Source organism: Oncorhynchus tshawytscha, linkage group LG10 (genome assembly GCF_018296145.1).
Source record: "Oncorhynchus tshawytscha isolate Ot180627B linkage group LG10, Otsh_v2.0, whole genome shotgun sequence".
Taxonomy (NCBI): Eukaryota; Metazoa; Chordata; class Actinopteri; order Salmoniformes; family Salmonidae; genus Oncorhynchus; species Oncorhynchus tshawytscha.
Genome location: NC_056438.1, coordinates 44,906,514 through 44,978,298, shown reverse-complemented (window position 1 = coordinate 44,978,298; position 71,785 = coordinate 44,906,514). Strand labels below are relative to the sequence as shown.

General features: G+C 43.8%; 3 protein-coding genes across 26 annotated transcripts in view; 2 read left to right on the top strand and 1 right to left on the bottom strand.

Moving 5' to 3' along the window:
- Nucleotides 1–3,741, bottom strand: part of agxtb (alanine--glyoxylate and serine--pyruvate aminotransferase b) — an 11,208-nt gene extending 7,467 nt beyond the window's left edge. The window contains exons 1-3 of the mRNA XM_042328610.1: nt 3,347–3,741; nt 2,863–3,055; nt 2,649–2,713 (exon numbers count right to left, since the gene is read on the bottom strand). Coding sequence (XP_042184544.1) covers nt 2,649–2,713; nt 2,863–3,055; nt 3,347–3,616 — 528 coding nt within the window. The 5' untranslated portion in view covers nt 3,617–3,741. The remainder of the gene's footprint in view (nt 1–2,648; nt 2,714–2,862; nt 3,056–3,346) is intronic.
- Nucleotides 3,742–8,946: 5,205 nt separating this feature from the next.
- On the top strand, nt 8,947–9,899 carry LOC112261071. The gene has a single exon (XM_024436419.2). The coding sequence runs from the start codon at nt 9,034–9,036 to the stop codon at nt 9,787–9,789; it is 756 nt and encodes a 251-aa protein (XP_024292187.1). The 5' UTR covers nt 8,947–9,033; the 3' UTR covers nt 9,790–9,899.
- Nucleotides 9,900–17,051: 7,152 nt separating this feature from the next.
- LOC112260180 (kinesin-like protein KIF1A) lies at nt 17,052–69,951 on the top strand. 24 transcript variants are annotated; one of them, XM_042328598.1, is made up of 50 exons: nt 17,052–17,397; nt 25,273–25,461; nt 27,542–27,615; nt 27,752–27,934; nt 28,750–28,818; nt 29,441–29,619; nt 29,784–29,895; nt 30,489–30,566; nt 30,788–30,853; nt 30,963–30,980; nt 31,158–31,236; nt 31,776–31,854; nt 34,872–35,014; nt 35,160–35,198; nt 35,809–35,835; nt 36,311–36,441; nt 36,776–36,855; nt 36,941–37,016; nt 37,194–37,273; nt 37,550–37,656; nt 38,757–38,840; nt 39,968–40,148; nt 40,265–40,337; nt 42,079–42,175; nt 42,309–42,469; nt 42,788–42,966; nt 43,256–43,393; nt 46,304–46,422; nt 46,625–46,710; nt 46,833–46,968; nt 47,183–47,369; nt 50,372–50,416; nt 50,610–50,700; nt 50,901–51,019; nt 51,096–51,169; nt 52,749–52,857; nt 54,538–54,689; nt 54,848–54,953; nt 55,258–55,281; nt 55,627–55,741; nt 55,841–55,974; nt 56,105–56,166; nt 56,395–56,540; nt 56,807–56,995; nt 57,172–57,243; nt 58,059–58,165; nt 58,361–58,483; nt 60,411–60,603; nt 66,130–66,248; nt 66,406–69,951. In XM_042328598.1, exons 2-50 carry the CDS (start codon nt 25,356–25,358, stop codon nt 66,443–66,445), a joined length of 5,187 nt encoding a protein of 1,728 aa, XP_042184532.1. In that variant the 5' UTR covers nt 17,052–17,397; nt 25,273–25,355; the 3' UTR covers nt 66,446–69,951. The 24 variants fall into 24 exon arrangements, with proteins under 24 accessions (XP_042184532.1, XP_042184522.1, XP_042184524.1 ...); XM_042328588.1 differs by having other exon boundaries at nt 36,242–36,441; nt 42,321–42,469; XM_042328590.1 differs by having other exon boundaries at nt 36,242–36,441; nt 47,201–47,369.
- The last annotated feature ends 1,834 nt before the right edge of the window (nt 69,952–71,785 follow it).

Genomic DNA, 71,785 nt, shown 5'->3' with positions numbered 1-71,785 from the left:
GCCCCCTCTCTTGAAGGCGGAGAGAAAATATAAGAATAGAATATGTTTCTGAATACTTCTACATTCATGTGGATGCTACTATGATTACGGATTGTCCTGAATTTATCATGAGTAATGATGAGTGAGAAAGTTACAGATGCACAAATATCATACCCCAAAGACACCTCTCACCATTACAATAACGGTGTTTTTTTGGTGGGGTATGATATTTATGCCTCCGTAACTTTCTCAGTCATCATTTTTCAAGATTCATTCAGGATTATCCCTAAAATCATGGTAGCAACCACATTAATGTAGAAGTGTTTAGAATCATATTATATTCTTATTTACAATAACAGTGACTCCAAAATGACACAATACATTATTTACCATTCATTTCTATTGGGTACAAAATGATCTGAAACAACCAAAACAAACAGCAATTGCATCCAACATGTTTGTAGAGTTATAAGCTTGATGTAATCATTGCGTGTTAGGAATATGGGACCAAATACTAAACTTTTGACTACTTTAATACACACAAGTTTATTTTCTACAGTGGTGGAATTATTACCATCACTCCTGTGTTCCAATGACACGTTGTGTTAGCTAATCCAAGTTTATCATTTTAAAAGGCTAATAGATCATTAGAAAACACTTTTGCAATTATGTTACCGCAGCTGAAAACTGTTGTTCTGATTAAAGAAGCAAAAAACTGGCCTTCATTAGAGTACTTGAGTATATGGACCATCAGCATTTGTGGGTCAGATTACAGGCTCAAAATGGCCAGAAACAAAGACCTTTCTTCTGAAACTCGTCAGTCTATTCTTGTTCTGAGAAATGAAGGCTATTCCATGCGAGAAATTGCCAAGAAACGTTGTACGAAGATCTCGTACAACGCTGTCTACTACTCCCTTCACAGAACAGCGCAAACTGGCTCTAACCAGAATAGAAAGATGAGTGGGAGGCCCCGGTGCACAACTGAGCAAGAGGACAAGTACATTTAGAGTGTCTAGTTTGAGAAACAGACGCCTCACAAGTACTCAACTGGCAGTTTCATTTAATAGTACCCGAAAACACCAGTCTCAACGTCAACAGTGAAGAGGCAACTCCGGGATGCTGGCTTTCTAGGCAGAGTTGCAAAGAAAAAGACATTTCTCAGATTGGCCAATAAAAATAAAAGATTAAAATGGGCAAAAGAACACAGACACTGGACAGAGGACGATTGGAAAAATGTGTTATGGACAGACGAATCCAAGTTTGAGGTGTTCGGATCACAAAGAAGAACATTTGTGAGACGCAGACCAAATGAAAAGATGCTGGAGGAGTGATTGACGCCATCTGTCAAGCATGGTGGAGACAATATGAGGGTCTGGGGATGCTTTGGTGGTGGTAAGTGTGAGATTTGTACAGGGTAAAAGGGGTCTTGAAGAAGGAAGGCTATCACTCACATTTTGCAACGCCATGCCATACCATGTGGATGGTGCTTAATTGGAGTCAATTGCCTCCTACAACAGGACAATGACCCAAAGCACAGCTCCAAACTATGTAAGAACTATTTAGGGAAGAAGCAGTCAGCTGGTATTCTGTCTATAATTGAGTGGCCTGCACAGTCACCAGATCTCAACCCTATTGATCTGTTGTGGGAGCAGCTTGACCGTAAGAAGTGCCCATCAAGCCAATCCAATTTGTGGGAGGTGCTTCAGGAAGCAAGGGGTGAAATCTCTTCAGATTACCTCAACAAATTGACAGCTAGAATGCCAAAGGTCTGCAAGGCTGTAATTGCTGCAAATTGAGGATTCTTTGACAAAAGCAAAGTTTGAAGGATACAATTATTATTTCAATTAAAAATCATTATCTATAACTTTGTCAATGTCTTGACTATATTTCCTATTCATTTTGCAACTCATTTCATGTATGTTTTCATGGAAAACAAGGACATTTCTAAGTGACTCCAAACTTTTGAACAGTAGTGTAAGTATCAAATGTAAATGTATTTGCTAAAATATACTTAAATATCAAAAGGAAAATTATAAATTGTATCAAATTCCTTATATTAAGCTAAAAAGATGGCACTAATTTTTTTGTGGATAGCCAGGGCCACACTCCAACACAGACATACAAAAAAAAGCATGTGTGTTTAGTGAGTCTGCCAGATCAGAGGCAGAAGTGATGAGCACTCTTGATAAGTGCACGAATTGGACCATTTTCCTGTCCTGCTAAGCATTCAAAATGTAATGAGTACTTTTGGGTATCAGGGGAAATGTATGGAGTAAAAAGTACATTATTTTATTTTGGAGTAAAAGTAAAAGTATAAAAATATATATATATTACAGTACAGATACCCCCCAAAACCACTTTAGTAGTACTTTAAAGTATTTTTTTCTTAAGTACTTTACACCACTGAATTTCTAAATGGTTCATCCAATATTAAAGAAAATACCCTCAAATTAAAGCTGCCAGTCATGGTAACATTTCAAATTCAGTGCTGGAGTACAAAGCCCCCCCCCACTGTCCAAATATTTTTGGGGCTCACTGTTTAACTAGAATTGGTCACAGGTGAGGGTTGGTGACCTTGAAGTCGCAGAGGAGCCTGTATTGAAACCTGTATTGAACAATCTCTATGTGAATGCTACTTTGGTAGGCCTAATGCATTAACAAACAATTACCTTTTCAATTTCTCCATTGCTGAAAACTCCACCCGGTGCTTTTACCATGATGTGAACATTGGCACCTGGAATAAATCCAGATGAAAGTCTAATATCCGGACAAAACAGACGTATACAAGACCATAAACAATTTTCTCAAATTACAGTAACTCGCAAACACTGGTCTTGTTTCGAGACCGCTGAATTCGTGAGTAAAACCGTGCGTAAAACATACCCATTCTCTCGGCGATTTCAGCCACTCGCTCTCCCCATATTCCATTGACAGCCACGAGCACGCTCTCCCCGAGTTCTACCGTGTTGAAGACGGCGCACTCCATGGCTGCGTGTCCCGAGCCGCTCATCGCTATCGTCATGTTGTTCTGTGTCTGAAAAGCGTACTGGATCCCCTTCTTGATGTCGTTCATGATCTACAAGCAACGCGTCAAATTGTTGAATAAAACAGTTGTAGTTCTAGGCCTACATAGATTAATTACGAGTGGTTCATTAAATCCTTTGTCAAAAAAATAAAAAAATAAAAAAATATTTTAATTCACATCTCAATTTAGAAATAAGAAATAATATCCTAAATGTGTTCCTTCATATTGACCATGAATTTATAGGCGCACTGAGTAGTCTATAAATAACAGAACTTCTGGATAATGAACCCCCTCTGGCGGTGCCAAAAAAGTAAAAAATAGTTATCAAACAAACACATTTACCTCGTACATTTCTGGGTGCAAATGGCCGATAATTCCCCTACCACCTGCGGCTAAAACTCGGGGCGGCACGTTGGACGGTCCTGGTCCGAACAGGTAGCGGAAAGGAACCTCCAGCGGCCGGAGCATGCACTTCGGGGGCGGGATGGTCACCGAGGACATGGCACGGTCAAGGCGCGGCTGTAGAGGCGCGCTCATCGGGAGCAGTGATACCTCCACAGCCGCCTTTTGCGCCAGCAGCGCTCCCCTGCGAAACAAAGTCCGCTGCATCATCGTTAGCTCCTCGCTCCGGTGTTTACAATGACTGTGACTTGCACTGACAGACAGAGGGACTGGAGTTGACTTCAGGTTTTAGTGAAGATTTAATACAAACAGGTTTTTGACCTCTTGGCCACCGAGCGTTGTGCGTCAGGTCATGGACAAAACTGCACAGAGGTGGAATTGGCTCAAGTGTTCTATATTATATTGTCAGCCATCAACTGTTAAAGATTGTTCACTTTAACATACTCTTTAACATGATCGACCAATTATTAATGAGAGCATGTGATTATCATGACCATATTCATCTGAAGGTATGTGTTTCCTAGTTTGAAGTTTTAGAGGGGGTTTATACTATTAACAATATTTGCTCTCCTTGGGCATGACATTAGGAGTTAGGCCTAACTGAACGTTTTCTCAAACACCTGTTATATGGAATATTTTGGGAACTCCTTTTTGCCATACAATGTTCACTAAATATCCATGTATCAATTGAACCATCAAGAAGCATAATTACATGTATTTCAAATACGCATAGTATAAATAACTAGCATGTCTATCATGAGAAAAGTGAAGACTTGCACTTGGCACAGTTTGGAAATATGCATGCTTGGATCCAGTTGAGTTTGGTTTAGACTTGTAGCAGGAGATGTATGCTCTGTTGATCTTTCCCACCCCTTGTGCTGCACTCACTCGGGATTTTAGAGGAGTCTACCCTTTTTAAGTGAGAGGATTGGCTGAACAGAGGACAAACAAAGAGGCATGTGCCTACACACACATTCGCACATTCACTTTTCATGTGTACCAAATGAAATCAATATTTCACTCGTCTGTCTAGAGCCCTTTCCTCGAAAAGTGAGTTAACACTGGCTTTTGTGGTTAATGGATCATTGTTTAAAATGGAATTTGAGTTGGCCATAATTGGAAAAACAACATACAGTAACATTTCCCACGGATTCCTGTGTCGAGAAAAAGCAATAGAACAACTTCATACAGCTCATACTCAAAATCAAATGCGTTAATTCATTCATTCACTGTATAAAAGCAGAGGCTTGCTAGCTGTGACCAGCTCTTTCAGTGAAGCAAATCTCAACGTTACAGAGAGAACTTTCTTCGGTCCCAAGAAGCACGCATTCTATACTGTAAAACCAAAGAAGAAGTTATGTCTACTCAAACAGTTTGAGGAAACCGATTACCTAAAAAAAAAAAGTTAAGAAACTTAAATAGCTGAGTACAGCAGTGCTACCTTCATATGAGTAATACAAATGCAGTTTTTTAAAGTACACTGTACTTAAATGTAATGTCCCCAGGAAGCCACGCCTCAAATCATTTCCCAGTGTACCTTGTCTTTTCGATTGTGTTGTAGAGTTACCACCCATGACTGTATTTGTTAGTGACAGAGACATGGTTGTTGAATTCCATTGTTGTCATTCTTGTGGCCTTCATTAAGTGAGTTCCTAGCTGAATACTATTATCATACTTGAACCATTATGATAATTATATAAAGAAGTAAAGGGGGGTTATTTTAAGACGTAAAGAAAGGGAATTAGAAGAGGGGGAGAAGTGCACTAGGTACTTTTTTAAGAAAATAGTTAGTAAGGGTAGGTTAATGACTGGTTTAAAAAATAAAGATGAGGTTTTAAAAACACATACAGAGGGAATAAAAGAAGTAGTCAAGGATTTTTATGGGGAACTGTTTGGGGTAAATGATGTGTGCAAGGAAACAATGGGGGACCTTTTAACATACATTGACAAGACCCTACACAACACGGACAACCTGATAAAAGATCTGACGAGGACAGAAATCGACCAAGGACTGAAACATTTTAAGAGGGGTAAAATCACCGGGGGAGGAAGGCCTCCCATTGGAGTTTTTATTTGACCTTTTGGGATGTTTTAGCCGATGAACTTCTGACTGTTTTTACTGACTTTGAACATCTTGACAGACTACCTGACAGTTTTAGAGTGGGGATCGTGACTCTTTTACATAAGAAAAATGACAGGATGGACCTGAAGAACTGGAGACCGATAACCCTTTTAAACTTTGATTGTAAACTTTTTACCAAGGTTTTAACACTCAGAATGTCTTCTGTTTTAGGGGAGGTGATCCACCCGGATCAAACCTGTGCTTTTCCCGGAAGGAAGGAAGATCACGGCCAGCCTGATACTTATCCGAGATGCCATCTGTTATGCGAGAGACAGAAATATGCGGCTTGTAGTCCTAAATTTAGATTTTGAAAAAGCCTTTGATCGGGTCTCGCACCAGTACCTCTTTAAGGTACTGCAAAAAATGGGTTTCCCGGACAGTTTCTTAGCTTGGGTGGGACTGCTGTACGGGGACATCACCAGCAAAATCCTTGTAAATGGGCATCTGTCAAAAGCAGTGGGAGTACACTGCGGCGTCCGTCAGGGCTGTCCGAATCTCCTCTTCTGTTCGTGGCCTGTATTGAACCACTGGCACAGGTCTTGAGAAGGGACCAACAGATCAGTGGGGTGGGTATCCCGGGGAGTGGGGGGATGACCGTGCGTCTTTTACAGTGCGTCTTTTACATGGACGACGTCAACATTTTATGTACCGACCTTTTATCCGTCGACAGGACTCTGGAGAGGACTGTGTGACTGTGTCACGTCCTGGCCTTAGATATCTGTGTTTTCTTTAATATTTTGGGTGTGACATGGGTGATTATATGTGTCTTGTTTTGTCTAGGGGTTTTGTAGTCTATGGGGTTGTGTTCAGTTGAGTGTTCTAGGTAAGTCTATGGTTGCCTGGAGTGGTTCTCAATCAGAGGCAGGTGTTTATCGTTGTCTCTGATTGGGAACCATATTTAGGCAGCCATATTCTTTAGGTATCTTGTGGGTGGTTGTTCCTGTCTCTGTGTTTTGCACCAGTTAGGACTATTTTGGTTTTTCCACGTTTTCTTATTTTGTATAGTGTTCACGTTTTCATCTTTCATTAAAGATGTTTATAAATAACCACGCTGCATTTTGGTCCTCCTCTCCTTCCCAGGAAGAAAACCATTACAGAACCACCCACCACAACAGGACCAAGCGGCATGGTGACAGGCAGCGGCAGCAGGAGCAGCACAAGGAGGAATGGACATGGGATGATGTGTTGGACGGCAAGGGTTGCTACACATGGGAGGAGATCCTGGCGGGAAAGGATCGACTCCCATGGGAACAGGTGGAGGCAGCTAGGAGAGCAGAGGCAGCCGGAGAGAGGAGCCGGCGATACGAGGGAACACGGCTGGCAAGGAAGCCCGAGAGTCAGCCCCAACAATTTATTGGGGGGAGGCACACAGGGAGTATGGCGAAGCCAGGTAGGAAACCTACGCCAACCTCCTGTGCTTACCAGAGGGCGAGAGAGACCGGGCAGGCACCGTGTTATGCTGTGGAGCGCACGGTGTCCCCAGTGCGGGTGCATAGCCTGGTGCGGTACATACCAGCTCCTCGTATCGGCCGGGCTAGAGTGGGCATCGAGCCAGATGTCATGAAGCCGGCTCTACGCATCTGGTCTCCAGTGCGTCTCCTTGGACCGGCGTACATGGCACCAGCCTTACGCATGGTGTCCCCGGTTCGCCTGCACAGCCCAGTGCGGGCTATTCCACCTCGCCGCACTGGCAGGTTGACCGGGAGCATTCAACCGGGTAAGGTTGGGCAGGCTCGGTGCTCAAGAGCTCCAGTGCGCCCGCACGGTCCGGTCTATCCAGTACCACCTCCACGCATCAGCCCTCCGGTGGCAGCTCCCTGCTCTCGCCCTGAGGTGCGTGTCCTCGGCCCAGTACCACCAGTGCCTGCACCACGCACCAGGCCTACAGTGCACCTCGTCTGTCCAGCGTTGCCAGAGCCTTCCTCCTCTCCAACGCTAGCAGAGTCTCCCGTCTGTCCAGAGCCGCCCGAGTCTCCCGTCTGTCCAGAGCCGCCCGAGTCTCCCGTTTGTCATGAGCCGCCAGAGTCTCCCGTCTGTAATGAGCCGCCCGAGTCACCCGTCTGATGAGCCGCCCGAGTCTCCCGTCTGTCATGAGCCGCCCGAGTCTCCCGTCTGCCAGGATCCGCCAGAGCCGCCAGTCTGCCAGGATCCGCCAGATCCGCCAGTCTGCCAGGATCCGCCAGTCTGCCAGAATCCACCAGAGCCGCCTGTCTGCCAGGATCCGCCAGAACCGCCAGTCTGCCAGGATCCGCCAGAGCCGCCTGTCTGCCAGGATCCGCCAGAACCGCCAGTCTGCCAGGATCCGCCAGAGCCGCCATTCAGCCAGGATCTGCCAGAGCCGTCAACCTGCCTGAGCTATCTCTTAGTCTTGGGCTACCTCTCAGTCCTGAGCTCCCTATCAGTCCTGAGCTATCTCTTAGTCTTCAGCTACCCCTCAGTCTTGAGCTACCCCTCAGTCTTAAGCTACCCATCAGTCTTGAGCTACCCCTCAGTTTTGAGCTACCCCTCAGTCCCGAGCTACCCCTCAGTCCCGAGCTACCTCAGTCCCGAGCTGTCCCTCAGTCTGGAGCTGCCCCTCAGTCCAGTGGGGCCCTTTGTTAAGGTTACTAGGCCAAGGTCGGCGGCTAAGTAAGCGGACTAAGACTGTGTTGGAGTGGGGACAACGTCCCGTGCCAGAGCCGCCACTGTGGATAGACGCCCACCCAGACCCTCCCCTATGGGTTTAGGTGTGCGGCCGGGAGTCCGCACCTTTGGGGGGGGGTACTGTCACGCCCTGGCCTTAGTTATCTGTGTTTTCTTTATTATTTTGGTTAGGACAGGGTGTGACATGGTGATTACATGTGTCTTGTTTTGTCTAGGGGTTTTGTAGCCTATGGGGTTGTGTTCAGTTGAGTGTTCTAGGTAAGTCTATGGTTGCCTGGAGTGGTTCTCAATTTATCGTTGTCTCTGATTGGGAACCATATTTAGGCAGCCATATTCTTTAGGTATCTTGTGGGTGGTTGTTCCTGTCTCTGTGTTTTGCACCAGTTAGGACTGTTTCGGTTTTTCCATGTTTTCTTATTTTGTATAGTGTTCACGTTTTCATCTTTCATTAAAGATGTTTATAAATAACCACGCTGCATTTTGGTCCTCCTCTCCTCCCCAGGAAGAAAACCGTTACAGACTGACTGGTACGGAGGAGCCTCTGGGGCGAGACTGAACAGAGACAAGACAGAGGCCCAATTTTTCGGACCGTGGGCAGACCCAGACTTGACCAGACTACCTCTGACAGTCAAAGTGACAGACATACGGGCACTGGGGGTAAAGTTTGACCGGGGGGGGAGGAGGGAGCGGTAACTGGAGTGGGATCCTGGGGACAGTAAGACAGAGACTGGGTTTTTGGGGACTGCGACAGCTGACTTTTGAGGGCAAGGTTTTAATCATTAAAGCTGTGATTTTACCTGTGCTTTTATTAATCAGTTCTGTTTTTATTCCCCCTCAAAGGAGTATTTTAGACCTGGAGCGGATGCTTTTTTACTTCCTGTGGGGAAGCAAGTGGGAGAGGCTGAGGAGGGAGGTGGTAAAGAGGCCCAGGTCCAAGGGGGGGAAAGGCTTGCCTGACCTCTACTTATTCCTGGGCAGCCGCTACACAGCGTTACCTCTGACTCTTGCCACCTCCCCAGTCAACAACAAGACTCAGGCCCTCGCACGGTTCTGGCTGGGATCTTACCTCAGGACTCTGAGGCTGATCCCAGTCGACCTGCGAGCCCCAGTCTCTTTACTGCTACCCACGCACTACGTCCAGCTCCAGAAGTTTTTAAGACATTTTAAACTGGAAAAAGAAACAGTCACGGTCTTAACTAAACACCGCTCTCTCCTCTCTCTTGTGCAAGATCGGGAACCAGTGTGTCCAGTGCGCGCTATAGGCGAGCCCACAACGGTTTGGCGCAACGTGGCCCATCCTGCTCTCCTGAATCGGCATCGGGACCTGTCCTGGATGGTCGCCCACGAGATCCTCCCGGTGATGGCCGTTATGCACTCACGGGGCATGGCGAGGACATCCGCGTGCCCCCGACCAGGCTGCGGCCAAGAAGAGTCGGTGAGGCACATGCTCTGGGAGGGCAGAGCTGCCAGGGACCTGTGGAAGGAAGCAGGCCCCCTGATCACCCCGTGTCTGCCAGCAGGGGAGGACCTAACACCTCAGCTCGTGCTGTATGGGGTGGGCCGAAGGCCTATTCCATCGAAGGCCTTCACCAAGTACTGGCCACCCTCACGTGCTTGAAGGAAGCACTGTGGTCCTCCCGCAACCTGCTGGTAGGGAAAAGCGTAGAGACCACCCCCCAGGCAGTGGCCATGGTAGCCACGGAAGCCCTGGGGTGGTACGGAAGGAAGGGGGCCTCGACCTCAGGCGAAGGGTCCCCCACAGCAGGAGGGACAGTAATTTATTTAGAGGAGCAGGATGAGGCGAGTTTGATAAGGACTCACCCCGCTCCTGTACAAGGGACCGAAGACAGCCTTTTAACAAAGTGACTTTTTAACATGTTTTTCATGTCTTAAAAATGTTTTACCTTTGTTAGATCATTAGTACACATTTTAAATGGCTTTTACAGATTTGATGTTTACAAGGAAAGTACTTTTATTCATGGTTGTTTTCATTGATTTTAACAACACGTACTTTTTTACAAATTTAAATATAACTTTCAAATGCTGTGTTTTATGCTTTGTTGCCGTTTTTATGTGTTTAAATTATGTAAAAAATGTATGAGCTTTTTTTAAAGGAAATGTGTTAATAAAACTTTTCCAAAAGAAAGAAAAAAAATCATACTTGAACCATTACATACTGTATGTCATAAGGCATTTTATACAATGGCCTGAAACTCGTTGTTTTACAGGCCACATCAAGCCTGCAAGAAAGGTTGCAAAACTCTGCAAATATTTTCCTGTAATCTTCCAACCAGGGTTTCTGGAAAACTTACTAGAATTCTGCAACCCTAACTGTTCACATTACATTGGCTTGCAAAGGGATGAGCAATTACTATTGGAATCTAGCCAGCATTAGTCCAACAGTTGACATATGTATTCACCCGCAACCTGCATTCATAATGACTGCCAAGGTTAAGAAGAGTGGGCAGAAACTACCTAAGACATTTAAACTGGAACAACCATTTCAGTAACAGGTGCAAAACTTCAATGATTGGATTAGTTTAGAAAAAATTATATATATTTTTTATAGCATAACATTTAATCAATCAATCAATGCACATGCAAAAACACAGATATGAAAAACATTTTAAAAAAAATCTATCTGAAATAGAGCATGCTGGGAAAAAAGGTAATTTGTTATCACAATTTACAAAAATAGAGTTGGTGTGGCTTTCATTTACACTAAACAAAAATTTAAACACAGAATGTAACACTTTTTAAGATTTTAAAGAGTTAAACTGAGTTACAGTTCAAAGAAGGAAATCAGTCAAATGAAATAAATTAAGCCCTAATCTATGGATTTCACTTGACTAGGCAGGGGTGCAGCCATGGGTTTACATATTTACCTCGTACATTTCTGGGTGCAAATGGCCGATAATTGCCCTACCACCTGCGGCTAAAACATGGGGCGGCACATTGGACGGTCCTGGTCCAAACAGGTAGCGGAAAGGAACCTTGAGCAGCCGGAGCGTGCACTCCGGCATTGTGTTGTGTGACAAAACTGCACATTTTAGAGTGGCCTTTTATTGTCCCCAGCACAAGGTGCCCCTGTGTAATGATCATGCTGTTTAATCAGCTTCTTGATAACCCACACCTGTCAGGTGGATGGATTATCTTGGCAAAGGAGAAATACTCACTAACAGGGATGTAAACAATTTTGTGCACAAAATTTGAGAGTATGTGCGTATGGAACATTTCTGGGATCTTTGATTTCAGCTCATGAACATTAGGACCAACACTTTACATGTTGCGTTTATATTCATTTTTAGTATAGATTTGAGTCAGTATCACATAAATATTTTAAAGTAATAATGACTTTTCATTGACTTTGAGTACAGTGAAGTCATTCAGGGTGGGAGTTTTGACCAACTTGTCGACTTAAAAGAGTTCAAGGAAGGAAGGGGTAAGATAAATTAAAGGAGTTACTTGAAGGAGTACTATAATATACATTCGATTCACATCATAAATTGATCGATTGAATGAGAATACAATGTGATAGCCAGAACTCTATTTTCAGAAATCCATGCAGAAACACATGTAATAGGTATAACAATATACCATCCATTGTGAATGAATGTCTAGTGGACAGGATGAATAATTTAGAATTTTCCTTGCTTGATGAAACAAAGTTGTGAGTTTCTCGAAGTAGGGGGCAGCTCAATTGGCTTCAAGTTTGTCCAGTCTGGTTTAGCTATTATGTTACAACAGGATCTTGAACGATCCGTGTGCCTCCCTCTGATGTCACACGTGATCAATCATTTGACAGACTGTTTATCTCTGTGGCCTTTGCGCTAGAGAGAGAGAGCACGAGAGAGAGAGAGCGAGAGAATGGGGTGAGAGGAAGAGAGAGAGAGAGAGAGAAAGAGAGAGAGAGGGGGGGTGAGAAGGGGGTAAGAGGAAGCGAGAAAGAGATGTAGAGGGAGAGAAAGGGGAGGAGAAAGGGTATATTGATTTGGTTTGGGTAAAGCGAAAAAGGGGAAATCAAATCTGGCATGATCATGAGCACTGTCAGGACCCCTGTACTGAATATATATGTACTGGCCCCACATGTCCAAATAACATGCCAGCTTAACACTTTTTGTCCTGCCTACATCATGTCTTTCCTTATCTGATGAACAGAAGAGCAGACATGACGTCTGTCAGGCTATCAGTTTGTCACTGTTGTCCATCACAAACCGAGCATACAATTTTTGTGACCCTTGCACAAGTCAATACTGCAAAACAGGTTCACAAAATAGTGACCTTCAAACATTTGATTATTTTTATAAGCATGTCTTTAATATATATATATTTTTTTATATCTTTAATATCTTTTGTCTCTACATTTTCAAATGACTAAAGATGTTAGGTAGTCAGAATCATTACTATATTATGAGAGGAAAATGAGACATAATAAGGTAGGTTCTTATGGCAGATCTTATAATGCATTATAACCACATCATAAAGCATTTGACGGTCTCCTAACCAACTATGCTATTTTGTGTGTTTTTTCTCATTGTTTGTAACCTATTTTGTACATAATGTTGCTGCTACTGTCTCTTATGACCAAAAAGAGCTTCTGGATATCAGAACAGCGACTACTCACCTCAAACTGGATGAAGATCTTTTCTTTAATGAGTCCGACGCAAAGGATATACTGCTTCTCAGAGACCAGGCCCGAATCCCCAACATTTGCGTGAATAGAAGATGGAAATACAGGGGGCGGAGAGCGGGGTGCCTTGTGAGAATTCATCGGCGTGTGGGTAACCCGCCTCTACTATCCGTTCTATTGGCCAACGTGAAATCACTGGAGAATAAAATGGATGATCTCCGCTCGAGACTATCCTACCAGCGGGACATTAAAAACTGTAATATCTTTTGTTTCACTGAGTCGTGGCAGAATGACAAAAAGGATCATATACAGTTGGCGGAGTTTTACGTGGGTTTTCCGTGCATTGGCAGGAAAGAACAGATACGTCTGGTAGGATGGGTGGTGGTGTGTGTCTATTTATAAATAACAGCTGGTGCGCGTTGTCTAATATTAAGGAGGTCTCGGTATTGCTTGCCTGAGGTAGAGTACCTCATGATAAGCTGTAGACCACACTATCTGCCCAAGAGAGTTTTCATCTATATTTTTCGTGGCCATCTATTTAGCACCACAAACTGATGCTGGCACTAAGACCGCACTCAACGAGCTGTATAAGGCCATAAGCAAACAAGAAAATACTCATCCAAAAGCGGTGCTCCTCGTGGCCGAGGACTTTAATGCAGGCAAACTTTAATTTGTTTTAGCTAAATTCTACCAGCATGTCACGTGCAACCGGAGAAAAAAATCACTCTAGACCACATTTACTCCACACACAGAGACGCATACAAAGCTCGCCCTCCCGGACCACTCTCATATCTTTTGGACTTGCCCCGCAATCGAAACATACTGGGGAGAAATAAGATCTAACATTGGAAAAATAATGGGATTTGACATAGAACAAACATTCATTTCTTTGTACATGGGTGAAATACCTGATAACTTACACAATAGAGAAAAGTACCTCTTGAAGGTTCTACTTGCAGCCAGGAAAAAGGTTATAACTAGGAAATGGCTTCAAAAAGACCCTCCCACAGTGACACAAAGGATAGACATTGTAGAAGAAATACACCACATGGAGCATATGACCTTTGCTTTAAGAACTCAACAGGAGAGAGGTCAAGAATACTGGGAAAAATGGGTTTCGTACTTGGAAAAGGTCTAATTCAAAGATGTCAATGTAACTAATATGGTGATATGATGATGAAGGTATGAAGTGCACTGTAACTGCCAGATCTTTTTTTGTTGTTCTTTTATTTGACTTTATTTGTACTTTCTTTGTGTTCCTACAATAAAAACGAAGTATATTTAAAAAAAAAACATTTTAAAAGCTCACCCTCCATTTGGACAATCTGACCATAATTCTATCCTCCTGATTCCTGCGTACAAGCAAAAACTAAAGCAGGAAGTACCAGTGACTCGCTCAAAATGGAAGTCGTCAGATGACGTGGATGCTACGCTACAGGACTGTTTTGCTAACACAGACTGGAATATGTTCTCTGATTCATCCAATGGCATTGAGGAGTATACCAACTCAGCCACCAGCTTCATCAATAAGTGCATCAACGACATCGTCCCCACAGTGACCGTACGTACATATCACAACCAGCAGCCATGGATTACAGGCAACATCCACACCGAACTAGAGGCTAGAGCTGCTGTAACGGATGTGAAACGGCTAGCTTAGTTAGCGGTGCGCGCTAAATAGCGTTTCAATCGGTGACGTCACTTGCTCTGAGACATTGAAGTAGTGGTTCCCCTTGCTCTGCAAGGGCCGCGGCTTTTGTGGAGCGATGGGTAATGATGCTTCGTGGGTGACTGTTGTTGATGTGTGCAGAGGGTCCCTGGTTCACGCCCGGGTATGGGCGAGGGGACGGTCTAAAGTTAGTACAGTTACACTGCCACTTTCAAGGAGCGGGACACTAATTGGGACGCTTATAAGAAATCACACTATGCCCTCCGACGAACAATTGACTCTGACGCGTGGCAGGGCTTGCAAACTATTGCAAACTACAAAGGGAAACACAGCCGCGAGCCTACCAGGCGAGCTAAATGCCTTTTATACTCGCTTCGAGGCAAGCAGCACTGAAGCATGCATGAGAGCACCAGCTGTTCCAGACGACTGTGTGATCACGCTCTCCGTAGCCGATGTGAGCAAGACCTTTAAACAGGTTAACATTCACAAGGCCGCGTGCCAGACGGATTACCAGGACGTGTACTCAGAGCATGTGCGGACCAACTGGCAAGTGTCTTCACTGACATTTTCAACCTCTCCCTGACCGAGTCTGTAATACCTACATGTTTCAAGCATACCACCATAGTCCCTGTGCCCAAGAAACCAAAGGTAACATGTCTAAATGACTACTGCCCCGTAGCAAACATCGGTAGCCATGAAGTGCTTTGAAAGGCTGGTCATGGCTCACATCAACACCATCATGAACCAGAAACCATAGACCCACTCCAATTGGCATACCGCCCCAACAATCTCAATCCCCTCCTGTCTCAGGCTCCAGTATTTATGCTGCAGTAGTTTATGTGTCGGGGGGCTAGGGTCAGTTTGTTATATCTGGAGTACTTCTCCTGTCCTATTCGGTGTCCTGTGTGAATTTAAGTGTGCTCTCTCTAATTCTCTATTTCTTTCTCTCTCTCGGAGGACCTGAGCCCTAGGACCATGCCTCAGGACTACCTGACATGATGACTCCTTGCTGTCCCCAGTCCACCTGGCCGTGCTGCTGCTCCAGTTTCAACTGTTCTGCCTTATTATTATTGGACCATGCTGGTCATTTATGAACATTTGAACATCTTGGCCATGTTCTGTTCTGTAAATCTCCACCCGGCACAGCCAGAAGAGGACTGGCCACCCCAGTCTCTGCTTCCACATGGCTAGCGTTATCGGAGTGCCAAGTCTACGCCCAAAAGGCTCCTTAACAGCTACTACCCCCAAGCCATATGACTGCTGAACAATTAATCAAATGGCCACCTGGACTATTTACATTGACACCCCCCTTTGTTTTTACACTGCTGCTACTTGCTGTTTATCATCTATGCAAAGTCACTTTACCTCTACATACATGTACGAATTACCTCGACTAAGCTGTACCCCCTCACATTAACTCGGTACTGGTACCCCCTGTATATAGCCTCGGTATTGTTATTTTATTGTGCTATTTTGATTTGATTTGATTATCTACGCCGGCTTTATGTAATAGTGACAGCTGTCCAGCAGATGGCGTTGAAACATTGCGCTTCTACTACCCTCCTCAGCGACCTCTATTTTTATTATTATTATTTTTAAATGTTAACATTCATTTAACTAGGCAAGTCAGTTAAGAACAAATTCCTATTTACAATGACAGCCTACACCGGCCAAACCCGGACGACGCTGGGTCAATTGTGCGCCGCCCCTACGGGACTCTCAATCACGGCCGGTTGTGATACAGCCTCTATGACCGGGCTCTGATAGAGAATATGATCAAGGATACTGTCTATTCAAAATGATGACTTATTAAATTGATTTGAGAAAGAGCTTCATTAGAATATATCGGAAGAGAACTACAGTGTCTTGAAAGGAAGAAGATCCCATGAATATATTTACTTCACAGAGATCACTCACGGAAATACAAATACAAGGAATTACATGGTGACTTCTTAGAACATTTCGAACATATCTCTGCTCTCTACTCTGTAATAGTGTTGCAGTCCAGTGTAAATAACACAAATCCTTTGTGTCACTAGACAAAGAAACCATATTTGCCAGAAACAATGACCCAAATTGTTGACTCGTGTCCACACAGCTGAATACTTGAACTCGAACAACAAAGACTTCATTCACTGAACAGCCAGTGGATGCATGTTTGGTGTAGTACTGTATGTGTACATGCATTGACCCCGGGATAGAATTACAACGTTACTCTCTACTGTTTAGCTTAGTGAGACACCAATGAGATCTACCCCACCTCAAAGTACTGTATCTGTTCTTTGTATCATGGCGGCAACACATGGATCCCTAGCCATTTCCGATCCATCCCAGCCTTTTCATTCCGTTTGCTCTCTCCCTCAGTTTCCCCCTCCCTCCTCCCTTCTCTGTGTTGCATCACTGGGTTCTATTATTTCATTCCCCCCCCATTATATTACACTGTATTGATGTGTAATATTGTTATTATTGTTGCAATACATTTTTTTTTCTTCTTAAATAACTGCTCTACTGCCTGCTCCCACTACGATGATGCCGATGTCATCACTGACTCCCAACAGCCTTGGCTGAGGCACCTGAGCCATTTTTACTGTGGACCAACCAAAGGTCGTTCTCTTCTGAGCTCGCCTCCTGCATCCATCTAGCTCTAGCCTAATTCCTCTCCTCTCTCCTCCCTGTCTACTCCCCTACCCTACCATACCCATGTCTGGCTTGCTGGCAGACAGACTGACGCGCTACTGTGTACCAGGCCCTGTTAGAAACCATTCACCCATAGCCCTGACTGGGGTGGTCTAGCTCTGTGTCTCTTTCTATTGCCCGGGCGGATACTCCCTGCATGGATACACCGAGGGAGGCTGTTAGCTGATATCGACGGGAGGAAAACATATCAAGGAGGAACCCACTGCTGTCGTCGAATTCGAGGTGGTTAGGTAAAACGATTGAGATGTGTTATTTTCTGATGAGATGTTGTTTTTTGATCATGGCCTTGGGTTGACGCAGTGGGGAACCAAGGGTGGTGCTCCGCTCTTTCTCAGGGTTGAAACAATTGTTTTTACAGGTTTACAGAATAACCTTGTCAATAGCCTATTTAATTCAATCTGATTCACAGTCAAAACAAACAACTATATCTGATAATCCTGAATTTGCTAACGTGTCGCAGGGATGAATTTATGGGCGGATGAATTCAATGACATCGATATTTACAGTGGGCGAATAGCATAGCACCAAATGGAGTGATGGCCAGTAGCCTATTGCTTTGACAGTGCGTTTGCATTGAGGTGCGGCAGCGCAAGATGTTGGAGAAGACAATATTTACGCTATGAATTTTCGGTCTTTTCGAGTGTAAACAGAAAACCACGAACTAGGTCGGTGCATAATATTTGTCAATTATGTAATTTATGTATTTATTACATTTTTTTTTTGCGGGCTGTATGTTTTGTGACGCTGGCAAAAATATATGTGTTCTGACGGTGTGCACATGAAAGATATGACTGGGGAGATTTTTCGCAACCACATTGTGTTGATAGCCTATTGCTTTCTGTAGAATCAAGGAAATCATGAAACGTAACAAGCCAAACTATTTTGTAATGGATGGGACATTATTTGGTCAATAGGCCTACGGACGCAGGCCCTAATTAGGCTACATATTGGCATTGTCAGCTGCTGCGTTGTAGACGAAAATATTTAAATACCCATCGAGAATGAAAAGAAATAAGAGCAGTGATCGATTGTACAGATAGCCACGCTAGTTTGCTCTCATGTTGGTGCTAGCAAACAGGCTATGTAGTGCTACACATTGCTTTAAATTGACAAATTAAAATACTGTATTAAAATACTGTATTACCTATTTTGCTGTATATCTACAGCTGGCACACTGGGAATTATGATGCATTGTGGGATAATGTGGTTTGCAAAATAATCTCTGTCTCATTAACATATTTTGAGGTGCGCCTTGTAAAAGGCTATATTTTCTTGCACCCATTAGTTAGAATGCTGTACCCTACATAATACAGTAGTCTACATACCAATATGTATATATTTGTTCTGTATATCTACAGTAACACACGGGCTACTGTACTGTTAGATATGTACTGAAACACAGTACCACCCACAGAATACAGTGACAAACTGTTTTGTGAATTTAAAAACCTTTCCCTGTAAATCTACAGTAATATACTGTAATTCAGTACTCCCCCAACATAATATTGTACCATACTGTAATTTTGGAGTGCCAAAAGCATTTTTCGGGTTCATGGTATTGTTGTGGCCCATTAACACATTTCAATAATGGGCCCGCAATTTGGGGCATTCCTGCATGTGGGCATTCCCCCTCAAGCATTCCATTGATTCCTTCATGAACAGCCCCCCGCTAGCACCGTAGGCTGGGGTGACACTGTGTAGCTAGCTAACTAGCTAACTTGCTCGTTTAGGGACACGGTGTGCTAACAAGCTAACTTGCTCGTTAGGGACACCATGTGCTAGCTAGCTAGTTAGTTAGCTAGCGAGCACACGGTGTCGCCACCGCCTCCCGGACTACCAGACTAGCTGGCTAAGCTAGCACACAGTGTCCTTCGCTCTCTCCTGTTGAACACCTACCCCTGCCGTCATTAACAGAACTGCGAGAAAACTGCGCCCGACAGGCGAGGACAAAGGACACTGTCTACTGGTGTATGGTTAGCTAACTACCGTTGTCGCCCCCTCCCCTTCTTCTCTGGGGTTTATCGGCATCCAACGTTATTGTGCATTAACGCCACCTACTGTACTGGAGCGCCCAAAGTCTCCCGCCTGTCCTAGCTTAAAAATGTAACGTTATACAGTGCATTCGGAAAGTATTCAGACCGCTTGACTGTTTCTACATTTTGTTACGTTACAGCCTTATTCTAAAATGGATTCAATTGTTTTTTCTCCTCATCAATCTACGCACAGTATCCCATAATGACAAAGCAAAAACAGTTTTTTAGGAATTCTTCTAATTTATATAAAAAAAGAAATATCACATTTACATAAGTATTCATACCCTTTAATCAGTACTTTGTTGTAGCACCTTGGCAGCGATTACAGCCTCAAGCTTCTTGGGTATGACATTACAAGCTTGGCACACCTGTATTTGGGGAGTTTCTCCCATTCTTCTCTGCAGGTCCTGTTAGGTTGGATGGAGAGCGTCGCTGCACAGAGATGTTCGATCGGGTTCAAGTCCGGGCTCTGGCTGGGCCACTCAAGGACATTCAGAGACTTGTCCCGAAGCCACTCAAGCATTGTCTTGGCTGTTTGCTTAGGGTCATTGTCCTGTTGGAAGGTGAACCTTCACCCCATTTTGAGGTCCTGAGCGCTCTAGAGCAGATATTCATCAAGGATCTTTCTGTACTTTGCTCAGTTCATCATTCCCTCGATCCTGACTAGTTTCCCAGTCCCTGCCGCTGAAAAACATCCCCACAGCATGATGCTGCCACCACCATGCTTCACCGTAGGGATGGTGCCAGGTTTCCTCCAGACGTGACACTTGGCATTCAGGCTAAAGAGCTCAATCTTGGTTTCATGAGACCAGAGAATCTTGTTTCTCATGGTCTAAGAGTCATTTAGGTGCCTTTTGGCAAACTCCAAGCGGGCTGTCATGTGCTGTTTACTTGGGAGTGTTTTCCGTGTCGCCACTCTACAATAAAGGTCAGATTGGTGGAGTGCTGCAGAGATGGTTGTCCTTCTGGAAGGTTCTCCCATCTCCACATAGGAACCATCAGGTTCTTGGTCACCCTCCCTGACCAAGGTCCTTCTCCAAGAATTGCTCAGTTTGGCCGGGCGGCCAGCCCCTGGAGAGTCTTGGTGGTTCCAAACTTCTTCCATTTAAGATTGGTGGAGGCCACTATGTTGTTGGGGACCTTCAATTCTGCAGACATTTTTTCCTGCCCTTCCCCAGATCTGTGCCTTGACACAATCCTGTCTCTACGGACAATTCTTTCGACCGCATGGCTTGGTTTTTGCTCTGACATGCACTGTCAACTGTGGAACCTTATGTAGGCAAATCATGTCCAATCAATTTAATTTACCACAGGTGGACTCCAATCAAGTTGTAGAAACAGCTCAAGAACGATCAATGGAAGCAGGATGCACCAGAGCTCAATTTCGAGTCTCCTAGCAAAGGGTCTGAATACTTATGTAAATAAGGTATTTCTGTTTTTATTTAGAAATAAATGATCAAAAAGAATCTAAAAAACAGTTTTTGCTTAGTTATTGTGGGGTTGTGTGTGTAGATTGATGAGGGAAAAAAATATTTAATCCATTTTAGAGTAAGACTGTAAAGTAACAAAATGTGGAAAAAGGGAAGGGGTCTGAATACTTTCCGAATGCACTGTAAGTATAAAGAGAGGTTCCTGAAGATGCAGGAATGCCCACATGCCGGAACTCCCCAAAATTGCAGTCCACAATTTGCACCCTCCTCACAAATTTGGAGGTATACCTTGTAAGAGGCTACACTTGTTTCACCCGTTAGTGAGAGTGCTGTACCAATGTAAATGAGATGTGTTTGCTCATTTTTACAAGACTGTATATAATCACTATATGACAAATGTTTCTATCCCTTTGCCATGTTTGTGAGTTTAGTGTTTGTTGTTCATTTCTGATTGTCTAGTTCACTTGCTTTGGCAATGTAAACACATGTTACCCATGCCAATAAACCCCATTGAATTGATGTGCGGTAGTACTTTCCTAACAATTAAATGTATATATGGAACAGATCAAAGTGGCATCAAGTTTCAAACCTTTAATGATTGAGTGTTTAGCCATGTCCTTTCGATCTTTTTTTGTCCTGGGAGTCACTGCCAGTTTAGACCTTGGTTATGGCCTCTACAAGTTCAAGTGAAATAAAACGCCCAATTGGTATGCTGATATATATAATTACATATTTGATGTTAGCAATTGCTGTACTTTTATTACAGTAACATTTAACAATAAAGTACTGTCTGCTGTATATTTACTGCAGCATTCTCTCAAATATAGTGTATTGTAGGAAAATGTTGTGGGAGGGGAAAGCATCACTGGCTCATGAACTTATTTTGAGGCGTGCCTTGTAAGTTATTTCATGCACCCGTTATTGAGAATGCTGTGTACCAATTGAACTGATATGTTGGAGTAGTTTTCTAGCTGCTTAAGGTGTATAAAGAACACGTCAGTGACAGCAGGTCTTAAACTTCAAATGGTTGAATATTTATCTGTGTCATTTTGATCTGTTTTGCACTGTAATCCCAGCCAGTTTGGAAGACTTTCAGGCCTCTAGAAGTGCAAGTGCTACACAAATGCTAACATGCTTACAGTTGCATTTACTTTTTTTTTTACCCGTGTTGCGCTGTCATTGCTCAGAATTTTACAGTAACTTACAGGAATCTAGTGGCAAGTTACTGTGAACATAGCAATATACTTTGCACTAGCCAGAGATGTGCAGAGATACATCAGAACGGTATCTTGTAACAAATCCAGGTTCATTTGAAGACCAATGCATCCTTAACTACAACAACATTCCCAGTAACGGTTACAGAAAGGGTTTACATGCTCTGACTGTGCTAAATACTGCCTGTTGTTGGCACTAGCTACTGGCGCTGAACATCTTCAACAGTTTACTAACCACTGTGCTTCCAGTAATGCACTGTAAATTCTAGAAATCCATAATGGTACTGTAGTCAGGTGTTCCAGTAATATGCAGTAAATTTGTGTTACGGTAAAGGGCCTGTAAATCTACAGTGATTTACTGGTTTTTGTGCTGCCAGTAATTTACTGTAAATATTACAGTATTTCCCCCCCCCTCCCCGCAGTGTAGATATTAACAGCCAATCGAGTAGGGTCTGGAAACTATAGTGAGCTTCGGACAATAGGAACGTGATGTCGCTTTCCCCATCTTTGTTCCCACCCTGGCTGCAGTTCAAACACTTAAAAGACACACCCTCGTCCACTTACCCTCGCCTTATGCCCTTGGGGGAATCCCCGTCGCCACCTTGGCGGGCGGTCCAAATTGTTAGCCAAGCCCCTCAGCCCTCGTTTATAGTCGTGTTTGCGAGTGTACAATTATGTTCACTCCGGGGCCTGAAACTCCCCTTAATTCAATTCGTGACGGTTGTACATTCGCTAAGGAAATCTGCGAAAACTTAAAAACAACATCAATGGAGAAGTCAACATACAAGTGCAAGTCAAAATAAATGCAAATAAGTTAGAAATTGTGCTACTAATGACTGCACAAACACGTCTCGGAAATGTTTTTGTTTGTTTATCTTTTGGAAATTGTACAAATAAAACATTTTCCTTCTTCAGAAGCTCCAGCTAGGCAGGCTGACGTTAGTTTGCTAATTAATTTGCTAGTTATCACACATTAGGTGTATATTAATAACAATATACAGTATGATGACACTCGTTTTCATAACAAAAAAACAGGAAGATAAATATAATAGCAAGGTGCAATAATTTGCTGTGAGAAAAGTGAAAATCTATTGTAACAGAGACATAGTGAGTCATGAAGCAGGTGCAGTTGGTGAGTTTAATAATAACTAATGTGGCAAGATACAAAACAAGAGCAGCGTCTGGAAAAGAAAACAGAACCAATACTGTCTGTTGAATGAGGCTACAGAGTGCTAGATAAAGGGGAAGTGATCAAGGCAGTGAGGAAGTCCAGGTATGTATAATGATGGTTGCCAGGTGTGCGTAATGATGGTTGCCAGGTGTGCGTAATGATGGTTGCCAGGTGTGCGTAATTCTGGGTTGCCAGGACTGGCGCTTAGTAAACCGGCTACGTCGTGTGCCGGAGTGGGAGAGTGGGAAATAGGCATTTATTTCCTATGATTTATTTCATTTCCATGATCATTGCAGAATAAATTCCTCACCTTTTCTGACTTTGATGTTTTCCTATTCGTGAAATAGCCTATAGGCCTTCAACAAGTTAAGATAAATTACCATTTGTCCCATCTCTCATTTAATTGCACCCAGTTTACAGTAGTAAATAGATAAGCTATTTAAAGTATTTCGCTCTATTTGATCCGAGACAGTTCACCTTTTTCATTGACGTTTTGTAGACTATGTCTGAATACTGTACTGTCAAATTTCCAGAGCAGACAATATTTCACTTATAAACATAATACATGTATCATAACCATTGCAAAATAAATTCCTCACCTTTTATGGCCACGATGAGTTCATATTCCCCAAGTAGCCATACAACAAATTATTGTGCGCATCTCTCATTGTGCCTATTCGATATTATAATTTCACATTTTTATGTCCGAAAGAGAGTGCGGTTTACATACAGTAGAATTTCACAGGTGAACAGACAGTTGATCTTTTGCATTGATGTGTGTAGGCTACCACTGTATGTGGGCCTACTGTAGGCTAGTTTAGATTAGAAAGTAGAAAATGTTTCAGAATTCGCAGACAGTGCAGTATATTTAGGTTCATGAAAAAGTAAATGCAAAACATTATTGAATTCAAACAATCTGTTTACAGGTTCACAACAATGTGCACTTGTTGTTGTCTTTCAGAAACAGTCAGATACAGCAAATGTCACTGCAAAAGAAAACATTCTGCCAACACCTCTAAAGACATTTGATCAAGTTCGCCATGCAATGCTATTACCTTAGATACAGTCTTGGCCTAATTCCAATTCCTCCCCAGTCTACAGAAAATAAGGGTGTTATTGTCACTATAAAAGGGGTTATTTGCAGAGGGATAGGGTTCTACCAAGAACCGTTTTGATCAGAAGAACCCTTTTTGGAAAACTACCTAGAACCTTTATTAACATCATATTAACTGTTTTTGGAAGTCTTTGATGATTCCTTGGAAGGCAAGAAGTGTTCTACAAAGACCCATATATAATTTTTCCCAGCAAGCTCTATTGCAGGTAGCGTTTCAGAATTGTTTGTTTTACTGTAATATCTGTGTTTTTGCATGTACATTGATTGGTTGATACATTTTATGTTACACAAATATAAATAACATACAGTTTTCTAAACGAATCCACTCTGTTAGTAATTGGATTTATGGCACCCGTTACTGAGATGGTTGAGACAGTTTAGATGTTTGAGGTAGTCACAATATTCCATCTTCCCTACCTTGGCAGTCCAGAATGCAGGTTGCGGGTGATTAACAATTCCACTTGTTGGATATCCTAACTCTGGCTGGATTGCAGTAAGAATTATACATCACTTTATAAACCAACATTGTAAACCAGGAGATTCTTAACATCACTGTGTTAGGATAAAACTTGGCCCTTAATGAAAGGTCTTCTGATACAGTAAATATTATGTATTGTCATAATAAGGCTGATGGGCTCTATACATTCATAAAAAGTGTTCTCGTTAGAACCCTTCGTAGATGGCTTAGGAAGAACCTTTAGATAATAAAATGGTTCATGGTAGAACCATTCATAGACGACTCTAGGCAGAACCATATTTTATGCATGGGGTTCCTTGAAAAACCCTACATAGAGGGTTCTGGATAGAACCCTCTGCAAAGTGTTCTACCCAGCACCAAAAAGTGTTCCCCTATGGGGACAAACCGAAGAACCCTGTATGGTTCTACTTGGCACCTTTTTTTCTAAGAGTGTATAATGCTCGTTCACAGTTTCACGGCATGTTTGATTCATAACGGGAATCAAACATGTCGCCATGTCGCCAAGTGCGCCAAGTTTATACATCTCAATATTTCTGTGCGTGCGCAGTCTTTTCAGAAATTGATTTGAAAAAAAAAAAAACATTTCTTAGATGATGGCATTACAAATTCGTTCAAATTAGATCTTCAGTCAAATCACCATCTCACTATGGCTTCCCTCTCCACAGGTGTTAGGCATCTACCTGGTGACAAGCCCCTCCTGACTGAGCCCCTCTATAGTCGCGGGCGCATCCCCCCACTGACAGGCATCATGGCGGGGGCTTCAGTGAAGGTGGCCGTCCGGGTCCGTCCCTTCAACTCTCGAGAGATCGGGAAGGACAGCAAGTGCATCATCCAGATGTCAGGGAACACCACAAGTGAGTATTGCATATTTGCATGATAAGAAATGTCTATTATATTGTCATTGGTGTAAGAAAACACATGGACCTGAGGTCTTCAGCTTTGCTCTTTCGTTGTAGGTTACTTCTTTATTAACCTGGGATGGATGTTAATTGGCCCCCAAATCAGAAGGCCTATCCAGGGTTGGGCTACCACAACCAAAACAAAACATTTCTATTGAAGTATTTCAAATCTAAAATATTTTAGTTGGGCCAAGTCAACTGATGAGGAAGTGATTTGGGGTCCGCCATGCTTACGTACTGATAGGGGAAATATTAGAGTCTATGTAGGTAATGTTCTATACTAGTAAGATCTCTGGAATATGTATTGATGAATCCTTGAAAGGCCTTCCATTGGGATATACAGCATTTCCAGTCTGATAACTCCAGGCAGAGATGTTCTCATCAATAATGAATGTAGTTTGATGAAATATTTAGTAATATGGTCGATTTGATTGATGCTCGGATCACATGCTTGAAAGTGACAGGATGGTGGGTAGTGAGGCGTGCAACACATGAGACAAAGGCTCCAATGAGAACTGAGAGCCTGTCTCTGTGTGTATGTGTTTGTGGGGGTGACCTCTAGAGCTTCTCATCCCTCATCACGTGGCCCAGAGGGTCCAAAAGGCCTCGTTGTTTCTGTCTCAGCTGAGACGCTAGGTCAGATGATATGTGTGTGTGTGTGTCATATTCTGCTTCTTTGTGCCTGTCAACGGTCTGATGATGACCTCATTCCCCCAGTCTTTAGCATGGCACAGATTCGGTATACTCAAAAATGGCTTTCTTTCCTCTTCCTTACTGATGTGAAAGTACTGGACCGTTGAAAGTAATAGGGAGGACGGCAAATAGCAATACCAACCATCCTCTTCAATTTCACCTTTCCAGTCAATACAAGCGAACAAGGATGAGGAAATAGAAAATACGAAAGGAAATAGGAAATAGTTGTCCTACCCTCTCTCTTGGATGCAACTGTCTCAGGAGGACTGAACCACATTATTCTGTTCCACACAACAAAGACTTCCAATTTGTCTGATCACATATCCCTATGAATACCTGATACACAATATATAACCCACAAACCCAGTCTATTGAAGTGCATAAGTGACATCATCACAGGTCAGTCACCACTGTATTAACCAGAGGAACATCATCACTATTGCATCACTGTAGTACCTACACTGAGTACACAAAACCACTCAGTGTAGGTACATAGACATAGACTGACCAGGTGAATCCAAGTGAAAGCTATGATCCCTTATTGATTTTCACCTGTTACATCCTCTTCAATCAGTGTAGATGAAGTGGAGGAGACTGGTTAAAGATGGATTTTTTAAAGCCTTGCGACAATTGAGACATGGATTGTGTATGTGTGCCATTCAGAGGGTGAATGGGCAAGACAAAAGATTTAAGTGCCTTTGAACAGGGTATGGTAGTAGGTGTCAGGCGCACCGGTTTGAGTGTGTCAAGAACTGCAACGCTGCTGTTTTTTTTTTCTTCACGATCAACAGTTTCCCGTGTGTATCAAGAATGGTCCACCATGCAAAGGATATTCAGCCAACTTGACACAACTGTGGGAAGCATTGGAGTCAACATGCATCCCTGTGGAACGCTTGCTACACGTTGTAGAGTCCATGCCCCGACTAATTGAGGCTGTTCTGAGGGCAAAAGGGGGTGCAACTCAATATTAGGAAGGTGTTCCTAATGTTTTTTTCACTCAGTGTATATGGACCACAGACAGTAGCTGCTACCAGGAGCATGATCAACTCTTGTGCTTTGGCCATTCAATCCTTCACAGAGAGGCACTTGCTCAGCTTTCCCCAAACGCCTGGCCTAATTTCAGATTCCACCAGGTCTACAATTATCCCTAAAATGATGACAATGCATTTTGCACTAATGATATCTATGTAGCCAGCCAAAGACTCTTTCTAGTTGCTATTTACATTTGGTCTGCCATAGCCAAGAACTACACAGTGTTTCACCATAGCTTACTTTCTGCTAGTTTATGGGCTTGGTCTGGGCACTTCTCTAACCTTTCTTTACTTGTTGTCTGTGCTTTTAGCAATCATAAACCCCAAACAGCCGAAGGAGAACAAGAGCTATAACTTCGACTACTCTTACTGGTCACACACAACAGTGAGTTTCACCACATACACCTGAAAGACTTGAATATCATGCGTTTCAAGACCATGCAAGCCATGAGCTCTGCATTCACTCCGTAATAGCTAACTAACGGTGTATTCATACTTAAACACTGTCTTTTTCTCTGCAGCCAGAGGACATCAACTATCATTCCCAGAAGCAGGTGTACAAGGACATTGGGGAGGAGATGTTGCTGCATGCCTTTGAGGGATACAATGTTTGTATCTTTGCCTATGGCCAGACTGGATCTGGGAAGAGCTACACCATGATGGGCAAGCAGGACCAGAAGGATCAGCAAGGCATCATCCCTCTGGTAATCTGGATGGCTGGATGGCTTGGTGGATGGAATGATGGATGGCTGGGTGGATGGAAGGGTAGATGGAATTATGGAATGATGGATGGGTGGGTGGATGGAAGGGTGGGTTGATGGATGGATGAATGGGTGGGTGGGTGGAAGGGTGATGGGTGGAAGTGTGGATGGGTTAATGGTGGAAGGGTGGATGGAAGGGTGGGTTGATGGATGGATGAATGGGTGGGTGGGTGGAAGGGTGGGTTAATGGACGGATGAATGAATGGGTGGGTGGAAGTGTGATGGGTGGAAGTGTGGATGGGTTAATGGTGGAAGGGTGGATGGAAGGGTAGATGGGTGGATGGACGGGTGGGTTGATGGATGGGTGAAGGATGGATGGGTGGATGGATGGATGGATGGATGGGTGGAAGGGTGGATGGATGGATATATGGGTGGATAGATGGATATATGGGTGGATGGATGAATGAATGGATGGATGAATGAATGAACGAATGACCAAATGTAGTTGAACATCATATAATGTAAAGTTACTTCATCATGTCAGATACTGGATCTTTGGAAACCCATTTAGTTTTATGCCAAAAACATCAAAGCCTTTTATTGATAATACATATGTTGTGTTCATATCAGGGTTGGGGTAAATTCCATTTCAATTCAGAAACTAAAACAAATTCCAATTCCACATTTTCCTAATTGAAGATAATTGGAATTGGAATTACAGTGTACTTTCTTAATTGGATGGAATTGAAATGGAATTGACCCCAACCCTGGTTCATATCCAAGTCTAACAATGCTCCTCCATGTTCTCTGTCTGCCAGCTGTGTGAGGACCTATTCACCAAGATAAGTGACAGCAATAAGGAAAACAGCTTGTCCTACTCTGTGGAGGTGAGTGCTCCCTCTAGTGGTTTGAGAATGAGTTTCTGTACAGGACAGGCCTACTGCTTATCAGTGGGGTAGGGCTTTTACCTCCTGGGTGATACATACTGAACAAAAATATAAAGTGTTTGTCCCATTTTTAATGAGCTCAAATCAAAGATCCCAGAAAAGATCCCATACTGTATGCACAAATTTGTTTACATCCCTGTTAGTGAGCATTTCTCCTTTGACAAGATAATCCATCCACCTGACAGGTGTGGCATATCAAGAAGCTGATGAAAAAGCATGATCATTACACAGGTACACCTTGTGCTGGGGACAATAAAAGGCCACTCTCTAAAATGTGCAGTTTTGTCACACAACACATCTCAATTGGCATGCTGACTGCAGGAATGTCCAACAGAGCTGTTGCCAGATAATTTTATGTTAATTTCTCTACCATAAGCCACCTCCAACGTCGTTTTAGTGTACATTTCCAAGTTAAATGCACTCCATTAATTTTGCTGTGCATATGTTAAGAGTTCAGATAAGAGTGTCTTCTCTGCCCCAAGGTGGTGTTGCTCAATAGACATTTGATTGGCACTTAGTTATCTTGATTGGCACTTCTATAGAGTATTGACAACCTCCACAGGTGAGCTACATGGAGATCTACTGTGAGCGTGTGCGGGACCTGCTGAACCCGAAGAACAAGGGGAACCTGCGTGTGAGAGAGCACCCCTTGATGGGGCCCTACGTGGAGGACCTGTCCAAGCTGGCCGTTACCTCCTACAATGACATCCAGGACCTCATGGAGTCTGGCAACAAGGCCAGGTAAATGGGACTTAGAATGGATGGATGGATGATGGATGGATGGGTGGGTCGGTGGATGTGGGGGGTGGATGGACTGGATAGATGGATAAATAGGTGGATGGATGAATGAATGGATGGATGAGAGATGGATGGATGTCACAAGGTTAAATGCTTTCTTCCTTCAGGACGGTGGCAGCCACCAACATGAACGAGACCAGCAGCCGCTCTCATGCTGTCTTCAACATCATCTTCACGCAGAAGAAACACGACATGGATTCAGAAAACACATCTGAGAAGGTACTGCGCAGACTTAATAACCAGGTTCAACCTTATATTCAAGCTACTGCAATAGGTTGAGGCCATAGAGTTATAAACCCCTACAGATGTAGGATCTTAATTTGATCACTCTTGTTGCTGTGAAATTTGCAGTGCATTCCAGGTTTCAAAGGGCTTTTAAAGTTTGTAATTTCCACACCAAAAGAAATCAGACATGATTCGCCCTAAAGAAAAATGTATTGACCTCTACAAAAAATGTCCATTAATTATAATCCACATAATAACTCACATTTCATCTTGCTGCTGAGATTATTTTCCTGCTGTAGCAAACTGTCTCAAATTAAGATCCCTCAAGATGCCTCACACCAGGGTTTTGTAACACTTTGACCTATGCATGGTTTATAACTCTATGATTGAGGTCTATATTGCCATGCTATCTGGACATCCACTGTGTTATCGTTCATGATAACACTACTCATTACAGATAAGTCCTCAAAGAGAGTTTCTCGGGGCTACCACTGTGCATTTGGAATCTGGGCATTTCCCACTGTGATACAGAGTATCAAAGCAGATTCATGCCAAAACAAATGATAACAGAGAGTTTCTTGTTGCAGGTGAGCAAGATCAGCCTGGTGGATCTGGCTGGGAGTGAGAGAGCAGACTCTACAGGAGCCAAAGGAACCAGGCTGAAGGTGAGAGGCTATTTTGGGTCAACTTTATGGGCTGAATCCGACCCCCCAGTGATATCAATGTATGGATTTCCTCCGTTTCAAGTTAACATTTCAAGTTGACATGTCTATGAACTTTACAAAGCCTCTAGGCTCTCTTTCTCAAGATTGTGGACTGTGTAGTTGTTTGTGTTGCACGCAAGGCTTTTCGTTTGATTAAGTGTGCCCCATCTGTTCCTTTTCAGGAAGGAGCAAATATCAATAAATCTTTGACCACACTGGGGAAAGTCATCTCTGCATTAGCTGAAGTGGTGAGAGTCTATAGTTTTCAGTACACAACTCTTTGTCTGTATGGTCATTGAAGGAATTTTGGTAAGACTGCCAATTAATTAAGTTCGGTCAATTTCTTTTTCTTTCTAGGACTCAGCACCAAATAAGGTACACAGTTTCAATGACTTCTTCCATTTTTTTTCTCTGAAAATATTTGGGGAAATGGTATTAAGAGATTGGGAAGTAGATGATTCACGAGCGTTTCTTCTTGTATTTCCCAACAGGTAAATGCACTTTTATTGAGACAGTATCCTTATCCTAATTGTTAAAATAAACTGTTAACAGAACAAGAAGAAGAAGAAGGTGGAGAGCCACATCCCCTATAGAGACTCAGTGCTGACCTGGCTTCTTAGAGAGAATCTGGGTACGTACTTTCCACTTACTAGCCCAGAACCTGCCGACTACGCCAATTGTAACATTCTTAGCACTGTTTGCTATTTTGTTTAATTCCCCTGCAGATGATGATTCAAAGCTTTTATTCAACTTTTCCATCATTTCCACGGTGACCAATTCACACGTCTATAAACATATTAGATGCCCATATCCATCCAAGCAGCTTACAACTCAAATCCCACTGGTTTTCAAATACCTGTTTGGTTGTTTCCAGGGGAAAAGATGGGCAACCAACGCCCCCATTATTTTGCAGGGGCTGCAGCAAACAAAACATCAATAAACATAAGACACAAGACCTGCCAACCTACCTTCTAGTCCTCCCTCACCTACCTGACCAGCCGCGGCCCCCCTTTCCACCTACTAGCCCAGATCATGCCGACTACGTCAAATGTAGCATCCTTATCACTGTTTACTCTTTTGTTGAATTCCTCTGCAGATGCCCTTTAAATAATCTTTCCTCCTCTTGCCCTCATCCCCAAATGAACCTCTTTGCCCCTTTCTGTCCATTAGGAGGTAACTCTCGCACCGCCATGGTGGCAGCCCTCAGCCCTGCTGACATCAACTATGACGAGACCCTGAGCACCCTCAGGTAACAACCCAGCTCTGAGGTCAAATGCTCAGGTTAAAAAAAACTTCAAATCCATAGTTATTCTGTGACCCTACAGTACTTCAGTATCACTGTCATTCTCTGTGAGGATCAGTTTTAGTTCCAGCCACCTGCCTCCTTATAAAGTAATGTACACAAGTGTAATGACTACACACACAAGTGGTTCTAAATAGTACAAGACAGGGGTTATTTTTGGTGCTTTATAGAACCCTTGTTTGAAGGTTCAATAAAGAACCATGCTCATCAGGTTCTAAATGGAACTATAAAGAACCATTAACCCTTTAACAGGCAGCTCAACTGGGCAGTTGAGCTAATTTTGACAACCAATTTTAAATTAAATTAAGCATATGCATTTTGTTTGGCATATTTTATTATCTCACCAATGTAATTTAGTAAATTGATCATGCGGTCATTGTTATTGGACTCCCATATTTTTTTTAACATGCATTCAAAAATGGTTGAAAACCAGCAAGTGAACGTCATTTACCAATCATTATTATTAATTATTAACTCATTGGGTATAAAATGGACATATACAACGTTGCAAAATGTTGTTGACCTCTAAAACATAATTTAAGAATGATTCAATTACAAATGTGTTGTTGTTACTAATTTAGGAACTCTTGAAATCTATGCTCTACCAGGCGGTTGAGTTGCCCATTAAAGGAATGCTATTAAGTCAAAGCTAGTGATAATGGACAATGGAGAAATATTGTTATGGGACTTTCTTTGTCTGTGCAAATACAAAAATCCTTTGAAATTCATATCATGGTTCAATGTCTGCCTATTATCTTCTATATGTTTCACAATATCATTCAATACATGTCATTTTACTGGTATTCTAAGCATATAAACTGTAAACACATTAAAAAGTCTATGCAAATTCAGATAGAAAACTAGTTTACTCTAAATGGGCAATCAACTGGCTGGTTGAGATGTTTGCAATGCATTATCTATCAAAGTCATGCAAAGAAAAATCCTTCAATTATGGCCTATACTGAGGCTAATACACATCTTTTACAGAAAAATATATGTTTTTCTTGGTGTGCCAGTTAAAGGGGTAACAAAGTTTCTATATAGCACCATTTATTATTTTTTTTTAAATTAAAAATGAAAAGCTGAAATGTCTTGAGTCAGGAAGTATTCAACGCCTTTGTTATGGCAATCCTAAATAAATCCAGGCTTAACACGTCACATAATTTCGATGGACTCACTCTGTGTGCAATTATAGTGTTTAACATGATTTTTGAATGACTACCTCATCTCTGTACACCACACATACAATTATCTCTAAGTTCCCTCAGTCGAGCAGTGAATTTTAAACACAGATTCAACCATAAATCAATCAAATGTATTTATAAAGCCCTTCTTACATCAGCTGATGTCACAAAGTGCAGTACAGAAACCCAGCCTTAAACCCCAAACAGCAAGCAATGCAGGTGTAGAAGCACGGTGGCTAGGAAAAAATTAGATTAGTCTTCAATAAAGACTTAAAGGTTGAGACCGAGTCTGCGTCTCTCACATGGATAGGCAGACCATTCCATAAAATTGAGCTCTATAGGAGAAAGCCCTGCCTCCAGCTGTTTGCTTAGAAATTCTAGGGACAGTAAGGAGTCCTGCGTCTTGTGACCATAGCGTACATGTAGGTATGTACGGCAGGACCAAATCGGAAAGATAGGTAGGAGCAAGCCCATGTAATGCTTTGTAGGTTAGCAGTAAAACCTTGAAATCAGCCCTTGCCGTAACAGGAAGCTAGTGTAGAGAGGTTAGCACTGGAGTAATATGATCAAATTTTTTGGTTCTAGTCAAGATTCTAGCAGCCGTGTTTAGCACTAACTGAAGTTTATTTAGTGCTTTATCCAGGTTGCCGGAAAGGAGAGCATTGCAGTAGTCTAACCTAGGAGTGACAAAAGCATGGATACATTTTTAGGCATCATTTTTTGGACAGAAAGTTTCAGATTTTTTGCAATGTTACGTAGATGGGAAAAAGCTGTCCTTGAGACAGTCTTGATTAATTTGTTCGTCCAAAGAGAGATCAGGGTGCAGAGTAACGCCGAGGTTCTTCACAGTATTATTTGAGACGACTGGACAACCATCTAGATTAATTGTCAGATTCAACAGAAGATCTCTTTGTTTCTTGGGACCTAGAACAAGCATCTCTGTTTTGTCCGAGTTTAAAAGTAGAATATTTTCAGCCATCCACTTCCTTATGTCAGAAACACAGGCTTCCAGGAGAGGCAATTTTCATTGAAATGTACAGCTGTGTGTCATCTGCATAGCAGTGAAAGTTAACATTATGTTTCCGAATGACATCACCAGGAGGTAAAATATATAGTGAAAACAATAGTGGTCCTAAACGGAGCCTTGAGGAACACCAAGGCTCCGTTTGGCGTAGTTACTTAAAAATCATACAATGTGATTTTCTGGATTGTTGTTTTAGATTCCGTCTCTCACAGTTGAAGTGTACATATGATACAAATTACAGACCTCTACATGCTTTGTAAGTAGGAAAACCTGCAAAATCGGCAGTGTATCAAATACCACTGAGGACCCCCAGCTGGCACCAGGGCATATGTGAGTCTTTCACTAGACACCGTCACTGGCCGTAGTTACATAAAATAGCATAACACAGCACATTAGATAAACTGGAATGACACTCTCACTCATGGTTCCACAAAAAGAGCTGTGATCAAACCAGGCCGAGCTTCCTCCCCTACATTTTAACTATCACTAAAAGAGCAAAGGACCCTTTTGTGAACTGTAAAGAACAATTGAAGAGCTCAAAGTGTTCTTTGTGTCATTATGTGTCCACATAGAACCATCACCATCACAACCATCACCAGCATTGAGAGACTAAACCAGGAAGTGATCCAGGACCTGCAAATAATGATACCTTGAACCTATGTTGTCCCTATCGATGACGATGTTTCTCCCATCATATAAACAGTGGACATATGTTTGGGGTGAACCTGCCTTTGAATGGTTTTGATCCTTCCCAGGTATGCTGACCGCGCCAAACAGATCCGCTGTAACGCCGTCATCAACGAGGACCCCAACAACCGTCTGGTGCGTGAGCTGAAGGAGGAGGTGTGCCGACTCAAGGATCTCCTCTACGCCCAGGGCCTGGGAGATATCATAGACAGTGAGTACCTACCTACCTACCTACACACACACACACACACACACACACATACACACACCACACACACACACACACACTGGATGAGAGCCATACAGATGTGTGTGTGAGTGTCTCACACACTCTTCTCTCTCCTCTTTCCTCTCAGCGTATCGATGTCCCGATCCTGTGATAGCTGGTTTGAAAAGTGTGTATATTCTAGCAACCCCCCGCTTTGCAGCTAACTGAAAATAAAGCTAAACCTCTACCATACTAAAATCCTATAACACCCCAGAGCTATATGGAAGGACTCCAACCCAAAACCCATCTAAAATCCATAAATCCAGTACACACTGAAGAAAATACATTTTTACTGTCCGCCTCTTTGGGACTGGAATGTGTCTCAAAAGTTTAACATGGCATCTTCTCCTCATCTCCTTTTTCTTCCTCTGCACTGATCTGCAAACATGGGATAGGTGAAAGCAAGATGGTGGACTCCTCTAAGAGAATATACTTTCCCCTTTCCAGTCCTTTCAGATCAGTGCAGAAGAAGATGGGGGAGAGGAAGCCATGTTAGACTGTTGGGATGCAGCCTGTGTTACACTCTGGTTCTCTGGGTGTGTAGCTATCTGATTGGATGCTCTGCTTCTGTAGAGGGTCTTTGATATGCCAGGTTCTTAATGTGGGCTCTGGCTAGGGCTCCAGAGCTCTGCTGCCTTACTTCTAATTCACACTGCTTGCCCTGCATAATTGTCGCTTGCGGGATAAATTCAGTTTTTAGGAATTGCATTGATTTTAATTGAATAATTCTTTCACAGCCTTTCAGCCTGGAGATTATGCTGCAAGTAAGAACTAAAATACATGTATTCTAGATTGGCTGTACTATATATCATATGACATTGCTTGTTTTTCAGCTTGTTACTGTATGTATTTTGCATATGAATGGCAGAGAAAAGCGTTTGCTCTCTAACTTCTCGTATGCTTTGCATATCCACCAGTGTAAGTTGCTCTTTTCTCGCTCTCTCTGCAATGCCTTTGGTGAGCACCTGTCTCTGCTTCTACGATACATTTTTTTTTGTTGAGCTCTCTTCTTCTGTTTTTACTCCTCCCTTGTTTTCCCTTTCTTCCGTATACCCACTTCTCTGCGTTTCTTTCTCTCCACCCCCAATGTCTCCTCCTCCTCACCTTCCTGCTGTTTGCTCCCCTCTCTTTCCTTCTCTCCCCCACACACTCCCGCTCTTCTTCTGGCAGACTTGTGCGATTACAAGAACTTTGTCAATAATCGCCAGGCTGTCAATCAAACGGGTGATCTATCCACAGTGACCAATGCCATGACTGGGATGAGCCCTTCCCCCTCTCTCTCCGCCCTGTCCAGCCGTGCGGGCTCCATGGCAAACCTGCATGACCGCATCTTCAGCCCTGCCTCTGAGGAGGCCATAGAGAGACTCAAGGTAGGGAGGAGGAAGGGAGGGAGGGTGAACTTAGAGGTGGTGAGTGAGTGAGTGAGTGGTGAGTGAGTGAGTGAGTGAGTGGTGAGTGAGTGAGTGAGTGAGTGAGTGAGTGAGTGAGTGAGATGGAAGGAGAAAGAGAGGAGGAGAGGAAGGGCAGTGGAGAGATAGAGGGATAGTTAGACAGCTGCGGACAGATGGAGAAAGAGATCAGGGAGAGGAACCAGGAGGTTAGAGATAGAGAGAGATGGTAAGGGTCATGGAAGCTAACCATAATGTCATGGCGTGTATGTACCATGCCAACTTTTGTTGGCATTTGTCGTTCTTTTCACTCTAGGAAACAGAGAAAATCATTGCTGAGCTTAATGAGACATGGGAGGAGAAGCTGCGCCGTACTGAAGATATCCGGATGCAGAGGTGTGTCAGACGGCTTTAACCTTTAACCTCTATCCTTATCTGAGTCCACCTGTCTCAAATAACTGTGGTTCTCTGCTATATGTAGGGAGGCCCTACTGGCTGAGATGGGTGTGGCCATGAGAGAAGATGGAGGCACCGTGGGCGTGTTCTCCCCCAAGAAGGTCAGAACCCCAGTACACCCATTATGGCAACTGTAGTGAGATGTACTACGCTACACACAATCCTCGGTGCATGATATCCATTTCCATCATGCTACAACAACCCCTGTCAACAATATTTCAACACAAAATGTCAACATATGTGGAAGCAAAGTCACCATGTTCTTGTCTTTCTTTTAGACCCCTCACCTGGTGAACCTGAATGAGGACCCACTGATGTCTGAGTGCTTACTCTACTACATCAAAGATGGGACCACCAAGTAAGAACGACTCTTTCATCTGCAGGAAATGTAGTGAAGTGTACCTCTTTTGTATTGAAGTGGCCTCCAGTCCTGTGGTACAGTACGGAGGGATTTGGAGTAGGGAGTCAGCTGTTTTAAGTTTACTACCTGGAATATCAAGGATCAGAATGGCCCTGTAAAGTGGGCAACGATGTTTCCTTCGGAATTTGAAGAGTGAAACAGTGCTCTTACAAGACAGACATCTTTGTAAAAAGCTGATCAATCGACTCCGTATCCTATGCATCTTTCCCTCAGGGTTGGACGTGACGACGCCAGAAGTCGCCAGGACATTGTGCTCAGTGGCCATTTTATCCAAGACGAGCACTGCACCTTCAGTAGCACCGCAGGCTCCGGCGGAGAAGGTGAGACTGAACTGACCAACTGTGGACGAACCATGATAGTTTCTATTAGTTCTAGTTCTATGAGAAGAATCATTAGCAGATTTTGCTTGCGTGCACCAGAGGTTATAGGGTCTGTAGAGGCTGGGACTATTGAGACTGGGTAAAGGACTAAAGAGACTTGGACTAGTGAGGCTATAGTTATAGTAAATTCTAAACTGGGTGGTTCGAGCCCTGAATGCTGATAGGCTGACAGCCGTGGTTTATCAGACCGTATACCATGGGTATGACAAAAACATTTTTGTACTGCTCTAATTACGTTGGTAACCAGTTTATAAAAGTAATAAGGCTTGTGGGGGGTGCGGTATATGGCCAATACACCACGGCTAAAGGCTGTTCTTAGGCACGACGCCAACGCCATATAACACACCCCCTCGTGCCTTATTGCTTTTATAAACTGGATGCCAATGTAAAATGGTTAGCATAGCAACTACTGTAGCTATCTCGTAAACTTGCTAGCTACTTCAGTGAATGTTGAACACGTTTCTTTCCCGGCAAATCAACACATTTCTAGCGCAAATGTGTTCAATTATAACCATGGTACAAAAGGGATAATCAACTCGGGCCTCTATGCGTTCCCTGGAAAATAGTGTAACACTGTGGAAGGTCAGTTCCACTCCGCTAGCAGCTTCGTGGAACACACCTTCCACCTCATTCATTATTTTCCAAAGAACGCATAGCCCCTCGTTGATTATCCCTTATGTAATCACTGCAGAAAAAGACGGTAGTTGCCTTTTTCCCTCTTGCCTTTACCTATGCAGGCTTTGTAGATCACAGCTCATTGATGCCAAACAAATGATCCATTCAGTACATGTACATCAGGGCTGCCCAATTCCCGGTCCCGGTAGGGCCAAAACACTTCCGTTTTTTGTTTCTACGCGGTAGTTAATTGCACTCATCTGGTGTGACAGGTGTGAATTAGTCCCTGATTAGAAGGAGAGGATGAAAACTAGAAGTGTTTTGGTCCTCCAGGACTGGAAATTGAGTAAGAAACGGAGCCATTGTAGAATGGCCAAAGGCTCACCATCCCTGGTGGTTCTTGTCTGTTGATGATGATGACACAGGGAATGTCATCCTGGAGCCCTGCGAGGGGGCTGAGATCTACGTCAACGGGAAACTGGTGACCACGCCTACTCTGCTTCGTTCAGGTAAGGCTTCAACCCCTCAGCATCTTCCACTAAGTACAGGAAAAGATACATAACAGACACTAAACATACTGAAAAACACTACACTGATTTTAATGAAATATTTTGTATTTGTCTAGGCATGAATCTGCTTCCATATACAACATCATAAATACACAAAGAATCACCATAGGTGATTCACACTGGTGATTCTCACTTGAACAGTCCAAGGTTAAAATCATTGCAGTTTTTGACAATTGCTTCCACATGATTTCTGAAACTATGCCTCCTCGTCTCTCACAAAACCCCAAAAACACACACGCACAACATGCAAAAAGTCACAGATCTCTTGCAAAACCAAACACTTTATTCAAAACGGTATTTAACTCTTCTCAAAGTGTTGTTTTTGCACCACAACTCTACACACAAACCATCAAATGATTAGCTCCTATACACGCCAACTACACACGGATGTGACAAATGTAAAACACTACTATCTTGCGTCTTTTGCATGTTCAGTGGTGTCCACGGCAGTTTGTCATAGCACTCACACGTACATGTATGTGCACAAATATATACAGTATGTATGCATATTCAGTATATATTCACACTATGAACAGAAATGCAAGGAGGGGAAAAAATCAAATGAATTTCTTTCTCAAAACATTGTGTATTCATCCTCCTTCTCTTTGTCCTCGTCTTCCTCCCACTCCTCTTCCTCTAACTCTCTCTCCAAAATTGGCCTCCTTTCTTGTCCAAACCAAGAAAGCCAACCTGAAGCCTATTTACAGTGCTCAAGCTCTGTGAAGAAATTAGCTATAAGTGTTTTCACTGGGTTTAGGTAATCGGTAAATGAGTGTGGCATTTTGAATGGAAGTGTTTTCCAAACGAAACACAAGACCTGTTGGTTTTGAATGATGTGTCTAATGTAGAGAACTGTGTTTAGTGTTTTGCAAAAAGTGTGTTTTGCAATTGCAAACTGAGTGTAAAGCGGACTTTGTCTGGAGATTAGGTACTAGAGTTAACCGTTTCACAGTGTGCCTCAAGTACCACTTTTAGTGTGTAAGCGATTGTAAAACAAACTGTAACAGGTTTATGACATTGATGAAATGACTGAGGTGTGATGCGACTGACCGGACTCCTGACCTCAGGAAATCGCATTATCATGGGGAAGAGCCATGTGTTCCGCTTCAATGACCCGGAGCAGGCGCGGCAGGAGCGGGAGAGGACGCCCTGCGCCGAGACCCCCGTGGAGCCCGTGGACTGGGCCTTCGCCCAGAGAGAGCTGCTGGAGAAACAGGGCATCGACATGAAGCAGGAGATGGAGTCAAGGTACAATAACAGATGGACTGCCTTTGGCAAAGCACCAGCTGTTGTAACACATCATCCTTTTGTATGACTTTGTATGACTTCGCTTGAAAATGATTTGCAATTATTTTGTTTTGCAGGCTTCAAGAGTTAGAAGATCAATACCGCCGAGAACGAGAGGAGGCCAGTAACCTTCTGGAACAACAGAGACTGGTAAGACAGGCCACTAAGAGAGACCCCTTAAAAAGCAAATCTTTTGTTTTTTATAAATACAGGTAACTGTGTAAATAAAGGAAACACAAAGGGACACAAAGTACTGTATATTGAAGGCAGTTGCCCATTATTCTCCTCTACCATGGCTAGAAGAAGACATCTCAGTGACTTTGAAAGAGGGGTCTCAAATGAGCATAAGGAGGGGGTTTAAAGGGTGTTTGTGTCACCAGATCTCAAACCAGTTGAACACTAATGGGAGATTCTGGATTGACGCCTGAGACAGAGTTTTCCACCACCAGCAACAAAACAGACACTTGTAGAATCTATGCCCAAGGCGCATTGAAGCTGTTCTATCTGCACTGGTGGCCCAGCGCCCTATTAACACCTTTGTTGGGTGTTTCCTTTATTTTGGCTGTTACTTGGATATGCAGACACTCAGTGGCCAGTTTATTAGGTACACCCATCTAGTACCGGGTCGGACCCCTCCTTTTGCCTCCATAACATCCTGAATTCTTTGGGGCATGGATTATACAACGTTCAAACGTTGCTCAATTGGTAACAAGGGACCTAACATGTGCCAGGAAAACGTTCCGTACACCACCGCCACCAGCCCGTACCGTTGATACCAGGCAGGATGGGACCATGGTCTCATGCTGCTTCCTCCAAATCCTGACACTGCCATCAGCATGATGCAACAGGAACCGGGATTCCTCGGGCCAGGCGATGTTGTTCCACTCCTCAGTTGTCCAGTGTTGGCGATCGCGTGCCCACTGGAGCCGCTTCATCTGGTTTTTAGCTGATAGGAGTGGAACCCGGTGTGGTCGCTGCAATAGTCCATCTGTGACAAGGACCGAGACGAGTTGTGCGTTCTGAGATGCTGTTCTGCACACCACTGTTGTTAGGACTGCCACTGACAGGATGTTTTTTTGTCTCACCATTCTCAGTAAACTCTAGACACTGTCGTGTGTGAAAAGCCCAGGAGGCCGTCTCTGAGATACTGGAACCGGTGGCGCCCGGCACCGACGCGCCTGGCACCGACGATCAAACTACGCTCAAAGTCGCTTAGGACATTAGTTTTGCCCATTCCAACGTTCATTCGAAGAGTAACCGAATACCTCGATGCCGGTCTGCCTGCTTTATCTAGTGAACAATGGCCACGTGACTCACTGTCTGTGGGAGAGAACCTTTTTCGTGAACGGGGTGGTGTACCTAATCAAATCGAATTGTATTAGTCACATGCGCCGAATACAACAGGTGTAGACCTTACAGTGAAATGCTTACTTACGAGCCCCTAACCAACAATGCAGTTAAATAAATAAAACAGTCAAATCAAAATAAATAAAAAAATATATATAAAAAATATATATATATATATATATATATATTTAAAAAAAATACGAATTAGAAATAAAAGTAATAAGCAATTAAAGAGCAGCAGTAAAATAACAATAGCGAGACTATATACAGAGTGTTACCGGTACAGATTCATGGGGCAATGCAAATAGTCTGGGTAGCCATTTGAAGAACTGTTCAGGAGTCTTATGGCTTGGGGGTAGACGCTGTTTAGAAGCCTCTTGTACCTAGGCTTGGCGCTCCGGTAGCGCTTGGCGTGCGGTAGCAGAGAGAACAGTCTATGACTAGGGTGGCTGGAGTCTTTGACCATTTTTAAACTGGCCAGTGAGTGTATATGGCCGTTATTCTGTCATGTGATTTGATGTGTCTGTACCGGGGTCTCTCTCAGGACTATGAGAGTAAACTGGAAGCCCTGCAGAAACAGGTGGACAGAAACTCCCGTTACCTGGAGTCCCCAGACGAAGAAGAGGAGCCTGAGGAGGAAGGTGAGACATTGATTGACAGTTACCCAGCTAGAACAACCTTTATCAAATGTTTACATTGATTTTGAAATAAAATATCTATTTCTGAGGTAAGGTCAGAGAATGGAATATTTTCTGAATTATGGAATGTTTTAAGTTTTTCCCATAGTTCCGTGGACAAAGCGTGAGATGGAGCTTGCATCCTGGGCGTTCCGTAAGTGGCGTTTCTACCAGTTCACCTCCCTCAGGGACCTGCTGTGGGGCAATGCCATCTTCCTCAAGGAAGCCAACGCCATCAGTGTGGAGCTCAAGAAGAAGGTACACTGTCATTATATACAATCTATAAAGTAGAACAAGGATTCAGTGGTGAAACTGTGAGGTATCAGTCAAAGGAAACTGCGTTATTAATCAGTTCAGTCAGTCTACCAAATGAGTGTACATCGAATGAGTCTATTCTTAGATGAACGATGAATCGATTCGATGACTCAGCAACGACTGGTATTGCGAAATAATGCCCCTGCAAGTCATTGAATCTATTGTGAATCGGTTCGATGAGTCCGCAAAATGAGATTTCAATTGACAACAATGATTATGTTGCTAACCTGCTGACATGCTAAATGGTCCTCTCCTTTACAGGTCCAGTTCCAGTTTGTGCTCCTGACAGACACACTGTACTCCCCGTTGCCCCCGGACCTGCTGCCCCCCAGCGTGGCCATGGAGCGGGAGAAACGGCCCTTCCCCAGCACCATCGTAGCTGTGGAGGTCCAGGACCAGAAGAACGGGGCCACACATTACTGGACCCTGGAGAAACTCAGGTATGTGTGTGTGGGGGGGGGGATTGTGTGTGTGTGTGTGTGAGTTTGTACAGTATCACTATACTTGTGAGGACCTTGACATTAGACTGTGTGAGTGTGTTTTCGTGTCTCTGAGCATTTGTTCCGGTTATTTCTCTGTGGCTTTACATTATGATATGTGACTCTGTACACGCGAGGCCCTGGTATGTAGGCCTATATGGACTTACCCGGTCTGCGTCTACTTTACAGTGTCTGTTGCTCTGATGTGCTCTGTCCTGGTCGTGTGCCTTGTCTTTGCTGCCCCCTATAGACAGAGGCTGGACCTGATGAGGGAGATGTACGACCGTGCGGCGGAGGTTCCTAGCAGCACTGTGGAGGACTGTGACCAGGCTCTGACTGGAGGAGACCCCTTTTATGACCGCTTCCCATGGTTCCGTCTGGTGGGCAGGTCAGTCACCGTCCCAGGTCCTAGTCTTTTCAAATGTCATTCCCTTCCTTTCTTGAGGTAATCACTAAGTAACCAGTGGTTTCCTAATAAGAGCAAAAGGATGGAAACAGATACAATAAATCAAATCAAATCAAATTTTATTTGTCACATACACATGGTTAGCAGATGTTAATGCGAGTGTAGCGAAATGCTTGTGCTTCTAGTTCCGACAATGCAGTAATAACCAACAAGTAATCTAACTAACAATTCCAAAACTACTGTCTTATACACACAAGTGTAAGGGGATAAAGAATATGTACATAAAGATATATGAATGAGTGATGGTACAGAGCGGCATAGGCAAGATACAGTAGATGGTGTCGAGTACAGTATATACATATGAGGTGAATATGTAAACAAAGTGGCATAGTTAAAGTGGCTAGTGATACATGTATTACATAAAGATGCAGTAGATGATATAGAGTACAGTATATACGTATACATATGAGATGAATAATGTAGGGTATGTAAACATTATATTAGGTAGCATTGTTTAAAGTGGCTAGTGATATATTTTACATCATTTCCCATCAATTCCCATTATTAAAGTGGCTGGAGTTGAGTCAGTGTGTTGGCAGCAGCCACTCAATGTTAGTGGTGGCTGTTTAACAGTCTGATGGCCTTGAGATAGAAGCTGTTTTTCAGTCTCTAGGTTCCAGCTTTGATGCACCTGTACTGATCTCGCCTTCTGGATGATAGCGGGGTGAACAGGCAGTGGCTCGGGTGGTTGTTGTCCTTGATGATCTTTATGGCCTTCCTGTAACATCGGGTGGTGTAGGTGTCCTGGAGGGCAGGTAGTTTGCCCCCGGTGATGCGTTGTGCAGACCTCACTACCCTCTGGAGAGCCTTACGGTTGTGGGCGGAGCAGTTGCCGTACCAGGCGGTGATACAGCCCGCCAGGATGCTCTCGATTGTGCATCTGTAGAAGTTTGTGAGTGCTTTTGGTGACAAGCCGAATTTCTTCAGCCTCCTGAGGTTGAAGAGGCGCTGCTGCGCCTTCTTCACGATGCTGTCTGTGTGGGTGGACCAATTCAGTTTGTCTGTGATGTGTATGCCGAGGAACTTAAAACTTGCTACCCTCTCCACTACTGTTCCATCGATGTGGATAGGGGGGTGTTCCCTCTGCTGTTTCCTGAAGTCCACAATCATCTCCTTAGTTTTGTTGAGTGTGAGGTTATTTTCCTGACACCACACTCCGAGGGCCCTCACCTCCTCCCTGTAGGCCGTCTCGTCGTTGTTGGTAATCAAGCCTACCACTGTTGTGTCGTCTGCAAACTTGATGATTGAGTTGAAGGCGGTGCGTGGCCACACAGTCGTGGGTGAACAGGGAGTACAGGAGAGGGCTCAGAACGCACCCTTGTGGGGCCCCAGTGTTGAGGACCAGCGGGGAGGAGATGTTGTTGCCTACCCTCACCACCTGGGGTGGCCCGTCAGGAAGTCCAGTACCCAGTTGCACAGGGCGGGGTCAAGACCCAGGGTCTCGAGCTTGATGACGAGCTTGGAGGGTACTATGGTGTTAAATGCCGAGCTGTAGTTGATGAACAGCATTCTCACATAGGTATTCCTCTTGTCCAGATGGGTTAGGGCAGTGTGCAGTGTGGTTGAGATTGCATCGTCTGTGGACCTATTTGGGCGGTAAGCAAATTAGAGTGGGTCTAGGGTGTCAGGTAGGGTGGAGGTGATATGGTCCTTGACTAGTCTCTCAAAGCACTTCATGATGACGGAAGTGAGTGCTACGGGGCGGTAGTCGTTTAGCTCAGTTACCTTAGCTTTCTTGGGAACAGGAACAATGGTGGCCCTCTTGAAGCATGTGGGAACAGCAGACTGGGATAGGGATTGATTGAATATGTCTGTAAACACACCAGCCAGCTGGTCTGCGCATGCTCTGAGGGCGCGGCTGGGGATGCCGTCTGGGCCTGCAGCCTTGCGAGGGTTAACACGTTTAAATGTTTTACTCACCTCGGCTGCAGTGAAGGAGAGGCCGCATGTTTTGGTTGCAGGCTGTGTCAGTGGCACTGTATTGTCCTCAAAGCGGGCAAAAAAGTTATTTAGTCTGCCTGGGAGCAAGACATCCTGGTCCGTGACTGGGCTGGTTTTCTTTTTGTGGTTTTCTTTTTTGTTTTCTTTTTGTAATCCGTGATTGACTGTAGACCCTGCCACATACCTCTTGTGTCTGAGCCGTTGAATTGAGATCCTACTTTGTCTCTATACTGACACTTAGCTTGTTTGATTGCCTTGCAGAGGGAATAGCTGCACTGTTTGTATTCGGTCATGTTTCCGGTCACATTGCCCTGATTAAAAGGCTCCCTAAATACAATACACTTATAGGAGGATGCACATGAGAAATATTTGAACAGGGCCAGAGTCAGTAGACTTGCCCCACTAGAGATTACCTCAACATTCTACGACGGTCCTCTGCTCTGAAATGATTGCCCTGTGTCTGATACAGCTCCCCCTCTATTCCTCTCTCCCTCTCTATCCCTCTCTCCCCCTCTATTCCTCTCTCCCTCTCTATTCCTCTATCCCTCTCTCCTCCTCTCCTCTCTCCTCTCTATCTATCCCTCTCTCCCCCTCTATCCCTCTCTCTCCCTCTATTCCTCTCTCCCCTCTTTTCCTCTCTCCCCCCTATCCCTCTATTCCTATTCTCTCCCCCTCTATCCCTCTCTCCCCCTTTATCCCTCTCTCCCCCTCTATTCCTCTCTCCCCTCTATTCCTCTCTCCCCTTTATCCCTCTCCCCCTCTATTCCCTCTCTCCCCCTCTATTCCTCTCTCCCCCTCTATTCCTCTCTCTCCCTCTCTCCTCCTCTATCCTCTCTCCCCCTCTTTACCTCTCTATCCCATTCTCCCCTTCTATTCCTCCCCCGTCCGCAGGGCCTTTGTGTACCTGAGTAACCTGCTGTACCCTGTGCCGCTCGTGCACCGCGTGGCCATCGTCAGTGAGAAGGGAGAGGTGAAGGGCTTCCTCAGGGTGGCAGTACAGGCCATCTCAGGTATCAGCTACTGTGCCATATTGTCATGTCTCTATCCTTTTACTGTGCGATAAATTTGTGTTAACATGCAGTATTAGACACAAATGTTTAGTGTTTTGTGTAGGACACCCACGTGGGTGCTGAGAGAGTAGTGAATTGCTGTTTGATAAAAATGGCCTTCAAAATAGGATGAGGTTCCAACATTTTTATTGTCTCTCCCCAGCTGATGAAGAAGCCCCTGACTATGGTTCTGGCGTAAGGCAGTCAGGAACCGCCAAGATATCCTTTGAGGACCAACAGTTTGAGAAGGTAGAATCCGTAAGAAATTATACAGGAACTTGAATTACTTGCCAAATCGCTGTCTGCATACAGTATCGAGATTGGGAAAATGCTGTGTCATTATTTAAAAGGCCATGTGTTTGGCTGGTCAGTTCCAGACAGAGTCGTGTTCCGGCGGCATGTCCCATTCTAACACCTCTCACGAAGAGCTACGCTTCGTGGAAGGGGAGGGACAGAACTCTGATGTAGGAGCTGACCCTGACGAGGTCAACAATAACACCTGTGCAGGTAAGGAGATGTTGTTTTTCGATTACATCATTGTGGCGGTAGATATGAACAGCACACATTTGTTTAGTAGGGGAAGACTTAACTGAAAAGGTCATGTACTTATAATTTGTGTAAGTCATGGTGCAGGAGTAAAGCACTGTGTCTCCCCCGTCATACCGTGTGCAGGACTGCAGGCATTTCCTGTCTTTATCATGTGTACTTACCATGACCACAGACTTGTCCCCCGTCACAGCCACACCAGAGGTCCCCAGGAGCCCACTGAAGGGTGGTCTGGGTCTGGAGCTGCCCCTGGAGAAGGCCCTGTCCCACCTCCACATAGGCTCCACCTTCACCTTCAGGGTCACAGTCCTGCAGGCCTCCAGCATTTCCGCTGAGTATGCTGACATCTTCTGCCAGTTCAAGTAAGTGCCTCCCACTCATTCAAGCTCTTTCATTTTGTGGTATTTTAGCTTTGACCAGGACGGTTTGGAGTTTTTTTTTAGGGAGAGACTTGACAAGACGTCAGTGAGGGAAAGTGTTTTGAATGATGACGATGACAAGATGATGCATAAAGAGAAATTTGTTTCTAAAATCTCTCCTTAGGAACGTCTGCAAGTGCCAGTGGTTCAGGTACTTTAACAATGTAAACTCCCTGCATTTAGAAAAAAAAAAGAATAAGTAATAATAACAGCAACAACAGAGACAAAAGTCGTCAAGTCAGTTCAAATTGAGAAGCTAACTTCAACAACCTCTGCATCCCTTACACGATAGGAAGATTAAAAAGACAACAACAAAAAAAACAGCTAGACCAAGGTTTAAAACGCACTAGGAGTTCAGGGCTGAGAAAGTTCCAGAGAGTGGGGGAGGCATTGCTGAAGGCACAATCCCCCATGGAGAATAGTCTGGTGGGGATGGGGGGTGACCAGTAGGCCAGAGACAGAGGATCGAAGGCTGCGGGTGGGGGTGTAGATGTGTTACATGCTGGAAAGAGGGAAGGGAGCCAAGTCATGCATGGATTTGTAGGTAAGGTGTTTGATTGGAAGCCAGTGGAGGTGGAGAAGTGTGGGTGTGATGTGCTCCCAGGGTTTGGTGCGGGTGAGGAGTCTTATAGCTGAGTTCCGGATATACTGAAGTTTGTTGAGGGAGCTGGCAGGGAGTCCATTGCAATAGTCCAGGCGTGAGGTAATGAAGGCAATGAATAAGGTTTTCAGCAACTGAGTCAGTAAGTGAGGGGCTGAGACTGCCTAAGTTCTTGAGATGGAAGAAGGCAGATTTTGTGATGGTTTTAATGTGGGCATCAAAGGTGAGTGTGGTATCGAGGATGACCCCCAGATTATTCACCTGAGAGGTAGTAAAGATAGAGCAGCCGTCGACGTTAAGGTCAACCTTCTTCAGGAGAGATCTGGGTGCCACCAACATAGCTTCTGTCTTATCGCCGTTGAACTTCAGGACGTCAAGTTCATCCATGTTTGATGGGGGGGGGGTGTCTGCTGTCAGAGGTGGGTTTGGAGTGAACATAGATTTGTGTGTCATCAGCGTAACAGTGGAATTCCAGACTGTGTTGACGGAGGATTTTGCCGGAATGGTACGATATAGACGATGAAAAGGAGTGGTAACAGCCGGTTTGAGTTCAGGGGGTACAGAGCCAGAGCAGAGGGACACATTGACAATGTCAACCATGAGGGGAAAGAGTGGGAGTGTGGGCATAGGGTCAAGTGAGCAGGTTGTGAGGCTTTTGGTGTGTAGACCAGAGATGAACACTGCATCAACAGAGGAGAAGGTGGAGAGTGACGGAAGGGTTTCTGAGTCGAGCTGTGGTGGGGGGGGGGGTCGTTACGTGGCAGTTGTAGCTTATAGATCAGGGAGGAGGGAGCTCTCGGGTTATGACCTTTTTCTGATGTTAGAGTAGTGGGTAGCCTTGGCCTTGTGGAGAGCGTCAGGGTTCTCATGGGACTGAATCAGTTCAATCAGGGGGGTTGACTGTTTTTGCATTTCTGAGGGTCATGGTGCATTTGGTACGGGGCTTGGGGAGGGAGATGGAAAGATTAAATAGGGTGGCCACGTGGTCAGAAATGGTGAGGTTCTGGCCACACGTGTCGGAGGGATCTATGGCCAGTGTAGCACACCAGGTCCAGGTTGTAGCCTTTGACATAGGCTGTAAAAGTCACATGCTGGAGTGTACATGAACATTTAAGTCCCCAAGCAGCACATGGAGCAGGAAGATGTCAGTGTCTTAAACTCTTGAGTGGAAGACAAGGGAGACTATGGGAGGCCTGTATATCAAAATGAGGAGCAGTGGTTTTGGGCCAACCAGTGTGAGCGCTAGAGGCATTCAAATGAGGTCAGATTCTGTACCTGAGTTACAGCCCGTTTGAGGTCTGATCGCAAGGTTAAAAGGTCAAACATTCATACGGGTTGTTGCCAGGTTTCAGTCAAACACATGACATCAATTGCATCTTCTGTGATGAGCCCCTCTGTTGAATAGCCAACTCGACGCACAATCCTTTAATAACGGTGAGGACAGAGGGGAAAAGGGGGTTGCTTTATAGCGACACGATTGGAATTGATACAGTCCAATGGAGAAGTACCCGATTAGAGCCACGTCCAGTATTGAATGTGCCAGTTACATCCGTAGAGTTGTTAGAGCAGAAATCCTTGCGGCAGTCACTTGACCAAGCAGCCACCGCAAGCCGCAGATGGACACCGCGGAAGAGGTCGGTAAAAGCGAGAGTCTCGCTCACTGCTAATGCCGACCCGAAAAGGCTAGCAAAGCAAGAGGGGTGATAGCGCTGTAGACATGACAGCAACAGTAACACATGTCACTGCCAGAGTAATGAGGACGTGGGGCACACAATCCAGGGTAGGGTGGCTTGTTTAGGTTGCAGGGAGGCAGAGTCTATGTAATGGTGCCAATTTTGTACTGTCACATAACATGATCATATCCATTTGACAGTTGTAAGGAAGTCGAAATCTAATAGTTAGTCATGTATAATTGGACTGTTATGTGTCGAAAGCAAAATGAGTCATTTCAAGGCCTGTTCGTCAACTTTATTTCCTATTTTCATCCTATTTTGACTATGTACTTGAGTTTTGTCTCCTCGGCAATTTACAATGATTTTTTATTGAGGCAGGAATCTACATTTTAGATGACATCTAACACGTTAACTATTTGAAAGCTATGCTATGGAAAAGGGCGGCAGGCAGCCTAGTGTTTTAGAGCGTTGTGCCAGTAACTGAAAGGTTGCTGTCTCAAATCCCTGAGCTGACTCTGTGAAAATTCTGTCTGTGCCCCATAAGCAAAGCACCTTCCCGTAATTTCTACTGTAATTGTCTCTGAAATAAGAGCATCTGCTAAATGACTCAAATGTAAATGCAAAAAGCCTTGTCTTTCAAGACCTTTCACTTCTCTCTTTTCTTCATCCAGAAACGACTCCATCCTCTCTTGGTTTAAACAAACAAAATTCTCATGGTTAGTGTTATTCCTGAAGTAGACTCGTCTGATGGTGCGAGACAAGTGTCCCACCAAATGTGATCGTAATCAGTGCGCCACATTGAGAGTAGTCAACAGTACATAGTAGTAATGCAACAGTGTCGTCGTTTTAATATATATGTGTAGTGAATAGGTACGCATATTGACTGAATGTGGTCTCCCTACTTTCCAGCTTCATCCACCGACATGATGAGGCTTTCTCCACTGAGCCACTCAAGAACACTGGCAGAGGACCTCCGCTGGGATTCTACCATGTACAGAATGTAAGCACCGCCCGGAAATAACATTGCTATTCCTTATTATTAGTCATAGGTTAATACAGGCGTTATTTCTATGATATTGCCATGAATGAATCATGAATTACCGATTGTTGTTGTGTTGTCTTGTAATCATCCTGTTGTCGCTGGCCTCGTAAAGGGACTTGAGTGATAGCCTACCTCGTTTTTTTTTGATGGTCTATTAGATCACAGTAGAGGTTACCAAGTCGTTTGTGGAGTACATCAAGACCCAGCCCATCGTCTTTGAGGTGTTTGGCCACTATCAGAAACATCCATTCCCACCCCTCTGCAAAGACCTCATCAGGTGAGAACTGTACTTGCCCTCTTCTTCTTCAAATGATCCCGTTTTTCTGTCTTGCTAATGTAGACCATTTTAAAAGTTCACACTTCTATTTCAGTCCCCTTCGACCTTCTAGGAGGCAGTTCCCAAGGGTCATGCCCTTGTCTAAACCAGGTGAGTGGTTTATTTGGTATGTGCCTTTTTCTACATCTTTGAATGTGCCAGCCACCAAGCTGAGCAAGTTGGCACTGCAGCCATTTTGTACGAGAATGTTAACCAGATATTGGTTAGTTGTACAAATGTGACGGCCCATCCCAAATGGGGCTTATGACGAAAAATGCTTATGGCCAACCATCAGCATGGTCAAACCCTCCATTATCTCAGCCAATCATGGCTAGCCAGAAAGGATCCTGTCTTTCTCCCTATTTAGCTCAGTGCTTTCTCCTTGGCTAAACTCATAATTTAATATTTACAGACCCCATGCAAGTTTGCAATTGAGGCACATGAAAGTTCACATGTTCATGAAGGCATTACTGGAGAAAAAATTTGAAAATATTTATATATGTTTTATATTTAAATTCAGCAAAGGGTGGGGGGGGGTCAAAATCAAAAGTAACAGTCAGTATCTGGTGTGGCCACCAGCTGCATTGAGTACTGCAGTGCATCTCCTCCTGATGAACTGCACCAGATTTGCCAGTTCTTGCTGTGAGATGTTACCCCGTACATTTCTGGGGGAAATGGCCCTAGCCCTCACCCTCCGATCCAACAGGTCCCAGACATGCTCAATGGGATTGAGATCCGGGTTCTTCGCTGGCCATGGCAGAACACTGACATTCCTGTCTTGCAGGAAATCACACACAGAACGAGCAGTATGGCTGGTGGCATTGCTGGAGGGTCATGTCAGGATGCGCCTGCAGGAAGGGTACCACATGAGGGAGGAGGATGTCTTCCCTGTAACGCACAGCGTTGAGATTGCCTGCAAGGACAACAAGCTCAGTCCGATGATGCTGTGACACACCACCCCAGACCATGATGGACCCTCCACCTCCAAATTCTCGCTCCAGAGTACAGGCCTTGGTGTAACGCTCATTCCTTCTAAGAAAGATTGTGCGTTCCTGGTGTTACTCGGGCAGTTGTTGTTGCCATCCTGTACCTGTCCCGCAGGTGTAATGTTCGGATGTACCGATCCTGTGCAGGTGTTGTTACACGTGGTCTGCCACTGTGAGGACGATCAGCTGTCCGTCCTGTCTCACTGCAACGCTGTCTTAGGCGTCTCACAATACGGACATTGCAATTTATTGCCCTGGACACATCTGCAGTCCTCATGCCTCCTTGCAGCATGCCTAAGGCACGTTCACGCAGATGAGCAGGGACCCTGGGCATCTTTCTTTTGGTGTTTTTCAGAGTCAGTAGAAAGGCCTCATTAGTGTCCTACGTTATCAGAACTGTGACCTTAATTGCCTACCGTCTGTAAGATGTTAATGTCTTAATGACCGTTCCACAGGTGCATGTTCATTTATTGTTTATGGTTCATTGAACAAACATGGAAAAAAGTGTTTAAACCCTTTACATTGAAGATCTGTGAAGTTATTTTGATTTTTACGAATGATCTTTGAAAGACAGGGTCCTGAAAAAAGGGGCGATTCTTTTTTTGCTGATTTTATATATTTTTTAAACATCCCTACCTTCATCCACCTCATTGTGCTTGCGTGTCACAAATATTCAGACACATTTCTGACCTTCTCTTTCATAGTACCAGCCACCAAGCTGAATACCCTGACCCGTTCCACGGCCGGCCCATGCCACTCCAAATATGACCTCATGGCCTTCTTCGAGATCTGTGAGCTGGAGGCCAATGGAGAGTAAGTATTGTCTTGTCTCTGACTATGATTAAATTAAATGACATGCTATTTTATCAAATCGATTACCTAATGTTTAATTGATTACTTGATTGAATTAAACCATGCAACAATTAAACCATTAATAACCTGGGGCACCACGGAAGCATTCATTTATATAGAGTGGTTATCTCCCGAATCCACTCTCTTAAAGATCTGAAGATCTTTTATATCAATAGCAGTCAATTATTAATCGTCACCTTGATCAGTATCGTTCTGTTTGTCGTAAGTACTTGGTTATCTGCACCAACCCTAGCTAACAAGTTGAATCAGCAATACACAAATTGGCTAAACTATTTATTTACTAAATACCCAAATAATCACACAGAATTACATATATATAGACACAGGATAGATCACACATCGATTACTAATCATGTCATGAAAAGTCCCTGGTGGGCTAACCCAAAATGATGGCTGGTTACACAAAGGAAAGGGGTTGGGTTTGAATGAAAGAGCGGGAAGACTGAGGGACAAAGGGATTGGGTCTATATCGGACCTTGAGAAGCTTTGCTAATATCCGCCCATTCGGAAAAGAAAAATGCAAGATATATATTTACTCTGAGCTGAGCTACGCTTCGATAGATGGGTCGAAGATGGAAGACAGAGATCGCCATTGTCCTTTGAAGAATCTGTCTGGCCGTAGTGTTGTAGAGCGGATACGTTAAAGTACCCTGTTGTTCATAGGAGATATCTGTCCTTTCCTAGGCCGCGTATGTTTACAGCTGCAGCTGATAACTCAACGTCTAGGAGGTATCACTTCTTCTTTAGTGAATAATAGATCAAAGTTCATAACAAGTTGCCATAATCAGCTCATGCTGTATTCTGGCTGGTCTAGTCGAAATTCACCATTCCAGCATGGTGATTGTCACCTCCACGTTGAAATTTGACCTTTTAAATGTACGGACACCAGTCATCGGGAACTGACGTTGACTTCTGTCAACGGGATTTTGTACTGGGGGAGAGAAGGGTGTGTTTCATAGTTCTCAACCAATGTCGGTTCACTTGGGTGTGGCCACTGACTGGGCCTACGTTTTACTGTGAAACAATGATCTTATTTAGAAGGCAAAAATTACATTTAATCTTTTTACAAATAGTTTCATGTTTAAACATTTAAATATTTCCCCTTCTTCATGGTCATTAAAGTGGCAATATGTCACTTTTTGGGCAACCCAACCAAATTAACATAGAAATATGAGTTATAGATCTGTCATTCTCATTGAAAGCAAGTCTAAGAAGCAGTAGATCTGTTATACATGCACTATTTCTATGCTTCCCATTCTTAAGTTTTGTCTTTTACTTTCGGTTTTGTACACCAGCTTCAAACAGCTGAAAATACAATATTTTTGGTTATGGAAAATATATTTCACAGCGGTTTAGATGGTACAATGATTCTCTACACAATGACTGCTTGTTTTGTCACATAAACTGAAATTAGGCAAACTATTAGAGTTTTTGCAACCAGGAGATTCTGGATTCTGGATTCTACATATTGCACCATTAGCCATTGAAATTACAGCATTTTCTCACCAAGTAATTTCATGGTAAATACCAGTGGTAATAGAACTGCAAAGTTAAGCGTTACTGACAGTTTAGGGTCATTCATGTGAGTCATTGATGAATATGCCATTTTTTTGTCCTTAGCTATATCCCTTCAGTGGTGGACCACAGAGGGGGCATGCCCTGCCACGGAACCTTCCTGCTTCATCAGGGCATCCAGCGGAGGATCACAGTCACCATAGCGCACGAGACAGGAAATGACGTGGAGTGGAAGGAGGTCAAGGAGCTGGTGGTGGGTGAGTACGGATGAAAGTAGACGACAATAACATGTGCACAGTAAATTCATCTTTACCGCACATAAAGATCCCATAGATCCGTCTTTACGGTGCATAAAGATTGCATAGGTTCATATTTTCAGCACATAAAGATCCACCACTGACCTTTGACCTCTCAGGGCGGATCCGGAATACTCCAGAGGCTGATGAGACCATCATCGACCCCAACATCCTGTCTCTCAACATTCTATCTGCGGGCTACATCTGGCCCTCATATAATGACAAGTACGTCCCCTCTCTTCTTTCACAGCTAGTTCCTGTACATACTGTAACACCTAATAACATGGTTGTGTATTAATGGCCTTTTCCATAATGGAAAGTTTTGAGTAGGTTTTGTTTTCTCTCGTTCTCTATTTCTCTTTTTTTTTTTTACCGTATTTTGGCACTGAAGACCACATGTACTTTTATCCAATATTCTATTGTGTTACTTGTCTTCACTTTTTTGCCACTTTGTTACTGTAAAATCCACAGCCGAGCTGCTTGCTTATAACTTCTCGCCCTTTTCTCTTCGCGCTTCACTGTATGGCAGCATGTCCCTGGGAGTTGACCATAGGTATAACACACAACCTTTCTCCTTCTCCTCTTGTCAATTGTATGTTCCCTGAATCAACTTTCTGTTCTTGTTGTTGTTGTTGTCTGTTTCCTCATGCTTTCATTTGACTTCACTCTCAAAGGTGAACTCAGCGGTGTTTGTTTCTATCCTTGTAAATATGTGTATATGTAGTTTGTTTGAGTGTTGTTGTAGAGGGTCTTGTGCAACTTAATCTTTTTTTTTCACTGATATGCTGATGGAGAAAAATCATATTTACATGTCTCCATTCATTCACCATTGACAAAATGAAAACAAGTTCTATACACAAAACCCCCCGTAACGTTTGCCTGTATGTTGACTGAACAGGACGTTTTACCGATTTGAGGCGGCATGGGATAGCTCCATGCACAACTCCCTCCTCCTGAACCGTGTCACTCCCTATGGAGAAAAGATCTACATCACTCTCTCCGCTTACCTAGAGGTAAACGCATCAACATTCGTTCTAAACCGTAACCCAAGTAGTATCGGCTTGGATTAAGTGAGTTCTGACTTGGATACATTTTTTTCCAACTTTCTTCAGATGGAGAACTGCACCCAACCAACAGTGATCACCAAAGACTTCTGTATGGTGTTCTACTCCCGTGACGCCAAGCTCCCCGCCTCTCGCTCCATCAGGAACCTCTTCAGCACCGGCTGTCTCAGGCCCTCAGAAAGGTTCGACCTCCTTTCTGGAACTCTGAATCTGAACTTTATTTCTATGTTGTTTGTAGAGTAGACACAACTCATTCTCATTCTCTCTCTCTCTCTCTCTCTCTCTCTCTCTCTCTCTCTCTCTCTCTCTCAGTAATCGTGTCACTGGAGTGTATGAAGTCAGTCTCTGCCATGTCGCTGATGCCGGAAGTCCCGGTAAGTTCAAGAATGACACAGTTGAAGCTTGAGAAAAATTAGCGCTCCACCATGTTGTCACCCTTACACAATTTGTCACAAGCATGGATGCCGCATGTCTGTCATCCCGTGTGCATCAGAACCTTGATTTAACCACTGGGCATATCACCAAATGATCTCTTGGCAGTGTGTATCTGTTATTCTACAGGCATATATGAAACACTCTGTTGCCCTCTTGTTCACCCTCAGGCATGCAGCGGCGGCGCAGGCGCGTCTTGGACACCTCGGTGGCATACGTCCGTGGGGAAGAGAACCTGGCTGGGTGGAGGCCCCGTAGCGACAGCCTCATCCTGGACCACCAATGGGAGCTGGAGAAACTCAGCCTTCTGCAGGAGGTGAGGCCTGGCATTGGTGGGGTCTGTAGGGTGTTTGGAGCGAAGACTCCGCAGAGTAGTAGAGTAGTTTGTGATAGAACTGGTTGGTCAATAAATAGGAATATATTATGCATCATGGTTGGCATTCATATACAGTAGCTGTTTTCAAAGTACCTTTTATTGAATAGAGTTAATACTCACCAATGAAGGTGACTCACCTGGACGATGCATGACGGCCATTTTGTGCCAAAAGAAAGTCAATGGTTTCTCTGGTTGTGTCTGTACAGGTGGAGAAGACCAGGCACTACCTGCTGCTGCGGGAGAAACTGGAGGCCACCCTGGCAGTGGGGCAGGACGCTCTCTGCAAGAGTGGTGACCTTAGCGACTTTGCCAAGAGCCCCATCCTCAGCCACTGCCTCGGGGGTAGCCCCGCCCTGGAGAGCCCCAGCCAGAGGCAGAGGGAGCTGGCTGCCAAGGTGACTACCAGTCCCTGGCTTCAGTTAGGAACCAGGCCAACACTTGCTTGGAAACCTTTTTGGTTATCTCTCTTTGTTGGATTAAAATGCATTATAACTTGTATTGGTAGTTGTTATGAGTAACAATAATCTCTCTTTTTCCTCCTCCTCGTCCTCTTTTCCTCCTGGGGTCTCAGTGTCTGCGGCTGCTCATGCACACGTTCAACAGGGAGTACAGCCAGGTGAGCAGCAGTGCCAGTGAGAGCAAGGTGAGCCCCAGCCCCCAGGCCCTTTAACCCCCTCTATAACCCACTTACAGTACCCCATGCAGGCTACTTTTAACCAGCCAGAACCCTAGCCCGAAGCCCTTTGTATCCCATAAAAACTTGGCCCCTGTGGACTCCGGGCCCATTGTCACTGATCCCACCCAAGATACTTTCCCCTCCTGATCCCCTGTCTCGTTCACACACTCAGCCTCTCCGAGAATTTTGTATTCCAACAAATGACTGAATTCTAACGAGGAACTGCATTCTAAGAAAGTACTTGAACTAAAAACAGAGTAACTAAATGATTCACCGCACTCAGTTCCTTCATTCATTCACGTGTACTTGCTCTTGTCCTCATCAATCATAAACCCCATCCCTTAAGCCAAGGTCCCATATTCTCTGTGGATTTACCTCTGACCTATGGAATCCTTCACCCAGACCCTAATCAACCTAGCCTTTTTTGATCATACCCCTAGCCCCCTCTTTTCTCCCCCCCCCCCTCCCCTCAGAGAATGGCAGGCCTCTTTGTCCCTACTACAGCATGTTGTCTGTAACATGTTTAACCAAAAGGCCTGGGGCAGAAACCTATCTCTTCTCGTGACCTCAGACCTTGCAGACCCTTCAAAGTGCAATACAGTACATGGGAGCTGTTGATTTATGTATAATGGTGTCACTGTATGTGTCTTTTTGTGTGCTTATTTTTGTGTGTTTGTTTGTTCTTGTGTACGTGCATATCTGTGTGTGTGTGTGTGTGTGTGTGTGTGTGTGTGTGTCTGTGTGATTATCTGTATGCACTTGTATGTGTGTGTGCGTTTCAGCTGTCTGAGATGTCAGCGTCGCTGATGTCTCCATCCTCTTCTAGTCTGAGCACGCTAACTCCGTCCTCTACTTGCCCCTCATTGGTGGAGAGACATTATGACATCAGGTATGTGACCTTTCAACTGTCACCTCTTACTCCCATTTTATTCACCCAAGGCTTGCTCCTGGACAAATGGCATAGGCAATGAGTTTGTTCTCTTTGTTGAGAGGACCTTGTTAATAGGTCATTGATAGGACATTGAGAGAGCACAGAGAATATTTTGAGAGCGTTGAGAGAGTTTTTTTCCCCCCTGGTCTGCAGACACACTGAGCCCAGCTCTGGCGCTTCCAGCCCAGACCTGGACCCCTTCAGTCCTGTGGACAAGAAGAGGACCCTGGGTAGAGGCTGCACCTTCGTCCCTGACATCCAGGAGATCCGCGTCAGGTGAGACCAGACCATTTTTTGGTTATCACTATGGCAACAGCCTCCAGGAAGAATGAAAAATCACAATATTTACATCTTATGACGAAATTAGGAAAGGAATATACAATGGGGCAAACAAGTATTTAGTCAGCCACCAATTGTGCAAGTTCTCCCACTTAAAAAGATGAGAGAGGCCTGTAATTTTCATCATAGGTACACTTCAACTATGACAGACAAAATGACAAAATTTATTTGCAAATTATGGTGGAAAATAAGTATTTGGTCACCTACAAACAAGCAAGATTTCTGCCTCTCACAGACCTGTAACTTCTTCTTTAAGAGGCTCCTCTGTCCTACACTCTTTACCTGTATTAATGGCACCTGTTTGAAATTGTTATCAGTATAAAAGACACCTGTCCACAACCTCAAACAGTCACACTCCAAACTCCACTATGGCCAAGACCAAAGAGGATACCAGACACCAGAAACAAAATTGTAGACCTGCACCAGGCTGGGAAGACTGAATCTACAATAGGTAAGCAGCTTGGTTTGAAGAAATCAACTGTGGGAGCAATTATTAGGAAATGGAAGACATACAAGACCACTGATAATCTCCCTCGATCTGGGGCTCCACGCAAGATCTCACCCTGCGGGGTCAAAATGATCACAAGAACGGTGAGCAAAAATCCCAGAACCACATGGGGGACCTAGTGAATGACCTGCAGAGAGCTGGGACCAAAGTTACAAAGCCTACCATCAGTAACACACTACGCTGCCAGGGACTCAAATCCTGCAGTGCCAGACGTGTCCCCCTGCTTAAGCCAGTACATGTCCAGGCCCGTCTGAAGTTTGCTAGAGAGCATTTGGATGACCCAGAAGAAGATTGGGAGAATGTCATATGGTCAGATGAATCCAAAATAGAACTTTTTGCTAAAAACTCAACTCGTCGTGTTTGGAGGACAAAGAATGCTAGGTTGCATCCAAAGAACACCATACCTACTGTGAAGCATGGGTGTGGAAACATCATGCTTTGGGGCTGTTTTTCTGCAAAGGGACCAGGACGACTGATCCGTGTAAAGGAAAGAATGAATGGGGCCATGTATCGTGAGATTTTGAGTGAAAACCTTCCATCAGCAAGAGCATTGAAGATGAAACGTGGCTGGGTCTTTCAGCATGACAATGATCCCAAACACACCGCCCGGGCAACGAAGGAGTGGTTTCGTAAGAAGCATTTCAAGGTCCTGGAGTGGCCTAGACAGTTTCCAGATCTCAACCCCATAGAAAATCTTTGGAGGGAGTTGAAAGTCCGTGTTGCCCAGCAACAGCCCCAAAACATCACTGCTCTAGAGGAGATCTGCATGGAGGAATGGGCCAAAATACCAGCAACAGTGTGTGAAAACCTTGTGAAGACTTACAGAAAACGTTTGACCTCTGTCATTGCCAACAAAGGGTATATAACAAAGTATTGAGAAACTTTTGTTTATTGACCAAATACTTATTTTCCACCATAATTTGCAAATAAATTAATAAGAAATCTTACAATGTGATTTTCTGGATTTTTTCCCCTCATTTTGTCTGTCATAGTTGAAGTGTACCTATGATGGAAATTACAGGCCTCTCTCATCTTTGTAAGTGGGAGAACTTGCACAATTGATGGCTGACTAAATACTTTTTTGCCCCACTGTAACAAAAGTATGATTAAACTAGGACTACTGTACAGGATTCCATAGAGACCAGATGAATCATGCAGTATGATATTGTTGTGAATTATGACGGGCAGTATCCATGCTAGATTCATTATTTAGAATCACTTTAATGTTGGAAAATATATAAACAACACCTGAGTTATTTGGATAATAATCAATGTATTGAATGGGCTGTTTTTTGTTGTTGTTTTTTAAAACTTTATCAACAACAAATAATCAAATAGAAATTATGTTTATTTCAGCCCCATCGTGTCTAAGAAAGGCTACCTACACTTCCTGGAGCCCCACACCAGTGGCTGGGTGAAGCGCTATGTAGTGGTGCGCCGGCCCTACGTCTACCTGTACCGCAACGAGAGGGACAGTGTGGAGCGTTCCGTCATCAACCTTTCCTCCGCCCAGGTGGAATACAGCGAGGACAAGCAGACTCTCCTCCGGGTACGACCAACCAGAACTACTTTCAAATATAACATACTGTGCATTTGGAAAATATTCAGACCGCTCAACTTTTTACACATTTTGTTACGTTGCAGCCTTATTCTAAAATGGATTAAATTGTTTTTTCCACCTCATCAATCTACATACAATACCCCATAATGACAAGTTGAAAACTTTTTTGCAAATGTATTAAAAAGAAAACAGAAGTACCTTGTACCTTGAAATACCTTGTACCTTGAAATTGAGCTCAGGTGGGTCCTGTTTCCATTGATCATCCTTGAGATTTCTATAACTTGATTGGAGTCCACCTCTGGTAAATTCAATTGATTGGACATGATTTGGAAAGGCACACATCTGTCTGTCTATATATGGTCCCACAGTTGACCGTGCATGTCAGAACAAAAACCAAGCCATGAGGTTGAATGAATTGTCCCTAGAGCTCCGAAACAGGATTGTGTCGAGGCACAGATCTGGGGAAGGGTACCAAAACATTTCTGCAGCATTGAAGGTACCCAAGAACACAGTGGCCTCCATCATTCATAAATGGAAGAAGTTCGGAACCACCAAGACTTTTCCTAGAGCTGGCCATCCGGCCAAACTGAGCAATTGGTGTGAGAAGGGCCTTGGTCAGGGAGGTGACCAAGAACCCGATGGTCACTCTGACAGCGCTCCAGAGTTCCTCTGTGGAGATGGGAGAACCTTCCAGAAGAACATCCATCTCTGCAGCAATCAGGCATCTCTGGTCTGATGAAACCAAGATTGAACTCTTTGGCCTTAATGCCAAGCATCACGCCTGGAGGAAACCAGGAAACTCATCACCTGGTCAATACCCTACGGTGAAGCATGGTGGTGGCAGCATCATGCTGTGGGAATGTTTTTCATCGGCAGGGACTGGGAGACTAGTCAGAATCGAGGGAAAGGTGAACGGAGCAAAGTACAGAGAGATCCTTGATGAAAACCTGCTGTAGAGCGCTCAGGACCTCAGACTGGGGAGAAGGTTCACCTTCCCGCCAGAGCCCGGACTTGAACCCAATCTAACATTTCTGGAGAGACCTGAAAATAGTTGTGCACTGACGCTCCCCATCCAACCTGACAGAGCTTGAGAGCATCTGCAGAGAAGAATGGGAGAAACTACCCAAACACAGGTGTGCCAAGCTTGTAGCTTCATACCCAAGAAGTCTCGAGACTGTAATCGCTGCCAAAGGTGCTTCAACAAAGTACTGATTAAAAGGTCTGAATACTTACGTAAATGTCATATTTCAGTTTTTTATTTTATGTTAAAAAAAACTGCGCGTAAAAATAGCGTAAAAATTGTCTGCCCTCGGTTGCAACACTCACGACCGAGTTCCAAACTGCCTCTGGAAGTAAAGTCAGCACAAGAACTGTTCATCGGGAGCTTCATGAAATGGGGTTCCATGGCCGAGTAGCCGCACACAAGCCTAAGACCACCACGCGCAATGCCAAGCATCAGTGGTGTCAAGCTCTCTGCCATTGCACACTGGAGCAGTGGAAACGCGTTCTCTGGAATGATGAGTCACACTTCACCATCTGACAGTCCGACGGACGAATCTGGGTTTTGGCGGATGCCAGGAGAACGCTACCTGCCCCAATATATAGTGCCAACTGTAATGTTTGGTGGTTGAGGATTAATAGTCTGTGTCTGTTTTTTTATTGTTCGGACTAAGCCCCTTAATTCCATTGAAGGGAAATATTAACGCTATAGCATAAAATTACATTCCAGACGACTCTGCCCCTGTGCACAAAGTGAGGTCCATACAGAAATGGTTTGTCGAGATCGGTATGGAATAATAGCAGTAAAGCGGGGACCAAATCCGTATTAATGCTCATGATTTTGGAATGTGATGAGCAGGTGTCCACATACATTTGGTCATGTATTGTACAGTACCAGTCAAGGGTTTTTCTTTTCTTTTTACTATTTTCTACATTGCAGAATAATAGTGAAGACATCGAAACTATGAAATAACACATATGGAATCATGTAGTACTCCCCAAAAAAGTGTTAAACAATATTTGTGATTCTTCAAAGTAGCCACCCTTTGCCTTGATGACAGTGTTGCACACTCTTGGCATTCTCTCAACCAGCTTCATGAGGTAGTCACCTGGAATGCGTTTCAATGAACAGGTGTGTCTTGTTAAAAGTTAATTTGTGAAATGTTTTTCCTTTCTTAATGCGTTTGAGACAATCACTTGTGTTGAGACAAGGTAGGGGTGGTATTCAGAAGATAGCCCTGTTTGGTAACAGACCAAGTCCATATTATGGCAAATAAGCAAAGTGAAACGACAGTCCATCATTGCTTTAAGACATGCTCAGTCAATCCAGAAAATGTCAAAAACTTTGACAATTTCTTCAAGTGCAGTCGCAAAAACTGTGATGAAACTGGCTCTCATGAGGACCGCCACAGGAAATGAAGACACAGGGTTACCTCTGCTGCAGAGGATAAGTTCAATAGAATTCCCTGCCTCAGAAATTGCAGCCCAAATAAATGCTTCACCGAGTTCAAGTAACAGACACATCTCAACATCAACTGTTTAGAGGAGACTGAGTGAATCAGGCCTTCATGGTCGAATTGCTGCAAATTAACCACTCCTAAAGGACACCAATAAGAAGAAGAAGACTTGCTTGGGCCAAGAAACATGAGCGATGAACATTAGACCGGTGGAAATCTGTCCTTTGGTCTGATGAGTAGAAATGTGCGATTTTTGGTTCCAACCGCCGTGTCTTTTTGCGACGCAGAGTAGGTGAACGGATGATCTCTGCATGTGTGGTTCCCACCGTGGAGCACGGAGGTGGTGGTGTGATGGTGTGGGGGTACTTTTCTGGTGTCACTGTCAGTGATTTATTTAGAATTCAAGGCACACTTAACCAGCATGGCTACCACAGTATTCTGCAGCGATGCGCCATCCCATCTGGTTTGCACTTACAGGTTGACTACACAAAATCAAATTAAATCAAATGTATTTGTCACATACACATGGTTAGCAGATGTTAATGCGAGTGTAGCGAAATGCTTGTGCTTCTAGTTCCGACCATGCAGTAATATCTAACAAGTAATCTAACCTAACAATTTCATAACAACTACCTTATACACACAAGTGTAAAGGAATTAATAAGAATATGTACATAAAAATATATGAATGAGCAATGGCCGAACGGCATAGGCAAGATACAGTAGATGGTATAGAGTACAGTATATACATATGAGATGAGTGTGTAAACATTATATAAAGTGGCATTGTTTAAAGTGGCTAGTGATACATTTAGTACATCAATTTTTCATTATTAAAGTGGCTAGAGATGAGTCAGTATGTTGGCAGCAGCCACTCAATGTTAGTGATGGCTGTTTAACAGTCTGATGGCCTTGAGATGGAAGCTGTTTTTCAGTCTCTCAGTCCCAGCTCGGACTCCACTTTGATGCACCTGTACAACTGTGCAGTTGCCGTACCAGGCGGTGATACAGCCCGACAGGATGCTCTCGATTGTGCATCTGTAAAAGTTTGAGTGTTTTTGGTGACAAGCCGAATTTCTTCCGCCTCCTGAGGTTGAAGAGGCGCTGCTGCGCCTTCTTCACCACGCTGTCTGTGTGGGTGGACCATTTCAGTTTGTCCGTGATGTGTACGCCTAGGAACTTTCCACCTTCTCCACTACTGTCCCATCGATGTGGATAAAGGGGCTGCTCCCTCTGGTGTTTCCTGAAGTCCACGATCATCTCCTTTGTTTTGTTGACATTGAGTGTGAGGTTATTTTCCTGACACCACACTCCGAGGGCCCTCACCTCCTCCCTGTAGGCCATCTCGTCGTTGTTGGTAATCAAGCCTATGACTGTAGTGTCGTCTGCAAACTTGATGATTGAGTTGGAGGAGTGCATGGCCACGTAGTCATGGGTGAACAGGGAGTACAGGAGAGGGCTGAGAACGCACCCTTGTGGGGCCCCAGTGTTGAGGTTCAGCGGGGTGGAGATGTTGTTACCTACCCTCACCACCTGGGGGCGGCCTGACAGGAAGTCTAAGACCCAGTTGCACAGGGCGGGGTGGGTCTCGAGCTTAATGACGAGTTTGGAGGGTACTATGGTGTTAAATGCTGAGCTGTAGTCGATGAACAGCATTCCTACATAGGTATTCCTCTTGTCCAGATGGGTTAGGGCAGTGTGCAGTGTGATTGCGATTGCGTCATCTGTGAACCTATTGGGGTGGTAAGCAAATTGGAGTGGGTCTAGGGTGTCAGGTAGGGTGGAGATGATATGGTCCTTGTCTAGTCTCTCAAAGCACTTCATGATGACGGAAGTGAGTGCTACGGGGCAATAGTCATTTAGCGTCGTGTGCGCTAGCGTTGCAAAATACATTTAGAAATCTATATTATTCAATTATTGCACCTCGCCAACGAGCATCTGCGTTGACAGGCGCTAAAATAGAAGTCAGTTATATTTGTGATGCAGATCTCGCAGCAAGTCCTGCCTCTCCCATCTCCTCATTGGTTTATAGAAGCAGGTACCCACGTACCATCTCCTCATTGGTTATACCCACTTGGGTGACTGAAAGACGAACAAGGTTGTTGGCGGTAATGCACCTAATTTATGAATGTTGCCAATCACAATATAAAGTCCAGAAAATAAAAATCCTAGAAGGAGGAGATATGACTAGAAATGATTTGATTTACTGTTTTATTTGTGGATTAATTGTCAGAGTAGAGGACCTTGTGCATTTCAGGTAAAATAACAACTCAATGTTTTATATCGAGGACAAATTAGCTAGCAACAGCAAGCTAGCTAAATAGGACAACTTAGCTAGCAAGTGCAAGCTAGCTAGCTAAATTACCATAAATGTTTAATGCTTTTCGACCTGTCCCCAAATTAATGTAATCGGTTCAGAGTTTGTTTTGATATTTTAACCTGCGTGTCGCGATCGCGTTTGATGTGGGGGGACAAAGTTAATGCATGCTAGATGGCCCATGCGCACAGCCGGTTTGGGTTCTGTGTTAGTCCCACTATCATTTGTTTTTCAACAGGACAATGACCAAATCACACCTCCAGGCTGTGTAAGGGCTATTTGACCAAGAAGGAGAGTGCCAAGAGTGTGCAAGGCAAATGGTGGCTACTTTGAAAAATACAAAAGATAAAATATATTTTGATTTGTTAACACTTTTTTGATTACTTCATGATCATGTGTTATTTCATAGTTTTGATGTCTTCACTATTATTCTACATGTAGAAAATAGTAAAAATAGAGAGAACCCCTTGAATGATTAGGTGTGCAAACTTTTGACTGGTACTGTATGTCATTAATGTATTGCAAATACATCATACATTTTTTCAGGAATATACTATAAATATACCACAAATACAATATTCCACAAATATATTTGCTGGAATATACATTTGTTCTGTCAATATATTTGTAAATATACAATACATATACCCTTACGTAATGTTATCCTGGATCTTTCCAAATGTAGCTAATTTACCATGTGTCATCCTCCTTGTAACCACAGAATATGCTCTCTGTTTTTAGACTCCAAACACATTTGCAGTGTGCACCGAACATCGTGGAATACTCCTCCAGGCCAGTAACGACAAGGAGATGCATGACTGGCTGTATGCTTTTAACCCCTTGCTCGCCGGAACCATCAGGTATAGGAACCCCTCACTGCCTCAACCTGGTTGCCTTACGTGTTCATGAATGAAAACCTTTCCTCAACTCTTGATTTTTTAGTGTAATACCAGATTAGTTCAATCTCCTTGTAAACACTTATTTAAGATTAACCCTCCCCTCTCTTACCTCTTCAAGGTCTAAGCTCTCCAGAAGAAAGTCAGGCCAGAGGATGTGAGAAACAGGAACACCCGCTGTGGGGGGGGGGGGACATCTGAAATGTCCACGGACCCTCTGCTGTATATAGCTTATCTAAACAGCTCTCTCCTGCGCTGCTCTCCGTCCTAACAGTGCTCCATCCTGTCGCTGATACGTCCTCAAACAGCACTTAAAACCATCCCAGCCGATCTCCTATTTGACGCCTCTTCCTGGTTACCTGGATCATGCATGGTATAAACTACCCATTAAAGACCATTAAAACCCATATACTGTAAGACTAACTAACAACGCAACCCTGAGTAGTGGGGCTTAGCTCCGCTGGCTGTGATGCTCCTTATTGTCATGTGTATGTAGACCTTACCTTCCAGGCTTACAGCCCCTATAGGGTTTAGCCAAACAAAGGAAGAATATAACGTTTATGTCTTAGTCCGAGTTGTTATCAGTTCCAATATCATGCAACTTACTACTACCACCCTCTATTTGTTTATGATGCCCCATATCCAAACCTCTCATGTATTTCTTATAAACACTGTAGTCTAATAAGAAAAAGAATAATGGGAAAATGGTATATTCCCTTTTCTAGTCCTCTCATAAGATATCTCTGTTTCTGTGTGTGTGTGTTTAGTGCAGGGAAGATAGCAGTACCTATCAATGCTCTTTCTCATGTTAAAACAGCGTATCCATAGTACCTCATGTTGAAAATCGCTGGGCTGCAGGCGCAGGCTCGTTGTCATTGCATCTGTTTTGTATCCAAGGTTTTGGACGATATACAGTGTGATAGATGGGATGCTGTGAAGGTACATTGGACAGTGTAGGGTGAAAAGTGACATAATAGGACAATATTTTGTTGCCAATGTTTTGGACAGAATACAGTGGGATAGAATTGTAATAGTTGGATAATATGATGGATAGAATATGATAGGACAATAGGATGACTCTTTGGCTTCCATGTTTGGATAATGGTGAGTTTGCTGTGCTGACATTTCATAGTAACACGTTTGCTACAGTAGAGTATAAAGCATGTAATTTCGCTGGCTGCCTGACAGTGGAGAGCAGTTGTGTCCTTGATTTATTTTCACCTTATGTGTTTTTCCATATTATTTGTGTATGTACATTATTTGTTCTTTTTTTTTTGTATGGGATCACTGACCAGTTTTGTTGCGTCGCACTTTATTGTTGCATTATGTACACTTTATTTCACTCAGTTGCTTTAAACCAAAGCATTCCAATCTCAATTTTAAATAGTAAAGATATTCTCTGTTGTGTAGACTTGACAAAATGGCTCCCAGGTTTTAGAGATATTAATGTAATCTTCAAAACATCAAAACCTACTATTCTACTCCTCTATGTTGACCCTGAATGTCTGTTTATAAGTGAATTATACCATGTGGATACACTGAGAATGGTTCCAATTGAGCAAGTTGACGTTTATTCCGTTCTATGGTGGTGGGTTACAGTAATGTTGAATAATTGTAAGGACAAATTTGATCCTACTGTATTGACGGGTTAGTGGGATATTTTTGACCTTTTTTTTTTCGACAGTCCAGTTGTGAGTCTGAAAGTACATCGTTATGCACCAGGTAGTGCCTCCCTCCCCCCCTCCCCCCTTCTTTCTCTCTTTCCAGTTTTTCATCAATCCCACACTTTCACATCGTTGACGTCCACCACGTTCGCTCAGTACTACATGTATCAAAGCAAACATTTATTTACTAGGCTGCTATGAACCTTCTATTGACGCTATGTGTCCATGTGAATCTATCCGTTTGGATTAATTGGCCTAATAAAGTATATAGCCTACGTCAGCTCCTTGTTGTAAAGTAGCATCTTAACATCCTTTGCTCTGCTTTTGTATCGCTTGTTTTACAGCCTGGCGTTTGTATCCGAAACCTATACAGTATGAACCTGTCTCACATCCAGGGACTTAGGAAGCCGTTTATTGTTTCTGTGACCATACTGCTACATCCAGATGACATGCAAACTGCTCTTTGGAACAAAACAAGTCCTAAGTCAATCAAGGGGGCGCTACCGACTGAAGTAAAAGCAAAGTGACTCTTTCAGCGCTATGTTGGTCTAGCAGCCCATAAAAGATGGGCAATTTCAAACTAAAGTTGCCGGTTGTCTCCTAGTCTAGCTGTGTTATGCTCTTGCGTGACCATGCTTTATTGAAAATCAAGTGCTAGTCTTGCGTTTACGGTAACGTCGTGTGTTAGCGCAGCAGACCAGGGCCGTGGCCAGACAGCCAATTGGATCATGTCTTACTGTTGTTCCTTGTTCTTACTGCGAGGGTCGTGGTTCGGGTCAAACACAATTCTCCCGTGTAGCACATCATGCATGCTTTAGGCCAGCCAACCTACAGAGCATGCTGAGATAGCCACGGCAAGGTAAAACATGCAAGACATGGCATGCTCACACGCTGTCCCATAACTACGCGTTTATAGCCTCCAATTATAAACATATCCTCCCAATAAGGAATATAGATGCTGTTTTCTGCAGTGCAATATTTGATTGGTTTCAGTGGAAAATCACGCCCCCCGCCCCCTAGCGGTTCTTTCTGTTTTCTGATTCTAGAACGCTGACACCAAAAACACCAAAAACATGATCTAAATACCATTAACTACGGAATCTGGGATTCATATGGTGGGTCAGGTTGGGGTCATCTTGGTGTATGCATTTTAAGCTTTGTTGTACACTGGTATGCCACTTTATTTTGTCTGCTCGAAAAATGGAAGAAAATAAAGCTTTATTTATGAATTATTGTTGCTATTTGGAGGTGGAGTATGTCAGCGGGGAATGTTTGAGCTATTGAATTGTCATCCAAGTCTAATTTATTGCATTTATCACACCTCATAATTGAATGAATAATGTGTGAGTAAGATTGGTTGGGGGGTAGGATATCCTTCAACAGAAGGAGATGTTGTTTTTTCAACTGTACTATTGTCGCTTTAGCGTGTAGCACCTTAAATGCATCTTACTGCATCTACTGTAAAGGGGACTCTTAACTCTACTTGTTAATGCTAGGATAGCTGACTTTCTGTCCTCAAAGAAGAATTCACTGCAAGTTAAAACAACGCATTTGAAGTTCAGTGATCTGGCTATAGACGAGTATGGATTGGCTCTTTCACTGATTTGACTGCTTTTTTAACATGACATTTCCTGGATCCAAGCATGTAGATGTGTCTCTTCCTCACCCTGGTCTCTCTCTCTTTCCCTTACTGCTTGCTATTGATGTCCTATCCCCCTCAGTGCAGCCCTGTAGAGAAACGCCCACCTCCATGACTCGGTATTGACTCTTCTTGACATTTGATTGGCACCTTTCTTGTAAATAATTAACCTGATAGGATCCACCACAGCCAATCGCACAGATGTAACCCCCCTGTTCCTTTATACCATAATAACTGGCCTGTGACATCATCTCAGTGCTCACGTTATCTTTGAGTGTTGGAGTTCTAGTGTCTTCTAATGTTTGTGGACACGTAACCAGTTGTCGAAATAAAGTGAAATAAATGTGACATTTATGCAACACTTGCTTGTGTCCTTTGTTTGGATTTTGTTTGGCATCATTTATTAGCTAAAGATCATATATGTGCTGGTTTGGACAACTCAACTGGACATCGAGAACTCTAAGCATCTCTAATGCAGTGCTATTCATTCCTCTTCCTGGGGAACCTACATGGTGTGCATGTTTTTGGTCCAGTCCAGCACTAACACAGCGGATTCAATTAATCAAATACTTGATGATTCATTTTTTTGGGATGAACAGCCAATATGTGTGTCCGTGTGTCTTGTGTCTGTGTTTGGCCCTACCTGTTCAGTGTGTGTGTGTGTGTGTGTGTGTGTGTGTGTGTGTGTGTGTGTATGTTTGGCCCTACCTGTTCAGTGTGTGTGTGTGTGTATGTGTGTGTGTGTTTGGCCGTACCTGTTCAGTGTGTGTGTGTGTGTGTGTGTGTGTGTGTGTTTGGCCCTACCTGTTCAGTGAGTGTGTGTGTGTTTGGCCCTACCTGTTCAGTGTGTGTGTGTGTGTGTGTTTGCCCTACCTGTTCAGTGTTTGGTACCTGTTCAGTGTGTGTGTGTGTGTGTGGTCCTCGACGCCCGTGATGGCCTCCCTCCATAATTGATAATGCACTCAGGATGTTCTCAGGCCAGACAGACAGGTCATTAAGCCTAATCCCTTAATAACAGAGACATAAATGTTTTGCTTATTACTCCACACAATGGGACTCAATATTGTGCCATGGTGGGGATGGTGCAGAAGGGATTACAGGACAATTCACAATTCAGGGATTAAAAGGGTTTTGTAATCTGGGACATATTGGGGAGCATGGGCTGTTGTATGTATGTGGAATTGTGAGCGCGAGCATGTGTTTGGGGGGGGGGGCCAGGGCGTGTGTGTGCGTTTCTGGCTTTGGTGCTTTGCCTTTTCTTACCCAAAAAGTTCTCCCATACAGCCTCAATAATTTTGTTCTGGCCCCATCACTGCAAAGCCAGATCTCTTTATCAATCAATAGCCTGATGCCAATGAATGTCTCCGACGCCATAACATAATGGCGAGCCAATCAGCCAAGCGCTATTCAATGCCTCGCTGCCTTCAATCTGACTGACAGGCATTGCTCGCCTTCCTTTGTCACATGTCATTTCTTTCACCTGCCCCCAGCCTTTGGTTCCCTCGCATACATACATCCACATGACATTGGGTCTACTTGTACTTCCATATCCCTGGACATCCAATCCCACCCTTGAATAATTAACATTAAGAAGGCCCCTATCTGAGGGTTTGGAACATGGTTCACTCTTCCTTGTTCATTGGCTGGCCCGGCTAAAGAGGGCGTCAAAGAAGTTGAAGACCGTTTCTCAAACATACCAGCACTTAATCTATGCCGGGAATCCAGCAGTTATTGTAAGTATACATCTTTGCTTAGAGGAATCTCTAGTATAAAAATGTTAAAATGATGTGGGAACCATAGTTGGGTGTTTTGAGAGGGCAAAACATGTGATAATTGGAGTACTGCAGGGTAGAGTTTCACCAGCAGAGACAGATCTGTGTCTAGACTTATTGTCAGTAGTTTTAGTATTAACACAAATGACTTTCTGAAATAATGAATGCCAAGCCATGTTGTCTGATTCCTTGAACCAAAGGATGGTTTTCTTTTATAAAACGGGGAAATAACCATAGTAGGGACACTTACACCATTACATTTGTGTCACATTGTTGTTCAGTGTGTCAGTCTCCAGGTGAGGTGACTGATAAACTCCTGCTACTGTGAACAGATAGTGATTTATTTAGTTTCATATTGACCCTATCTTTCAGTAATAGGAATCATTGCTGTGATTGTGTGGGGGGGCTTACGGATGCTTATAAAAC

Bases quoted from the DNA above. Each gene is read 5' to 3' on its own strand.
- LOC112260180 (XM_042328586.1), top strand. From the start codon at position 25,356: ATGGCGGGGGCTTCAGTGAAGGTGGCCGTCCGGGTCCGTCCCTTCAAC. The intron at 31,855-34,871 runs GTAACAACCCAG...GATCCTTCCCAG, and splicing joins GAGACCCTGAGCACCCTCAG to GTATGCTGACCGCGCCAAAC. The intron at 52,858-54,537 runs GTAAGTATTGTC...TTTTGTCCTTAG, and splicing joins GAGCTGGAGGCCAATGGAGA to CTATATCCCTTCAGTGGTGG.
- LOC112261071 (XM_024436419.2), top strand. From the start codon at position 9,034: ATGCTTTTTTACTTCCTGTGGGGAAGCAAGTGGGAGAGGCTGAGGAGG.